The 72,089-nt window shown below is 37.2% G+C and overlaps 2 protein-coding genes across 2 annotated transcripts; both read left to right on the top strand.

Annotated features, from left to right (window-relative positions):
- The first annotated feature begins 41,936 nt into the window (after positions 1-41,936).
- On the top strand, positions 41,937-59,436 carry LOC129753049 (uncharacterized). The gene is made up of 4 exons (XM_055748843.1): positions 41,937-42,309; positions 42,920-43,011; positions 43,089-43,217; positions 59,245-59,436. Exons 1-4 carry the CDS (start codon positions 41,937-41,939, stop codon positions 59,434-59,436), a joined length of 786 nt encoding a protein of 261 aa, XP_055604818.1.
- Positions 59,437-59,512: 76 nt separating this feature from the next.
- On the top strand, positions 59,513-60,962 carry LOC129753048 (uncharacterized). Its single transcript, XM_055748842.1, has 2 exons — positions 59,513-60,501; positions 60,566-60,962. The coding sequence occupies exons 1-2, from the start codon at positions 59,513-59,515 to the stop codon at positions 60,960-60,962; spliced, it is 1,386 nt and encodes a 461-aa protein (XP_055604817.1).
- Positions 60,963-72,089: the final 11,127 nt, after the last annotated feature.

Raw genomic sequence — 72,089 nt, 5'->3', positions numbered from 1 at the left:
ATAAAAATTTAACATTTAAGTAAAAAGCATGCCACCTAAAATTTCGAAACACTTAAGTATAGAGAAAAATCAGAACCAATGCACAAAAATACAAAAAAAAGATTCGTACCAGATATCAGATCAAAAAAACTATCAAGCACAAGTGAGTTTCAGAATATGAACACTTGATTTCGATCAACAAAAATAAAATCAAAATCAAGATCTTGAATCTGCTTTTAAATTTACGTTCAAATATAACGGAAAATTCAGATTCATAAAGCCAAATTCAGAATATTGATATAAATTAACAATAAAATTCAGAATTAAATTTAACTGTTTGGATTATAGTTTCTTATCTTACGATCACAAATCAAAATTTTAAATAATTTGTGATTGTTTTGAATTTTTATTCCAAATACTCAAAATAGATTTGCCTTCATTCAAGGTTTCAAATGCTAAAAGAAAAGTAATCCAAAAACATGACAGTTTAATTTTTTTTTTCAATTTCTATTTATAGTGCAATTTGCCAATCCCTAACTGAAAATTAAAAAAAAAGATAATGACACAAATTTTAAAGACATTTTCAAACATTATATTGATTAAAAAAGTGTTGCTGTAAAATGAGATAAATAATGACTTTTCCTGAATTGTTAAATATTTGTCAAACTCAGTTCTGTCAATACACAATAAGGTTCAATTAGTGTATTTAGTACAAAGTCCGAAAAAACGACATTTGGAATAATGCAAAAAATAAAATAAAAATTTAGTTTATTTTCATTATTCTTTAAATGTTCTGGTTTTGTCCAATTCATTTTTTAGTTTTTCTGTTCTGACGATCATGCTTAAGGAAAACTTCAACGTATTTAAATACAGAGGTAAACATAAATAAAAAAAAACTCAGTTTATGACGACTCCAGCAAAAAAGATCCATTTTCTGTTCAAATCAATCTTCAGCAATTTTATAATATTTGATCAAATAGGAGTTGTTGAAAAGGGAATGATGGCTAAACTAAATTCAAACTTGATAGATTAAGCGTTCTTAAGTAACCGGAAGAAAATAAGTTCGCTAACCAAAAGTTAGCATAACTTATTTGTATATTGAACTATAATTCTGGATTTTTTCTGACACAAGGGTATCCACTTGCTTTTATCCACTCAAAAGGAAGGCTGACTAAGGAACAGTGCTAAAATATAAAAAAAAATTCTCAAAAATATAGGCTCAACAAAGTTTGCCGGGTCAGCTAGTAAAGTATAATATAAATTTTTTTTCAGAACAATGTCACAATGTTACAACAATATTTTCATATTACAGAGGAGACTTTCCCCTATCAAACGCACCATTTAGGAAAAAAAATCGGCCGGGGGTCCAGAACAACTGTTTTTTTTTTAATTTGCGAACAAAAACCTCGAGCAAAATTTTAAAGTTTTCGCTTATATTTTTTCCTAAGGACAGCAGGTTGTGAATTTTTGATTCCTTCATAAATACATAATAACTTCGAAAATATTGATAGAAATGATTTTGAACCCGAATTTTTTTCAAAAATTTAAAATTTCAGAGACATTTATAAAATTAACAATGAAAATTATTCATAATTATTCATTAAATTTACTGGCAAACTGGTGGTACGCAGAAGAAAAATCTGAGCTAAACATTTCATGTAAAATGCGATGCAATGGAAAATTCGGTCAAATGCGTTGTTTGTTTGGTTTAGATCCCCGCACTTTCTTGTGGCTTTCTTTTTTTGATATTATATCAGTGATTTACGACGAAAAATCTGCCGTTTTTAACGTTTCGGCTTACTGAATTTCAGCCACCCTCAGAAAAAAACTTGTTTTACCGCGTGATTCCTATACGGCCGTCGTACGAAATTTTACGACGTACGCATCGTATGACGGCCATAAAGGAAACACTCTGAAAAATAAGTTTCTTTTTTGAGAATTGCTGAAATTCAGTAACCCGAAACGTTAAAAACAGCAGTTTTAATTTTCGTCGTAAAACTGGTAAAACACCGAAAAATTAATTGATATCAAAAGATCAAATGTGTCGACATATATTACAAAGCAGCCCTGAAAAAAACATGCGTTTCTGCATTATTCGGGTCTAGCTCTATTCAACTGCTTTTAACTTTTTTGCCTAAAAAATATGAAGTTGCGATCTTCGACAAAGTAGTTCAGCGAAAAATTTCCTTTATAAAATTCATAAATTGGCACAAAAACCTTCAGCAGGCTTGACTCCATAGGAGAAGCCAAATCAATGTTGATTTTTCAGTACAAAATATTCAATTTTAACGTACAGTTATAAAAGTCCAAATTAACTCATGTTAACGTTATTTTAAAATCCTGCAAAAAATCATAGATGAGTTTTGAGCCAAAACAATGCTTTTTAGACCCCAGAGTTTGAGAAATCCAAAAAATGACCACAAATCGTCTAAGTCTATTATTATGATGCAATTTTTTTAACCTTGTTTCAAAAATGTTTCAATCTTTAGGCCTTTCAAGGTCGCATTAGAGTTGTCTTATCAATGTGAAAGTTTGCACAATTTGTTATCTTGATCAATAAGATCAATATAAGTAGATTTTCGGCTTTTTAAAACCTCAATTTGGATGAGGGCCACCCAAATAAACATACTTACTAAACTTGTTTGAACTTTGCAACGAAAAATCTGAGTTTTAACGAATTCTGCCCTTAATTTGTTTGGTGATTTTTTTTTCTCGGAGGGGGAGGGCCTTCAAACCTTCAAGAAACAATTTCCGGCCTCTAAATCTTCTCCACGCTCATTTTTGTGTATTGGTTTGTGTGTTGGTAATCTACCATGGGTTCACGGATTCACCGCAGTTTCTGCCAAAGTATGTGCTCACATGCATTCCTTAGATTATTAGGTTCGACAAATCTCCAATGCAGCGCGCCACCATACCCGGACCCCATGGCTTCGTTTGAACTGTAATGTGGTGAATGTATTGCGTGTGTTGATGTAGGTATATTTTGGAAGAACGAATCAATCAGGTGGGCTAGTTTACTTACAGGTATTCCGGCATCCGTGTATATACCTGGCCAGCTGGCAACTGATTGAACATTCCAATTATATAGTCAGTTATATAATGAAACACATCTTACCTGTCGGCCCGCTTATGGGATTCGAACCCAAAAGTTTTTCTTGCCGATACCGGGAATCGAACCCAGTACGCCTGGCGTACCAATACCAGACTCGCGCCAGCCTATCCACTAGACCACATCGGCGCTTCTAAATCTTCTCCATGCTCATTTTCACGACAAACTGTTGAGTATGGTTCCTGCGTCAATTGAAGACATACAGACATACCAAGTTTTTTAAATAAGTATTTGATAAAAGAGAATCTAAGGGCTGAAGGTGTACTATAGACCGTGGCAAGTTTTGTATGGAAATATAAAATTTAAACATTTTTAGACCTTCCTTAGTTTTTTTTTTGATTGTTTTTATTGCCACAAATGGTAACAGAATTTTTGGAAGCGATTCATTAAGTTTTTAATTAACGCAACCAGCATTCATTATGTGTGGAAATTTGAATGTGTGGAATTACGAAATTTTTCATTCAAAAATCGCCAGAGATGTACTGAAAGTTCTAAAATATATATTTTTAGAATTTAAATATTCTTTTATACTTGCTGTTGCAGTACATTTTATTTAAACAAATCTCAATCTATATTATTACCCCAGGAAAGTTATTCGATGTTATGAAAAAGAATCATTTTTTTTTTATTTTAGCGTTTTTTGACTGCTAGTTTAAAAGCTATTTAAGCATAGGTTGGAAATAAAAAATCGCAAAAACTGCAATGCATTTGTTGCTTTATTTCACCTCGACAAAAACATTTCTTAAAATTTGTTAAACCTGCCATTTTTAAATAATTTTCATTGAATTCAGCTATTCTGTTTTTAAATGGTTATAAATTTTTTTCAGGATAGACTTAGCTTCTTCTCAAGTTTCCAAAAAAAAAAGCTTTAGAATAACCAAAAACAATGATTAAAGACAAACTTCATTTCAAGTTTTTCGAATTTTCTGGATGATTTAATATGCAAAAAATTTCTCCTTCCATATAAATTTCCGTACAGAATTAAATCGCGTTGCGCTAATTCAGGAATCAACCAAATCATTTCAAATTTTCACTGAGGCTTGGTGACCCAAAAAACATAGAAAAAACATATGGGAGTAAAAAGTAATTTTTTGCAGCGGTCTATGAGACATTGGACTGAGTCGATTTGAGGTAGTTTTTGAATTTCGCTAACCCTGGGGTCTAAAAAGATTCGTTTTGGTTCAAAACTTATCCATGATTTTTTACAGAATTTCTTAGAAACGTTTACATAAGAAAATTTGAACTTTTAGGTATTTATGGGAAAATTGAATATTTTGTACTGAAAAATCAACATCATTTTTGTTTCTTCTGTGGAAACGAGCCTGCTTATGGTTTTGTGCCAATTTTAAAATTTTCTAAAGGAATTTTCCGCTGAACAATTTTGTCCAAGCTCATAACTTCGAGCCTTTTTAGGCAAAAAAGTTATTGACTGTTTAACAGAGGTATGTCTTTTGTTATTGATAAACAATAAATTCAATTGACATCACTGCGAAGAATTGCATGAAAAGTAGTCATGCAATACTTGCTAGGCACAAGTAGTAATGTCAATTGAGTTTATTGTTTTTCAATCCATAAGACATACTTCTGTTAAACAGCCAATAAATTTATCGTCTAATAAGATTCGAAGTTACGGTCTTGGACAAAGTTGTGCAGCGGAAAATTTACTTTAAAAAAATTATAAATTGGCACAGAAGAAACTAAAATGATATTGATTTTTTAAGTACATTTTATGTTAACAAACCACAGACCTTACTTATACCCTACAGAAGAATTTTAATTGTTATTATTTAAAAAAAAAATATATTATTTTGAGCGATTAAGGCTGCTGATTTGAAAGCTGTCTAACCAAAGGTTGAAAATAAAAAAAATACTAAGAGCTGCTTTGCAAAGCCACTAAATTTGTTTATTCATATAACCTTGGCAAAACAAGTTCATAAAATTATTGAAAGCTCTAACAAGCAAGACTGCCATAACGTTATAATAGATTAAGTTATTTTTTGAATGATTTTTTTTTGTGAAACACGAAGCAACTTCTCATGTAAGCAAAACATGAAGCTTAAGGATAACCGAAATGAATAACTGGAGGCAAACTTCATTTGAAGCTAATTTAAATTTTCTCGGTGATTGAATAATACGCAAAAATTTCTTCATTCCTACAGATATTCAAAATTCAAACACGTTGAGCTTATTCAGAAATCATCTAGATCAGAACAAATTTTACACTGATGCTTGATGTTTTAGAAAGCATCGAAAAAACAGTTGAGAGTTAAAAGTCCATTTTTGCTGAAGTCTATTGCACAGATTGATTCAAGCTTTTAAAAATTTCTTAAACTGTATCTTTGAAACTATCAAAAGAACAACTTCCTTCAATATTAAAAAAGGTTAGTGGTTTTTTCTTAAATAATTCAATTTTCTGGCAAAACTATTTTAGGAACATTGAACATATGAAGAACAAATCTTTAAAGATTATCTTGACATTACACATTAAAAACCAAACCTCAGGAAAAATCCCTCCCAGGAAGAATCAATTTGATCGTAATGGTTATTTTCAATAAAATATCCATCAAGATTCGAGAAAAAAACAACAAATGTCGTTGACTCGAAGGCGAAGCAAAACCAAAATTGATCGAGTCGTGCAAATAAAAAGCAAAAAAAAAATAAAACAGCAAGAATCGAAACCAAAACTGAGAAGTCAGAGCAATACGATATGTGACGGCGGTGGCGGCATATCAATTTTGTTGACGCTTGCAAATGTTCCCTGGGGTCGTGGAGGGCTGCCGGTGTGGGTCGAAAGAAGCAGAAAAAAATTTGGTACCAACCAACAACCGGACGATAAAGTTTGCCGCCGCCGGTTGATGGACTTTGGTAGCTGTATGTAGGTTAGTTTGTGTCTTGTCCTCAAATTTCAATTCTGGTTGGTACGTTTCCGAAGCTGCGCAGGAAAATTCCGGCAAAAATGCTGTCACACTTTGCTTTTGGGTTTGGGGATGTTTTTTTTTTTTGTTTGAAAGGTTTTTATTTATTGGAGCCAAGGGTGGCATAATTCGATTTGATTTTAAAACAACATAGCTGCAGTGACTGGAGGAATGAACAGACGATTCAAAATTCAGCGGAAATTGATTGAAATAGCATTTATCAACCTGTGCCACTGACGTCTCATATCAATTCATGTCGACTTAGGAGTGAGAAATGTTAATTTGTGCATGATTTTAAAAAAACTGTTTTATTTTATTTTTGCAGGAGTTGAATTTTTGAGCTTCTTTTTGGGGCTTAACAGATATTAAGCCTTTTTCATTGAAAACCAGATCCCTGCAACGATACAGGATTTGTCTATGTATAGTGTGACTAACATCTTTTAACCAGGGGCAGTCCTAGAGCTGGCTTCTGGAGGGGGGGGGGGGGGGGGGGTGATTTTCCAAATTTTCAAAAATCAGTTAATAACGTGTCTAAATATATGGCGAAAAAAAGAGTAATTTGGTGAGAGCGAGTGGGGGGAGGGGGGAGTTTGCAGCTTCAAATCTTAAATAATTACTGCAAACCAGACCTGTGCGAAGGACACGTCCGTTGGTGGGAGGTTTCGAATTTCCAATTTTGTTTGAATTAATAACAATACCAAAAAAGAGGACAATAAATAAGCAAATTGATTTCTTAAACCATATTCAAACCCATAATCATCACACAAACTCGAGAAAAAAAATTACTAATTCTAATCAAAATAAATCAGAATCAAAATTTCAAATCAATTTTATTTCTGGTAAGAAATTAATAAATTATTGGAAATGTTGGTTCTTATTCTGTATTTAAAAAAATCAAGTAGGTATTTTTAAAACATCAGAAATGAAATGCGAAATAAATTTTGGAATAAAGCCAGAATTTGAGCCAGAAGAAAAATACATACCAGATTTGATAAGACATTAAACTTGAATTCTATCAAAAAAACAGATCAGGTCAGAATAATTGATGATAATGTTAATATAATTAACCATATTAATTTAATTGTTTATTTTTTTTATCCATGAGGAAAGAATTGATGATATGTGATTAAAATGCTTCTTTTAAAATTGTAATTTCTGATTTTCAATATCCATACATTTCTTCTAACATTCTATTTGCCAAGAATTTTCATAATGTTGAAACGTTCTTAGTTATTTTCTTTTAATTTTCACCGATAAGGTCGATAAATTAAATTAACAATCAAAATCACGGTGATTTTTTTTTATTATTACCTTTAAATTGCCCGCCACACTCCCCCACACCAAAAAACTCAATTGAGTCCCCTGGTAATGGACGCTACTGTTCCCAGCATGTCGACAGCATAAAAATAACAAAACGCGAACAAGACTCTACTCATGCTGGGAACCAATTTTTTTTTAAGCTATATGCGAAGGAATGGACGAGAAAAAATATCTAAATTTACGTTAACGTGTGAATCTCAGTGGAAATATATCCTTTTAAGAGATCCACAGAATACGACAAAAATTTACAAAATTTAACTAGGTTAAAAGATATTAAGTAAAAATTCAAACTAAGGCTGTCTTAAAACTAAATTTAAAAAAAATACTGAACTAAATTAAATATTTAAAGGTAAACGAAAAAAACTAAAATTACTATGACTGATACGATGGTTGGTGGTTAACGAACATGAATTCCTTTGAGATATTGTATCAAATTTGTTTTAAAGGCGGATCGATTGTTGATGTTTTTGATTCGATTGGGTAAACTATTATATTTGGTAGGCCCAATGAAGGAGATTCTTCGTTGACCTAGAGTATTCTATGGTCTACTACGCTGAAGATGACTTGATTGTCGGGTATTATGGGTTCGGACTCCCATGGTAAAGCTCATATTTCTATTGGTTGGAGAATGAAGATTATCAAACACAAATAAGATGGTTTGTAAATCACACATTTCTGTAAGGGGCAAAATTTTGTGGGATCTTTCAGAATAAAGCTGGAAAGTTGGAAACAGTAATGGAAGATTAAATATTGTTTTCAAGCAACGGTTCTGCAGTGTTTGTAGGCGTGTTAGTAGGGATACCGATGCTCTTCCCCAAAGAATGATTAAATAATTTAGAATAGAATTAACAAATGCGTAATAGAATTTTAGTAAGACATGACGTGGCACAAATTGTTTATACGCCAATGGATTCCACACAGTGATGAGACCTTGCTTTCCAATTGCATTATATGATACTTCCATGATAAGGTGTCATCTAACAGTAACCCAAGGTATTTGAAGTTCATAACTTTCTCAATCACGTTATCATTGACTATAGGATCTTCATGACTGGGAACTATTTTTCTTGCTGAATGAAACACCATATATTTTGTTTTCGGAAAATTTAGAGTAAGAAGATTTGCATTAAAATATCTCAAAAGAACTGTAAGATCTTCTTCAATTTGATTAACAATAAGCCTAGGACATTTCCCTGGATAAAAAAGGGCCGTATCGTCTGCAAACAGTCTTGGGATGCCATGTAAGGGAATGTTTTGAATATCATTGACATAAAGCAGAAATAGCAGCGGTCCAATATTACTCCCTTGAGGGACTCCAATGCTCATGTTTTGTAAAGAACTGTTGATATTATTTACTGATACATATTGTTTTCGACCTGACAGATAACATCGTTCGCAATTCCCCGAATCCCATAAGAATCTAGTTTTTTTAACAGTATATCGTGATTCAAGGTGTCAAAAGCCTTTTTCAGGTCTAAAAACAAAGCCCCGACTATGTTTTTTGAATCTATGTTTTTGATTATCGTGTCGACAAGTTCACAGGTAGCAATTGAGGTGCTAGAACCAGCTCGAAATCCGTACTGTAGATTATAAAGGATATTATTTTCTTCCAAGAATTTATTCATCCTATTAATCAACATTTTTTCAAATACTTTGCTGAAAATACTTAAAGTAGAAATCGGACGGTAGTTGTTAACATCAAGACGGTCTCCTGACTTGAAAATTGGTACGACTCTTGCTATTTTGAGAAAGTCAGGATACTGTCCTGTTTCTACGATTTTGTTAAAGCATTGACAAAGAATTCGAGAGAAATCATCGCAATTTTCCTTTAATAAGTAAGTAGGGATCTGATCGTGGCCACAGCATTTTTTGTTTTTAAGAGAATTTATAATTAAAACCAATTCGTTTTTTATTCCCGGATATAGGAAAATGGAGTTAGAGACACGATTAGTAAAGGATAACGGGTCAGATTGAGGATCGTTATGAATAGTTGTTGCTAGATCTTTACCAATTTTTGTGAAGTGATTATTGAAAGCTTCGCATACTTCGGGGTTTGTCTCGAGAAGGATATTATTAACTTTAAGTTTCATTCCATTGATTAAACTCTTCATAAGCTAAAATATAATATGAAGGTAAAAAGATTAGTTTTTAACATTTGAAAAAGATTTTTTTTCTAATAAAAACGTATTACCAAAATAATTCACGAGATAGCATTTTGGTGTATATGTTTTAATGATTGATTTCGTAGATTTTGGTGCGCTGAACTCGAATCTTCAACTAGATTTTGCTTATCACCTTTCGTTTTTGTGATATGGAGTTTATAAATTTTTAAGTGAATCAGTTTTGAATGAAGTCAATCATCAGTTCATCAGTTTAAAGATGAACTTACAAGTTAACATAAAAAAAAACTGATTCTGAAAAATCTACAGTATTTAATAATTCGGAAGGACCAGTATTTCTGACATTACTAAAGAAAATTTTTGAAAACAAAGATTTTATTCCATTTAAAAAAAATACTTAAATCTGAAAAACGATTTGGTTTCTGCTTTGAAAAATATCTTAAATTTAATGTAGTCATTACTTCTTTAAACATTCGTTAAAAGTCTATTATTTCACAGAATAAGGCACAGTAAACTAACAGAAAACTTCAATTATTATTATTTTTCTCAGAAGTCAAAATAACTTGCGTTCTTGGGGAAAGAAATGTGGTATGAACCCATATTTCGAATTTTAATTGTAACGTTTAGAAGTTTTTTCAGGAAAGTGCAGAATTTACTTAAATAATTTTTAACCTATTTGAAAATAATTTAGGGCACCAACAAATATCAAAATTAACTCTTAAATTCTTTTCATCTAAAAAAAATGTTAATTTTGTGGCCTTGTGAATTTATAAATACCCTTTTGAATGTGGAGTTGAACATTTAAATAAAAATAGAGGCTGAAATTGGGTTCTTGAAAAAAAAATTTCATATCAGCATAAACTTTGTTATGATTCAAACAATTTTTTTATCTAAATGATTAATCATCAAAGTAATGGATGAACTTGATAAGATACACTTCTTAAAAAAAAAAAAAAACAATATTACACGACTATGATGCACACTGCTTCTGCTCTTCCCTTCAAATTTCATTAAACTAAATTAGAAGTTTGTTTTGAAATTAGAAAAGTTTAACAAACTTTCTCTACATCCATATTTTGATATACTTATTATACATCCTTTTATAAAACAATCTGCGAATCTTTAATTTTACTGCGAACAATTGTTGATAAAAAAGATTATTTTCGTATTTGTATATTGAGCAGTTTAAAATGACCAATTTAAGAACTTTTTAAAGAATCTTTCGATATAAATGTAATTTTACAAATGAAAAAATACACACATTTTCATAGAAGAAAATGTGAAAAAATTCTCAAGTTATCTACAATATTTTTCTTGAGTATCTATATGTATATCACCGCAAAACTCTCACCAAAATTTTAGTGATTCTCGTTTAGCAACAATATTTTTGGAAATCCGAACATTTATTTGAGAAAGTGTTAACAATTGCTATGAATTTAAAACTGAATATTTTATTATTTTTCTGAAGTATATTGCTGAATCGTGATTCGAAAAAAAGAATAAATATAAACTCTTGTTCCGGTTCTTCAATTTCTTAATATAAATCTAATTCTTAAACAAAATCATTAAAATCAAATTCTTAGGTATGCAGCTTTCGATACTTTATTTTTATTTGTTTTCTCCTTAATTTCAAGCTCTCATAGATCTTAAAATGTATTGTAACTGAATCGAAAGAAATAGTTACAAATTTGAAACGAATGATTTAGTAAAAAAGTGGCAAATCGTATTCTTGCTTCATACACTCAATAGGTATATTATCATGTACTCAATATTTTCAAACTTATTGTACAATTTAGAAAAAAAATAATAATAAAGGGTTCATTTCTTAATGCTTATACTATTTTTCAATGAAAAGTCCTTATCAATTGTAATTGAAATAACGGAACTTTCAGATTCAGGGTGGATTTGCAACCTAAATTATTAAGCTGGATTTCTACTTAAAATTTTAATTATTATTGTGTTGATGAGCTGCAGTATCGGCGATATCATTGGTGTGAATTTGGAACTCCAGCCGTGTTGTTCAAAAATTAGAAAAATATCTTGAACGATAACCTTGTTCCCGAGAAAACAGTCGAGTGATGACGGGATATTATTATCAATGGTTTAATGTTAAAGTGCCTTAACTAAAGTAATTTGGTAAAAATTGGTCTAAGGAATTGCAAGTTACAGCTGTTTTAGTTTGGCGGACCCATTTTTTTTCCAATTTTAGGAATTTAAGAAAATAATAAATTCTTTTATTGAACAATCACCCCCACGGAGTGGAAAATTTTGAAAATTCGAAAGAACACCCACTAGGAAAAGTTCAAAGTTTTTATAGAAATTCCAGCGTTTGCGAGTATTTTGTAACGGTTTTTTCCCGCTTGGGGGGGGGGGGCTGTTGATCACCCCGATCCCCCCCCCCCCATAGGACCGCGCCTGCTTTTAACTAAGTTTTGGTGAATCTTGTTTTTAAGCTTTTTTTTCCCTCAGATTTAAGTTTTTTTTGCCTTGAGAGCATAGGAGATGAAAGCTCAAATCTGAAGAAAAAAGCTTAAATCTGAGGAAAAAAGTTGAAGAGGTTGTGCAACACACGACCGTGAAGTTGTCGTAGAATTACGACAAGAAAAGTTAAAATCGTTAATTTCTGTCAAATTTTGCCGATAAAAAAATCATGAAAATTTAAAAAAATCGAAAACAGTGGTGAATTATACATTCATGTTTTATTCATCTTTAAAAACTGCTCATTATTAAATAATAAAATCTATCAAACAATAAAATAGAAAGCAATGATAACAACTTTTTTCTTTGCTTTTCTTTTTCTTATCATATTTTACCCTAGAATGTGAGAGAATCCGTACCAAGTTCTTCTGAAACATTTTCATGTAGCTTTCGCTTTGCGCTAAGCGAGAAAAATTTGAACGAAATGCAACACATTAACGGAGTAGGCTGATGTTGGATGGTTTCACTTGTTTCCTTCCTAGCTGGTTGCTTTACAAGCAACGACCATACACGAAAGAAGCTTTAATGTAAATGAAGGGAAAATGTTACGGTAGTTATATTTATGCCTTTTTACACCCGGGCTTTTCGTATTGTTGCGGTCAATGGAGGCGGGGCTTATTCGATGAGAAAAAAATGACAAAACTGAATTTTTAGATAATCGAGCCAGCAGTCCTGTATCAGATGAAGGCAGGGAAGGTTTTATTTAGAAAGCCCAAGCAATTAATCATTAGCAGTCCTTGGTATTGAAATTATGTTTGATATTTACCTTAATGATTGATTTCGACAATTTATTAAGCTTGCTTGTGAGATAGATAGTTATATGTTAGAGAAAACCACCAAAATTGAAACGGTCCTGAGAGGACCATTTCTCTGTTTTTAAGAATGATGTGATGTCAACGTGTCAACACGTCCACATTTCATAATATGTCGCATATCAATCGCTAGCATAAAGGTGCAATGAATTGGCACTTCGGATCCGATTTAATTATTTCAAACATCGAGGCCATCAGAGTTCGCATTCGACCGCGTTACCGATCGGACGTTTTTTCCATTCGCTCTGCGTTAAGTGTAGTTTTTTCTCATTTGCGTTCTCGTGTATTCTCGATCACGGACATCCTTTTCACGCGAGTTTCCAGTGCCAGTGTGGTGTTTATTCAGCGAAACATCGCAACCAGTGTTTTCTTACTCCGAGATGGGGGAAACTCCCCCAGTGTGGGGCGGGGCACTTAACCCGCCAGGAAATCGAAATATGAGAACTGTTCCTTCATGGATGGACCCGTTTGGAGAGTTTGGCGATATGCAATTTCTCCGAATGAAACCATCCGGCCATCAAAAACTTCCCAAAAACCCCTTCATCATATCGACGTCTGTCGAAAAATACGTCGGAAAAATTGACGGAGGGAATCCTACTGACCGAGGGGAGAGTTATCTCCTTAAAGTTAGGAACCCCGCTCAAATCAACAAGCTGCTCAAACTGGATCGACTGATAGACGGCACTCCGATCACCATCGACCACCACCCGACTCTTAACCTTTGCCAATGCGTGGTGTCATGCGAAGATGCTGCGGGATTAAGTAACGACGATCTGCAAAGTTTCCTTGCCGATCAGGGCGTTACGAAAGTGTATCGTTTTCTAAAAAAATCCGGCGAAAAAACGGTTCCAACCAACTCGATGGTACTCACCGTTAAAGGCACCACTCCTCCTCCTCACATCTTCTTCGGATTCATCCGCATCGCAACTCGGCCATATTACCCTCGCCCACTCTTGTGCTACAATATCGGCACATATGGCCATTCGAAGCTGCGTTGTAAAAATTCCCCCGTTTGCATCGACTGTGGTGACTCCGAAGTTCACAAGGATTGCCCCAACGAACCGCACTGTGTCAACTGCCAAGGACCCCATTCATCCATAAACCGGAACTGTCCCATCTTCAAGGAGGAGCAAGCCATTGTCCGCCTTAAGGTTGACTTGGGAATTTCCCAAGGCGAGGCCATTAAGGTGTACAGAAGCAGACTACAGCACCGAAAGGAGGCCACCGAACGAATCCAAGCCGAAACCCAAAAAGATCAGCGGATCCGTCAACTGGAAGCCCAAGTTTCTCAACTATTGGAACAACTGAACCAGCTCAAGGAGAACCTCAACCAATCTACTCTCGTTGGCGACTCCACAACCACTCAAGAAGACTCCGACGACTCCAGCTGCGACTCCGACCGTCAGATGACAATAATCCGCACTCCAAGCAACACGTCCACCCCAAAACGAAGCCGCCAAAATAGTTCCATCGAAAGCCCACCCAACCAGGTAACGACAACAAAGAAGAATAAGCCAGCCATACCAGGTAATTCCAATAGCCTTCCACCCAACACAACTGGTAAGTAATCTTAATTCAATTTTTGGGAAATTCTTACCTTCGAAAATTAAACCCCTTTACTCCTAACAATGGCTCACTCAACCCCCAACTCAATATCCCAAATATTTACAAACAACTGCAACATAACATCTACTAGTAAGAGCCCCAAAAAATCTCCTGCCCCCAAGAAATCATTGAACTTTGCCGTTCAATGGAACACACGAGGATTAACGTGCAGACTTCCTGACATCCAATTACTATTGAAGAAATTCCCCCCGCTAGTCTTGTCCATTCAGGACATTCTCTGTAACTCCGTAATACCGCAAAATCTCATTAAGGGCTATCAATTGCACACCACCAGCAACACAAGCTCCCGACAAGGCGCTGGCCTTGCAATTAAAAATGGAATCCCCTACGATCTGATAAATATCAACTCCACAATGAATGTTAACTGTGCCAAGCTACACTACCCGTTCAACATAACTGCTGTCTCTCTTTACATCCCACCTCAAACTTACTACTCAGATTTCACCGAAAAAATTGACGACCTTCTTCCACAAATTCCAACACCATATATCATCATGTCAGACCCAAATGCTCACTCACTATCTTGGGGCAGCTCGCACACATCCAGAAAGGGATCTTATCTTGAAAATATCGCCATAGCCCATAACTTAACCATCCTGAACAACTCTCAACCCACCCGTCTAGACCCTTCCACAGGAAACATGTCCGCCCTGGACCTCACGATGGTCTCATGGGAGCTTGGTCCTAAGTTTTGTTGGAATGTCCTCGACGACTGCTATGGTAGCGACCATTTTCCCATCTTAATAAAAATCCAACATCCTTCTCCGCAAAACACCGCTAGGCCCCGATGGAAGTACGATAATGCCGACTGGCTTGGATATCAACTTGATGTTGACAGTCTCCTATCCACTCATAACCCTGCTTGCATTCCCACCTTCTCCACTATAATTTTAAAATCCGCCGAAAAACACATCCCTCGCACTAGTGGCATACCCGGGAAAACCGCCGTCCCCTGGTGGACTCCTGAGGTTAGAGAAGCCATCAAATTACGGCGAAAAAGACTTCGTACCCTTAAACGCATCCCCAACGATGACCCTCGAAAAGAAACTGCTCTCGCTGAGTACAAGATCGCTCGGTCCTGGTCAAAGCGAGCAGTTAATGAAGCCAAAATCGCAAGCTGGCAGCAGTTTACCGAAGAAGTACACCCAAATACCCCCTCCAACGTACTTTGGGCCAAAATCAAGACCCTCAGTGGAGACTCCCGTAAAAACCCCTACCATATTCTCCTCAACAACAAGTACACAAATGATCCTTCTACCCTAGCCAATTCCTTTTGCGATCTCTTTTCCTCAGTCTCAGCCTCATCCAATACTCCTTTACCCGACTTCCCTTCCACACCCAGACACATCAACTCCGACTACAATAGCCCTTTTACCCTCGACGAACTGGAATCATCTCTCAGAAAAGTGAAGGGCCTATCCGCCGGCCCAGACGAAATAGGATACCCTTTATTAAAAAACCTATCACTTCTTGGCAAAAAATGCTTCCTCAACATCCTAAACCAGATTTGGTCTGAAGGCAAACTCCCCGACAGCTGGAAGACTGGATTAGTAATACCCATACCCAAACCGAAGCAAAACCTACACCTGATCGATAACTATCGCCCAATCACCCTCCTTGATTGCCCCGGGAAAATCCTGGAAAGGATGGTAAACCGACGTCTGCAAGCCATCCTGGAAAAACGAAAACTTCTAGACTCCAGACAGTTTGCTTTTCGGACCGGGAGGTCTACTGACGACTACTTTGAACAACTTGAATCTATCCTATCAACCAACCTAAATCAACATCAACACGTCGAATGCCTCTCGCTCGACCTGTCGAAAGCCTTCGACAGGGTCGATAGATCGGCGATAATTAACCAACTGGTCAAATGGGACCTGGGCGGTAGGATACTCCAATATATTAAAGAATTTCTCACTAACCGATCCATTCAAGTGCTCATAAACGGAGCTCGCTCAATCATCAAACCAATCCTCGGAGGAGTGCCTCAAGGCTCTGTCATCGCTCCCACTCTTTTTCTAATTGCAATTAACTCGCTCTTTGAAGCTACCCCTAATAACATCGAAACATTAGTGTACGCTGACGACATACTCCTAATCTCCACCTCTCCCTTTGCCAGAATGGCTCGAAGAAGACTGCAATCGGCCGTAAACTCTGTTGCCGAATGGGCCCCGATCGTCGGGTTTCAGTTTTCTCCCTCCAAGTCATCCCTCCTTCACTTTGGCCCAAATAGAAGGAAACTCAAAAAAATTCCCCCATTAACAATGCTTAATCAAACCCTCCCATTGGTGCACTCCACCCGCATCCTAGGAGTATGGGTCGACGATCGTCTAAACTTTAAGTGTCACATGAATCAAACAAGGAAAAACGCCATTAACAAACTCAATATTCTCCGCATTCTAACCAACAAGACCAGTTTTGCCCATCGAGACTCCCTCTTTCGATTTCTCCACGGCTGGCTTATCCCCACTATCCTCTACGGCCTAGGGTTCACCAGCATGGCAATAGACGAAGTCATCAAAAGGCTGGAACCCATTTATAACGACTGTATCCGGACAATTTGTGCCGCCTTTTGTACCAGTCCTATCGACTCTCTAATGGCCGAAAGTGGGCAACTTCCTTTTAAATTTCTTGTCGCTAAACACCTTTCTTCCAAAGCTATTCGTTCTCTCTCCTATCAATGTCCCCCAGACTCCCCATTGGTCTTAAGAACCAACTCACAACTCATGGAACTTACGGGAAGTACCCTCCCACCCATCTGCTCAAGAGAAGGGCTGAAAATCAAATTTTGGAACGACCCTACACCTAACATTGATCTATCCCTGAAACATAAAATCAAAGCTGGCTCCCCCCCAGCCATTGTCTTGCCCTACTTCCGTCAACTGGTGGAAGAGAAATACCAAGAACTGACACACATTTACACTGACGGCTCTAAGACCATTAATGGTAATGTCGGATGTGGTATACACCACAGCAGTATCCCTGATCGAAGCCTGTCTCTTCCTAAATCCTGCTCTGTTTACAGCGCCGAAGCCTACGCCATACTAGACGCAATACAAATGTCAAACCCAGGGTCCGTCATTTTCTCAGACTCGGCCAGCGTTCTGACGGCGTTGGGTGCCGGCAATGTTATACATCCATGGGTCCACACCATCTCTGAGACAGCTCCACGGAAAAACATCGCAATTTGCTGGGTGCCGGGTCATGCCGGCATTGAGGGTAATGAGGTGGCCGATCGTCTAGCTTCTATTGGTGCAGGGCTTCCCTCCCCCTCGATGGAAATTCCGCAATCTGATGCTACTCTACTCATCCATAAGACGATTAGAGATGCCTGGAATACAAAATGGTCCAACTCCTTACACGCCAAATTGCGCGAAGTAAAGAACACCACCGAAAAATGGACCGATAGACCCAGCCAACCTGAAAGAAGAGCCCTCACCAGGCTCCGTATCGGGCACACCCGACTAACACACGCTCACATATTCACCAAAGACGAACCCCCGCTATGTCCATCCTGTCATTCCCCAATTACCGTCAAACACATCCTCACCTCCTGCCTCCAATACCTTCCTCTAAGACAGTCCTGCGACCTATCCCCCAGTTTACGACAAATACTCTCCAACTGTCCCCATGAAGAGAAAAAACTTATTTCTTTCCTCAACAAATCCAAACTCTTCTTTGAGATATGAATCAATGTTTGTTATCCACTATCTTTCTCTTTCCTTTCCACATAAATCTTGAAAAAAGCACAAGATCTTCCCCTTAGTTATGTACTATCTTTTCTCTTTTCAATTCTCAAAAAAAAAAAAAAAAAAACAAAAACAAAAAAACAAAAAAAACAAAAAAAAAAACAAAAAAAACACGAGAAAAAACAAAAAAAAACAAAACAAAAATACGAGAAAAAACAAAAAACATACAGAAAACAACACCGAAAAGAAAAAAAAATGCCAACGAACAACGTGAAACGGACAAATTTACGGGATGAATAAGCAAACAAGTTTAAAATCCCAGATAAAAAAAAAAAAAAAAAAAAAATATTTCAAACATCGTAACTGGCCCTTCTCAGGGCCAATCGATAAGGAGAGAATGAAGTCAGTCTTTCTATTTTTGCAAATGGGTTTAGGGGAAAAACGGGTGTTGGGTGTGGGTTGAGCGTGTCCTGGGTCGAGCGAGTGCTAATCCTAGGTTGCGTGTGAAAGATGGGCGAATGTATGTGCGAACAATTGAATCTAGTGCGCATAAAAATTACGTGTGGAAAATATATGAAAATAAACAGTTCATCTGATATGTGTTTAATGATGTGTGTTAGTATCAAACGCTATTGGTGTTGTTATGACATTTAAATACAAATTGACGTGAATGACTTGTTTAAAGATGTCATGTCCACATGACATCATATGACAAGTCAACATGACATGTCAATATGTGTCCGCCGCTTGTCGTCAGCACCGCCTCTGCTGCTTGCCACTGATCTAATCTGCAAATTGATATCTGCGTTGGATTACCACTGGTGGGGTCCAAACGCAGATCGAAGCAGCAGCAGTAGAACTTTCCAACACAACGGGCAAACAGAAACTGATACCAACTCGCAAGGCGACCCCTTGTTTTTATACATTTCGTTGACAGGGAAAATCAAAACCCATCAAGGGGCGGGGCGTCGGTGTTTTTTTTCATTTTTGACCAGCCAATCCATGACGAGTAGAGATGATATGTCTTTCAAAAAGGATGTCTTTGAGTTGGAACGTTTTCGTGACGCGAGATTCGTTTGGGAATTTCGATTTGTCCCCCTATAGTGTTGCCGTAAGACGTAATTCTACGTCAAAAGCTTAAATCTGCGTGATGTGCTACACACGGATTGTATATCGTTGCCGAAACCTGGTCAAGCTTTCATCTCCTATGCTCTCAAGGCAAAAAAAGCTTAAATCTGAGGGGAAAAAGCTTAAAAACAAGATTCACCAACACTTAGTTAAAAGATGTTAGTCACACGTTACATAGACAAATCCTGTATCGTTGCAGGGATCTGGACCTGGTATCGTGTGACCAACATATTTTAACAAAGTGTTAGTGAATCTCGCTTTTAAGCTTTTTTTTCCTCAGATTTAAGCTTTTTGTGCCTTGAGAGCATAGGAGATGAAAGCTCAAATCTGAAAAAAAGCTTAAATTTGAAGAAAAAGGCTTCACAATTTGAGAGATGTGCTCCAAACGGGTTGAATATCGTTGCCGGGGCCTGCGTGTGACCAACATCAATTTTCTAAGTGTTAGTGGAACTCGTTTTTAAGCCTTTTTTCCTCAGATTTAAGTTTTTTTTGCCTTCAGAGCATAGGAGATAAAAGTTCAAATCTGAAAAAAAGCTTAAATCTGAGGGATGTGCTCCACACGGATTCTACAGCTTGTAAATTGGCAACCTTCCTCGTTAGCATCTGATGTTTCTTTCTTACCGTATTTGTTAATTTAGGGTGTTGGACTGGTGCACCACCAAGTGCCGTCAACTTGTTTGTTTATTCGGACAGAGTGTTGCACTGGTTTTGATTGCCATCGGGTGGTAGTCAGAGGGCGGCAACGTAACACGATTTGTCTATGTATCGTGTGACCAACATCTTTTAAATATGTGCTCGTGAATCTCATTTTTAAGCTTTTTTTCCTCAGATTTAAGCTTTTTTTGCATTGAGAGCATAGGAAATGAAAGCTTAAATCTGAGGAAAAAAGCTTAAATCTGTCAAAAAAGGGGAAATCTGAGAGATGTGCTCCACACGGTTTGAATAACATTGCAGGGCTCTGGTGGTAGTGCCCCGAAAATTTTGTCAGTGTTGCGAAAAAGCGTGTGAGTGAGTGAGGTAGCAATATATCAGCTTGATTCCCTCTCTCGCATCATCGACGTCATCAAAGTTTCGACTGTCATTGTGCGTTGCATCAGACGGAAGAAACTTATAGGACAACTAAGATAGGATTTGGAGCCAATTCCACAGAAATGTCTTTTTTACAGAAGAGATTACATTTTTGCAATACGATGCAACGATTGCTTGAATTTTCTCACTTACACCCAAATCCCAATTGATCATAATTTCATCCCTTTCAAAATAAAAGCCATGATTAATATTTCCTATCATGATTCTAGCTAAAAAAAATCTTCACAGCTCGCCTTAAGTGCTTTGCACTTCCACAGCTGACCCTAAAAAAGGTTTGACTTTTGGGATTCAGCACCACTTCTGCCTGATTGAAAGATAAATATTCATCATCTTAAACATTGGAAATTTAAAAACATGCTTTAGAGATAAGCGACCACCGGCTGGCCAAGTGAGAGCACCCTTAGTGGTTTGTAAAATTCGGAAAACTTATAACAACCCTCAGCCCAGCTGTACCTACTGATTACGAACGAATCTTCATAAGTGGCCAATTTATTCCAACATTTGGCATTTTCCGGTCAGTGTGAAATTTTCCAATCCCGCCCTCCCTGTGCGTATGTTGGTCGTATGTGTGTTTGTTTGTGCGTATATGTTAGGGTATGTGAGTATGTGAAAAGGAATTTCTTGGAAAATAGGTTTCTGGGGCCCCAGAGAGTGAGAAAGCGAGCGCAACGACGACGACGGCAGCCCGGAACGGAAAAAGGAAACATTTTTCATTTTCCCATCCTTTACCGGTGGGCCTTTTTTTTCTACTGCCGCCATCCGACCCATCCATCCATCCGAAAGACCGAACGACCGAACGGCCGACCGTCCATCCGTCTAACTAACAATCTATCCCTGGCCCTGTCTTGGGGTTCTTGGGGCAGGTTGGCTGCCCGATATGGCATCCAGGAACATCGAGGATAAATAATAGCTCCTTGTGGAAAAATTCCATGGGGCAATCAGCTTGGAGGTGGAGCAAAAAAAATCCAAAAAATAATACACACATACCTCAAACCACAAACACACAAACAGATACAAGCCAGCAACCTCACTTGCGGTGCCGATAAAAATCAAGCCGGGTCCCAAATCAAGGCCATTGTGGAAACAAGAAACCCTGACCGCCAACGGCCTGGAACCGATTGCTTGCTCATAATGGTAATGATGGGGTGAGTGAGAAATGTGTAGCAGTTTTTTTTTCGTTCGTTGCTCCTTCAAGGGTGTGTGCGAAGAAATCCGGAGGCTCAAAGGACAAACTCGGCTCCGCAAATCATAACGGAGCTTTATTTTCCTTGGCAGATTCTGATAAACTTCTCGAAATTTGATTGAGTAGATTGGAAGGGAAATTTCTATTTCAGAGTTTGAAAAGACAGATAATGATTTTCAAGCAGTATGCTGAAGTGTTTTTATTCGTTGAAAAGTTATTTTTAGGTACGTATGTATGCAAATCGTTGTTTACGTTACGAGAAGTCTTGAAACGTGAACAAACTGTAGGACTTTGTGAGTTGTTTAGTTCACGCAGTTTATCAGCAGACGGATTCAGTAGCAATCGGTTGCCGACCTTGTTTTAGTTCATATTGAATTTGCTTTGCCCTCATTCATTTCTTGAAAACATATTACTTTTTCAAAATTCACTGGTAAAGTTCGACTTGTTCGCCCTAGAGTTTAACCACTCGCCGCAGACGGTCAAGAAACGCATCGTTTGAGGCCCGCAGGTGTTCTTGTGGTATTTTATCCCAGGCTGCTACGAGATGTCGCTTCAGGACCTTCACACTTTCATGTTTCTTAGAGCAGACTTGACCCTCCAACTTACTCCAAACAGCGAAGTCCATAGGGTTCAGGTCTCGTGAACTCGCCGGCCATTTGGAGCTCGAAATGAACCCTGGAAAATGTTGCGCAATCCAAAGTTGGGTTTTCTTCGCTTTGTGAGCTGGAGCCGAGTCCTCTTGGAAAACCCAACCCCTGGAACCAAAATGTCGACGTGCCCACGGTTCGACGACATTCTGTAGAACTAGTTCCTGAAATGTATTTTGGTTGATCTTCACTCCTTCAGGGACAAAAACCAGCGGAGTCCGGCCATCACGGGTGATTCCGGCCCAAACCATCACCGATGCTGGTTTCTGTCGCCGGGTTGCCGTCAGCAAGTCGTAAACACGATATTCTTCAACCTTTTTTCCGCGGCCCTCTTCAGCAGCGACTTCGCTCTTTTTACCCGTTCTTGTTTCTGCTTCACCGTAAAGTCTTGAACCTTTTGGATCTTGTAGAACTTGATCTGAAGTTTATCTTTCAGGATCCGATGAAGACTTCGATCCGATATGTTGAGATCCTCTGCTAATTTAGTGGCACTACGACTAGGATTTCTCTTAAGGCGCTTCTTGGCGATCTTCGCCATGGCAGGAGTCACCACAGTAGGTTCGCGTCCCCCGCCATACCGTTTTTTGTCACTTCCGGTCTCCAGGTATCTTTTAACTGGTACGGTATACAAAACTTCTGCACACACTTATATCGGATAGTTCACGAACTATGTCCTTCTGCCGTTTGCCAGCTAGGAACAAGGCAACCACAGCGCTACGTTTCTATTCGAGATCCATTTTTCCGGATAACACCTGATTAAAAAAGTAACACATCCAATGATAGCTAAGACTTAAGGGGGGGGGGTAAGGTCTAACGGGTATAAAAAAAAAACACCATTTTCACGATTTTTTTCTAGAGCTATCGTTCTAACAAATGTATTCAATTTTTTTGCATTATACAAAGCATTGTTAAAAGAACATTTAGTAATTTTTTCGTAGAAAAATATTGAAAAATAAGCCGGTGACGGAGCACTTTCGAGGATGCCTTTTAGAAAACAGGATTTGCGGTGGACACTGTATCTCAGCACAGAATCATCTAAAGTCAAAAAATCAGAGCAAAATATTTTTAAAAGATGTTTTTCTGGACCCCAACGTTTTTATTTAACTTAAAAATATTTTTATGAAATTTTTGTGGCTGTTTGAAGTAAAAACTACGATTTTTCACTTAAAAATCCGTCATTTTTCACGTTGGGGTCTGGTATTTTATATGTAGAAAATATGTTCCAAATTTGAAAAGAATCGGAGAAGTAGTTTTCAAATGACGATGTCCACGGACTTTAAAAATGTGCTTTCGAGAAAAACGCGTTTGAAGTTTCTGCTCTTGCTTTCTTGCAGTATAAGATAGGAGGAGATAAAGGCCTATAACTTCTACAGTTTTGCTTCAATTGACTTGAAAATTTGACACAACATTCTTGAAATGTTTTACAATAAGAAAATAAAAATAAAAAAAATCGATTTTTTTAAAGTGTTAGACCCTACCCCCCCCCCCCCCCCCCTTAATGTAAACAAAGCGACAAAGGGTCGTTCAATACTGTTCGATCCGAGTTTGGACCCCTACAGTGGTAATCCAACTCAGATATCGATTTTCAGTACTTCAGTGGCAACCGTGGAGCAACATGGATCAGTGAGCAGCGTAGACAGCCAGCGGCGGAGGCGTCTAGTGGCGGAGGATTTCATTGGCGATGGGCCCTAGTAGTAGGGATCCTATATGTCATCGCAAGTCGCGTTGTCAGATTATGTCATATAGTCGAATTATGTTGCATGATCGGATTATGCAACATAGTCCGATAATGTTGCATGGTCGGACCCACAATTATCGTGGGTTCCTAGCGGTAACAACAACTTGGTGGTCGATTCTGCTACAGTACTAAATATGGCGAGTGCTACTTTTTTGGACGGAACTGTATTGAACGGACTTCATCAACGAAACGGTGTAAAAAATTTTCAATATCGGACGTTGGATTTGGTTTTTACGGATGACTCAATCTTGAACAGCCCCGTAATTGAAGCAAGTAATACCGTAGTACTAGCCTAGAGCAAGTAGTTGTAAAAATCAAACAGAACCAAAGAGATATGTATTTTTGCTGTGTCTATTTCCGTCCCAATACCGACCTGTCTACCTATGCGACGCATTGTACGGCCATTGACGGCATAATGCAAGCCACAGCTGTAAACGATATTGTAGTTGTTGCTGGTGACTATAATTTCCCGAATCTTTCGTGGAATTTCGACGAAACTTCCAATGGATATCTTCCCGTAAATGCATCCACCGAACAAGAATTGGCTGTTATCGAAACCACTCTAGCTGCTGGCCTTTCTCAGATGTGCTCTCGAGAGAACGTCAACGGTAGAGTTCTGGATTTGATTTTTATGAACAAACCAGATGTAACTGACATTGTTGATCCACCTAGTTCAATTTTACCCACTGATCGCCATCACAGACCACATGTTATAATATTTGATTGCTTCGACGATAATGTCTTGATTGACGACGATTACCGTCACGACCTTGATTTTGGAAGATGTAATTATGTCCCAGTAATTGAAACACTAGCATCAATAGATTGGACACACCTTATTGAACATCTCTGCCCTGATGAAGCTGTTTCCGTTTTCTACGATCATCTGCTAAGGATAGTTGCGCTTCACACTCCCAGAAAACGTCCTTCCCGAAAATCATACAAACAGCCGTGGTGGAACACAGAGCTTCGCCTTTCTCGTAATAGATTGCGCAGAATACGTAAACGATATTTTCGGAACAGAACTGCAGCAAACAAAGCTGACCTAGTATCAATGGAAGCCGAATACTCAGCGCTACGTAATACCGTATTCAGACGATATATAAATAATGTGGAACGGGAAATAAAAAATAGGCCATCAGAATTCTGGAAATTTATAAAATCTCGACGTTCCGTCAACAGCTTTCCATCGCGAGTCTCACTTGACGGTCGGTCATCTGAAACTACCCGTGAATCTGCTGATCTGTTTGCTGAATTCTTCAAGAGTGTATATTCTTCACATAGCCCACCGGCCGTCAACGAGTATTCCGAAGCATTGCCTAGCTTTGACATAAACCTTCCTCAGCCTATTTTAACCAACCGTGAAGTCTTGACAGCCCTCAAATCTGTTGATCCAACAAAAGGACCCGGCCCAGACGGTATTCCACCGTCTTTTATACTAGCGATCGCAGAAACACTCACCGAACCACTGCGCATTATATTCAATCGATCTCTAAATGATGGTATTTTTCCTAGTATCTGGAAAACCGCTGCCATAACCCCAATCCATAAATCGGGAAATATTCACGGAGTGGAGAATTATAGACCCATTTCGATACTCTGTCGTCAGTCAAAAGTTTTTGAAGCACTACTATACGAGCGACTTTATAATGCTGCTAAACCAATTTTATCAGAATATCAACACGGTTTTATGAAGAATAGATCTACGGTTTCAAATCTTATGAGCTATTCCGCTACACTATATACTGCTGTTAGCAAAAAACAACAAGTGGACGCCGTTTATATTGACTTCTCCAAAGCATTTGATAAGGTTCCTCATGAGATCGCAATCCGTAAAATTGTACGCTACGGCTTCCCATCGTGGTCTACAAAGTGGCTGCTCTCGTACCTGACAAACAGACGAGCATTTGTAAATTTACGGGGAATCCAGTCTCAGCCATTTGAAGTTCCCTCCGGCGTCCCTCAAGGAAGCCACTTAGGACCACTCATCTTCATTATTTTTGTGAACGATCTTGCCGGGATACTCAAATCCTCAAAACTAATGTACGCAGACGACCTTAAAATATTCAGAAATATCGAATCACTTATGGACTGTGCAGCACTTCAAGCAGACATCTCGACTCTTCTGAATTGGTGCAGGTGTCATGGAATGGTAGCTAATACTAGTAAATGCAGATGCATTACGTTCTGTAAAACGAGAGAACCGTTACGTTTTAACTATGCAATGGATACAGTGGAAATGGAACGAGTGGATTCGATCAAAGATCTTGGTGTTATATTCGATCGCAAACTAACCTTCTCGGAACACATAGCTGCTACTACTGCAAAAGGTTTTGCTATTTTGGGTTTCATCCGTAGGAACACTGCAGATTTTGAAGATATTTATTGTCTGAAAGCGATTTTCTGTGCTCTGGTGCGTAGCGTTTTAGAATATGCCGTGGCAGTTTGGACCCCTCATCAGGCAGTACAAATTGAACGACTGGAAAGGGTACAAAAGAGGTTCCTACGATTTGCACTCCGTCGATTGCCTTGGAATGATGCCGTTCGACTGCCACCATATGCAGAAAGATGCAATCTGATATCTCTTGAAACCCTTCGCTGGAGGCGAACGTACATTCAAAGAATGTTCGTTTTTGACTTGTTAACGAATAATATAGACTGTCCCCAATTGCTGCAAAACATCAACATTCACGCGCCAGCTAGACGACTTCGTCAACAGAACTTTCTGTGGATACCATACAGCCGCACCGTCTTCGCACAAAATCATCCTCTGTATAACTGTTGTCGTGTTTTCAATGAAGTGTCAAACGTTTTTAACTTTAACATTTCCAAAGATATATTTAAGAATAGTATACGTAGTTCTAGAAATTAATACATGTTTAGTTTAAGATATGTTTGTGTGATTACTATCAAAGACATTAATAATAAATAAATAAATAATAGACCTATACCATCCTCCGCTTGAGTTCAACATTGCATTCCCGAGTCCGGTCGCTTTTTTTGAGGCTTTCGACCCATCTGCACGTGACTTCCGTCGTGCTGATTTCGAGCTCATGAACCTATGTCTATCTGAAGTGGACTGGACAAATCTCCAAAGATATACTAGTTTAGAGGTAGCTGTTAGTTCAATCTGCGCAATTATTCTATCGCCACTATGTGAATCGGACTCAAAGTGAGCTTCGCCGGAACCCAAAAAAGTTTTGGAATTTTGTTAAATCCAAAAGGAATCCAAAATGTACCTGCGGAGGTACATTTAGATAACAGAATTGCAAAATCATCTGTTGACAAATGTAACCTTTTTGCAAAGCATTTCTCTAGTATATTTTCAATTCAATCGCCAACAGAAGAACAAATTAGCGCAGCCGTGACACGATTGCCCACCGATGTGTTGAATCTCGACGTGTTTGTTATTAGAGAGGATATGGTTTTCGAGGCTATCAAAAACTTTAAGTGCTCTACCTCAGCCAGACAGAATGAAATACCTGCGTGCGTGTTGAAAAAGTGTTGCACTATACTTGTTAAGCACCTGACTCATATTTTCATTGTCTTTACAACAACATCAGTTCCCTGCCACCTGGAAAAGATCTTTCATGAGCCCAGTGCTCAAAAAGGGTGATAAGCAAGAGGTTCGCAATTATCGTAGTGTCACATCACTAACTGCCTGCTCGAAGGTCCTAGAGAGGATTTTCAACGATGTTATGTTTTCAGTCAGCAGGAACTGGATTTCGGATAATCAACACGGTTTTTTCCGAAACGTTCGGTAACTTTTAACATCATTCCGCATATCTAATATGGATTGTGGCAAACAAGTCGACACAATTTACATGGACATCACTGCGGCGTTTGACTCAGTAAATCACTTAATTTTACTTTTAAAGCTAGAACGTCTGGGATAATCTGAGAGATTTTGTGCGTGGATCAGAAGATATTAAACAAATCGCCGTCTTGCTGTTAAAATCGGAACATCTGAATCTTCAGATTTCGTTCCGACTTCAGGAGAACCACAAGGAAGTAATTTGGGCCCTTTATTGTTCACCCTGTTCTGCAATGACATTAACATGCTGCATTTTGGATGCGAAGTACTTGTGTACGCGAACGATTTGAAATTTTTTCTGAACGTTAACAGTTTGGCAGACTGTCAGATACTACAGCAATTCCTCGATACAGTAGTGAACTGGTGTGCTGTCAACCTACTGGTCTTAAGCGTTTCTAAGTGCTGTATTATAACATTTGGACGCAAGAAACTTCCATTTTTGTACGACTATAATATCCAGGGCGAACTTCTACATCGTGTTAATCAAATAAAGGACTTTGGCGTTGTTTTGGATAGTCATATGACATTCAAGGAACACTACTGTGCTACACTTAAAAAGGCCAACCGAATGCTGGGGTTTGTCATACGTCATACGTCATAAAGAATTTACAGATCCTGTTTGTCTACGAGCTCTGTATTGCTGCCTGGTTCGTTCAAAACTAGAATCTGCAAATCTGGTGTGGTGGCCATTTGAAACTACATGGGTGGCGCGTTTCGAAGCGGTTCAACAAAAATTCGTACATTATGCTCTGCGTGATCTACCGTGGGATTATCCTCGAAATCTGCCACCTTATGCACAACGCTGCGCTTTGTTTGGCCTCCACACGCTCTCGAATCGCCATGATATTGGTCAATCACTGTTTGTGGCGAAAATTCTCAAAAACGAATTCGATCAAGGGATTGCAGTGGAGAGATAATTCTTTGCATTTGGAATGGTAATGATCAAAATTCCACCACTGCTTAACAAATGGCAACAATTTGCAACTATTAGCACACTTTCACTCTATCTGAGCACCGGTTGCTCTCATTTTAACTTAAACCTTCTAATTCTCTCTAACAAATTGCCACAAATTGCCACAAATTGCCACAAATTGCCACAAATTGTCACAAATTGCCACAAATTACCACAAATTCAATCATTGGCTGCAAAATTTGTTTGATCATTGACGATGATTCTCCGTTTATCTCAGTCCCCTGAAATCGATTGTTCTTGGATACTCTCACGCTGTCATATTTATGCTCCAGCGAGAACCCTGCAAAATCGTGACTATCACTGGAATCGAGAAATACGCGCTATGGTAGCAATGACCCCCTGCGTTCTGCAAAAGTAAGCTTCTTACGCAACAATGCTCTCTTTGACTTTAATGTCTCAACTGCAACCTTTAAACGCTTGATCGAATCCAGCATTAAAAACTAACTTATAAGAAAATTTTGAATGTATGTTAAGATAGACCTAAATTAAGTAAAACAATAAGACATTTACATCAGATGGTTTCTTTAAAAACAATTAACAATAAACATTAAACAATGTCACATGGTCGATTATGTTGGATGATCTGATTATGTCAAATGGGCGATTATGTTGCATGATCGTATTATGTCAATGGTCCGATTTTGTTGCACGGTCAGATTATGTTGCATGGTCAGATTATGTCACAGGTTCGATTATGTTGCATGATCCGATTATGTTACGTGGTGGATTATGTTGTATGATCCGATTATGTCACATGGTCAATTATGTCGAATGATCCGAATTTGTCTCATGCTCGATTATTTTTCATGGTTCATTATGTTGGATGGTCAGATAATATCACATGGTCGATCATGTTGTATGTTTGATTATGTCACATGGTCGATTATTTTCCTTGGTCATATTATGTTGCATGATCGGATTATGTTGCATGGTCAGATTATGTCACATGGTCGATTGTGTTGCATGATTGGAATATGCCACATGATCCGATAATGTTGCATGGGTAGATTATGTCACATAATCGATTAAATTGCATGATCGGATTATGTCACATGGTCGATTTTGTTGCATAGTCAGATTATGTCACATTTTCGACTATGTTGCATGGTGATATCATGTAACATTGTCAATTATGAAGAGATTAACCACCGTAATTTTTGTTTTGTTACTTTGATTTATCGGCCTAGCGGTGAAAAGTGATGTCCTTTTTAGTAGGGACATCTAAAGATTATGAAATTTTTTATATAGATGGATAGAAGGTTAGAGGAAATGAAAGATGGTGAAAATGAGCGGGTAGAATTTGTCTAGAAGCATTACCATCACATACCAAATTTTTGTTCCTCACGAGCCTACTACTATGAAGTGGTAGATACAGATAGAGTTGCATCTACCACCACACATTGGTGGTGTGGTGGTGGTACACATCTGTATCTACCACTTCATAGTAGTAGGCTCGTGAGGAACAAAAATTTGGTATGTGATGGTAATGCTTCTAGACAAATTCTACCCGCTCATTTTCACCATCTTTCATTTCCTCTAACCTTCTATCCACCTATATAAAAAATTTCATAATCTTTAGATGTCCCTACTAAAAAGGACATCACTTTTCACCGCTAGGCCGATAAATCAAAGTAACATTGTCAATTATTTTGCGTGGTCAGATTATGTTGCAAAGTCCGATTATGTCACAAGGTCGATTATTTTTCATGATCAGATTATGTTGCATGATAGGATTATGTCACATGGTCGATTATGTTGCATAGTCAGATTATGTCACATGATCGATTATGTTGCATAGTTGAATTATGTCACATGGTCGTATTACAGACTCCGTTCGTTTTTGGCAACATTCGTTTTGGGCAACATTTGATTTTGGAAACATCCGATTTTGGCACTGTGCCAAAATCGAACGGTTTTTTAAAAACGTCATCACCTTTTAGTTTTCGCTATAAAAGGACCATTATAAGACAAATACCGGAAATACGTTTTAACGTTTTGGAATGGTGATAAAATACAACAAAAAAAAACAAAAGATTTTTAAAAATTATCAAATACTTAAATTGAAAAAACCATGAAAAAACCAAAACATTAGTAGGGAAGGGTCTAACACTTTAAAAAAAATCGATTTTTTTTATTTTCTTATTGTAAAACATTTCAAGAATGTTGTGTCAAATTTTCAAGTCAATCGAAGCAAAACTGTAGAAATTATAGGCCTTTATCTCCTCTTATCTTATACTGCAAGAATTCACAAGGCAGGAGGACTACTCTTAGATAGCCAAGGCCGAACAAGAAGCTCAGATGCAGAGTAAAGAAGCCAGAAAAAGACAGAGACTTGAAAAAAAAAGCCGAAGACAACGAAATTGCTGCAGGGAACGTACTTTATGGAGCTGGAATCGACGATTCAGTGTGAGTTGAAAAAATAAATTGTTTCTTTCATTTTAAGAGCAGAAACTTCAAACCAGAGTTGCAAGATTTCAGATAATCATTTGAAATTGATACTCACCGTGATGAGTATCAATTAAGCAGCACAAAGAATTTCGTTGTAATGCTCAAAGCTTTCGATGTCAAACGAAATTCACTGAGCATTACATCTAGAAAAATATCAGAAATCCAGAATCCCATTAGAGAAATCTTCAGCTATATTCCCCACTTTTTCCCCCACTATTTTTTGACGACAGTTAAATTTGTAACGAATCTATGGAATATTTGAATGTATCATATAATATGATTAGCTTTTCACACTAGCGACACGCCAAGTTGAACGACTCCAAACGCTTTGAAATAAGAGCGCTTTACTGATTGGAGTTTATTAAAACTTTTTAATAACGAAGGTGTTAAAGCTCGTGGTACCTATGTTTTAAAAGTGTCTATGTACACAACACACTACCTTATAAATGTTGAGAACAACACTTTAATTTTATAATATTATTTGCAAATACGGCGCTTTGGTACTAAACAATTTATAACATAATTTCATAGTCAAGACGACTTAAACAAAAAAAAAATATAAAATTCAGTCGTTGACGTTTTATTGGTTTTCAAAATTAAAAGCAACAACTTAATATGGGATTAAAAACAACATTTCTAATCGATTTTCTGGCTATTTGAAATCAGTAAATTATGCTTAGTTAGCTAAGCATAGAATACATTTATAGAAAAATCGATATTTGTTTTAACTCTCAAGGGCTGAAATTATTTAAAAAAAAAAGGTTAAAACTCAGATTCTTTTAGGTTTTTTTTGTATTTTCTCGGCTGTTGACATACAAAAAAAAAAACATATGTTGAACTGTAATATGATCACAGTCATCAAATTTCATGCGGTCCCTTCTTCAGAGCATGTTGTGTACGAGTGAAGGATATCTAAATTTGGAAATATTAATAAAGATCATGTATTCTAACAAATATGCATCTATAAATTCAGAATTAAAACCTACTTTTTTATATCAACTAAATGAAAAAATAGAAGCCGTGATGTCAGTGATAAGCTGTCCTTTGTTTCAACTTTTATTTAAATCTCTTTTCAAACGATCTTTTTTAAACGTCCTTGGTCCTTGACATCCCTTCTCTGTTCCAAACTACTCATTGGTGATGCAATTTTCTGCCGAATTTTTGACAGTAATAGTCACTTAGAGACTGTAAAAGATCCGGAACAACCGTAGAGAAAACCAAATTTCGAAACCAATCTTTTTTTTTTCTTTTTGATAGGAGTTTAACCCGTTAAGGTCATTCTTCCTCGTAAAACCAATCTTAACATTCCCGATTTCACAAAAACCACTTCAAAATGATGTACTAGGCTGTGAATGATCAATTAACAGTCTAAACTAGCCATTTTAATAAAATTGAACAGTGTTTTTTCCAAGGGTTTCACGAATTTCTTTTAAAGGGCATTTTAAAACGTACTCAAAAATGTTTAAAAAATCCAGCTATGATAATTAAAGAACAATTCATTTCTGATGCATGTGTCTAAAAGCTCATAAGATAATAATCAAAAAATTAGAAGTAAGGCCGCTTAACAAAAGAAGCGATTTTACAATTACTCCAAATGGTAGTACAATAATATTTGATCTATCTTAATATTCAATGGCACACTATTATTTCTGTCATATTCTTTTTTCTATTTAGAATTCTATAAATCTTCTGGAAACGCTCTTAATAGAATAAGTGAATTTATCGGACATTAGATAGGCTGGTATGAATCATATCCTACTTTTGGGTGCAACGATCATGTTTTCTACTTCAGAAATTTCCCACAGGGAATTTCAAACATCACGCAAGTCGAGATAATATTTGAAAAAGATCTGTGAGCCGGTGCAAATAAAACCGGCTTTCCTTCTCTTGAAAAAGAAAATCGTTAAAATGCATAAAAAATCATTAAAATGCCTTCTTTAAATTGAAATAAAAAAGATTAACCGTTAGGATAGAAGTTACAAACCGCCGCTTTCATTTGAAAGGGAAAATTTTGATATTTCTTTATTACTTTTTATTTGGTTCATAAATGCTTTTTATATGTGGTCGATTCCAGCCGGTTGCATAAGCTGGGATGCCATGCGTTTTAATTGGAATGGTTTTTCGTTGGTAACAATCTTTTTTTAATTTTTATATTTTAAAATTTAATTTGTTTGAATGATTAAGAAACTATTTTCTTTATTTTTATTCAAACTCTACATAGCTACCTATAAATTTCAACTTCGTTTTTAAGGTTGCCGCTACAAGTAAAAGCAAAGCATAGCTCGAATGCTATAAATAAAATCATAAAACTTTTTTCTGCAAAATTGACAAAAAACTTTCGGTAATTTAAAGATACTAAATTTGTAAAATTAGGCCCGGTGGATCCTTATAATTTTAATTCTGAATTTTAGTGTTTCCCAGCTTAGTTGTCTTTGCGGTACTTTTTGTGTTAATATTTATAATAATCAAATATTTAGCTATTCAGATTTTGCTATATTTTTTTTATAGTTTCTTGTAATGTCCAGAAGATTATGGCAAGCACATTAAGCCATTGGGGGTTTTTTGAAGAATTTTGAGCTTTGAGCTCAATGTTTGCGGTTCTTTTCCATGATTGCAAAACTTTGCATCACCGTTTTTAAGAGATTTAAAAGTACATTACTGTAGGGAATTCAATTTCATAACTTGCATGTCTTTAATCCTCTGAATACGAGCGAGACTCATCAACATAAAAACTTTTTTCTCATTCTGTAAAACTTTCATTAAACTAAGACATAAATATCATAATCAGATTCTTACAAGTCATGATAATACATTCTTCAGAAAGATGTTTTAAAATCAAAACTTTCATTCACAATCAACGTTTACGTTTCACACTGAGATTCAAAAAGGAAGAACCTCACTCGATAAAATATTAACTGAACAAGATTTCGCAACTTTGCTCAAGACATAAATAAAAAAAAACAAATTCTTATCATTAACCTGATTGTACTGAGCTTTTAATAGTATGTTTTCTATAAAAATGTTTTAAAAAAGTATAACTGGCCTTTAACATTCATCAAGTATAACTGACAGTTTTTAAAAAGTCGTGGTATGTTCAGCTTTTTCTGAACTATAAAACTTGTTTCATTGTACAAGAGCTTGCACAAATATTATTCTATGGCATCTCTTTCTTCCGAAAAGTAGTTTTTCTGCTCGTGATTCTCAGCAGGGATGCCAGGTGTTGAGGATGAAAAATCTGGGCAATTTTGAAAAAAAGTCTGTGTGTGTCTGTGCATAAGGAAAATCACAAATTTGGTACTAAACAAGAAATTAAATTTGGTGAATCGTGTGTGAGCCGGGGGGGGGGGGGGGGGGGGGGGTTTGAGGTGTGTTTGTGCTATGGTGTACGGGTTATTTTCGTGTTGATAACTACATAACAAACACTTTTTCCTACCACGTACCATGCCGATCTTATTTAAAAAACGATTGATTGGTCATATCAAAGAATACAAGTCAGATTTTAGTCAAGTCTGCCACTTACATATCAAATCTGATACATTAATATTGATTTTATCTGTCAATTTTGAAAGTCTGTAAAATCTGGGCACTCTCAGCAAAAATCTGGGCAAAATCTGTGTCTGACCAATATCTGGACGAAGGGTCAAAAGTCTTGGTTTTACAGACAAATCTGGTCACCTGGCAACCCAGATTCTCAGTCTTAGAAAGCGTTGACATTCAAGACAAGAACCGTTTGTGATACTCACGATGAGATTACCTAGCATCCACTGAGTTTCAAAAAGGGAAAATCTCACTCAAAAAAATCTCAATCTCATGAGATTTCGCAACCTTGCTTCAAACGCGTTTTTCTCGAAAGCACATTTTTAAAGTCAGTGGACATCGTCATTTGAAAACTACTTCACATATTCTTTTCAAATTTGGTACATATTTTCTACATATAAAATACCAAACCCCAATTTTTTCTTCTTCATTTACTTTGGGGAGATTTAACAAATAAAAATGACGGATTTTTCGTGAAAAATCGTAGCTTTTACTTAAAACAGCCACAAAAATTAAAAAAAAAAAAATTTCAAGTTAAATGAAATCGTTGGGGACCAGAAAAACATCTATTTAAAATAGTTTGCTCTGATTTTTTTACTTCAGATGATTCTGTGCTGAGATACAGTGTCCACCGCAAATCCTGTTTTCTAAAAGGCATCCTCGAAAGTGCTCCGTCACCGGGTCATTTTTCAATATTTTTCTACGAAAAAATTACTAAATGTTCTTTGAACAATGCTTTGTTTAATGCTAAAAATTTGAATACATTTGTTTGAACGATAGTTCAAGAAAAAAATTCGTGAAAATGGTGTTTTTTTACCCGTTAGACCCTACTCCCCCCTTAAAAATCAAATACATACCCCGTTTGTTTTTGGCAACATTCGATTTTGGCAACAATCGATTTTGGCAACATCCGATTTTGGCAACATCCGATTTTGGCACATGTTCCAAAATCGAATGGTTTTTAGAAACCACATAACCTTTAAGTTTTCGTTATAACAGGACCAATTTAATTTAGATAAACAGCATAAATAAGTTTTTATGTTCTGGAATGATGATGAAATGCAACAATAAAAACAACTTTTTTTTGAATTTATAAAGTACTCAAAAATGACAAAACCATGAAAAAATTCAAAAACTTAAAAAACAAATTAAAACAAAAGACTGAAAATGACAAAAAAAAAAAACAACTAATAAATTATGAAGAACAACAAAAACAGCAAATATGACAAATGAAAACATTCATTATAAACAAAAGAAGAAAAGTGCAAAATGCATTAAAAACATGATAAAAAAATAAAAAATGACTTCAAATAGTCAGAAATTGACTAAAGTCTGTTTCACATAGAATCTGGTCGGATAAAATAGATCATTTCTCCGCAAAGAAATAACGTACAACAAAAGTAAAAATGTCATTTTGTAGGGTTTTCATTGCACTTTAAGGAAAAAAATACATAAAAATCATTCGTCAGCTTTTCGGATGAATTTTCGAACTTTTTTTGTGATACCACCCATCATTTTCTGCACAGTACTGCTGGTAACCTCATTCGCCATCTTGTTCCACCACTTTCCATTTGAGCGGGTTTTTTTCATGGTTCTGCCACATTTCTTCAGTTTGCCCTTAACTATTGCCCAATATTTCTCGATAGGACAAAAATCTGGACAGTTTGGTGGAATGATACTTTTTTCAATAAATTCGATCTTGTTCTCCTTATATGTACCACTTAACGACATCCCGGCTGTAGTGGCAGCTTGCCAGGTCCGACCAGAACTTCACCGGACCTTTGTGGGACCGAATGAATGGCAAAACCCTCTTCTGGAGACATTCTTCTTCGTAAACATTTCCATTCATTATATCCCCAGTGATGAAAATCTTAATCTTCTTCCCACAACTGCAGATCCCTTGCCAAATCATCAACTTACGAGCAAATTTATCTGCAAAAACAAACCTGAATCTACCCGCAACATTCCCTTTACGCTTCGCAAGGTAATTTGTCCAGAATCCATTTTGACGTAAGTTTCGTCGTCCATCGAAATGCATTCGTTGTACTTGGTCAACACTTTCTCGTACTTCCTTGGCCCTGGTTTTGACCACCAGGTTTTGTTTCAGCGTCCTGTTGGGGTGTTTGCTTGCATGATACGACCGCAAGCCTTCTCGCAAACAAATTCGTCGAGCTGTACTGTGCTTCGTCTTGAACAATTCCGCCAAATCACGCACGGAGATTCCAGAATTATTGTGAACTGATTGAATTACCTTTGCTCGCAGCTTTCGGTCATATGTTCCACTTTTACGCCTGGTTTGTTTTGCTCGATCCACAGTAAGGGTCTCCCGGTAACGTTGCAGCGCTGAATTTACAGTCGATTTTGGATATTTCAGGAATTTCGCGATCTTTACCCCTGACCACGTCGGTTTCTCTACGTGAGTGTGCAAAATTTTTTTTTGGCCTTTCGCGTTCCATCGTCTATAACTTTTGACTGACTGCTTCAATCCTGATGAAATTTTTACCACTAAGTAAACAAACCATCCGGATCAAAACACTGTCAATAGATTTGCGATGTGACTAATTGAGGCGCTGCAGTTAATGAAAAGATTCTATGTGAAACAAATTTTAAGAATAACGTTTATGATAATAATAATAGTTATTCAGTAAAAATAACTAAAAAAGTTGAGAAAAAACCGTTCGATTTTGGCAACATTTGAATTTAGCACACAAAATGTACGGGCGTGTTGCCAAAATCGAACGGGGTCTGTACAAAAATTATGAAAAATGACAAAACAGCGAATAAGACAAAAAAAGAGAACAGAAAGTGTCCATTACCAGGGGGCTCAACGAAGTCTTTTGGTGTGGGGGAGTGTGGTGGGCCGCTTTACATAATTTATGAAAAAAAAATTGAGTACACAAACTATTTGGTAAAAATAACTTTTTGATTTTCCAGTTTTCAAAGTTTTGTTCATTTGAAATTAACTTAACATCGTTCTGAAAATCCACCAGCTAACTACTTTTCCCTAGAAATAGAACATGGAAACGCACAGCCTATTCAAACTACTCTTGTGTTATTGAGTTCCAATTCCTTGGAGAAATAGTTGTATTGCTTAAGCCCAACTTCTGCGCTTGGTACTTCCGGGAAGCCATCAAGTAATCCAATCTCATCTAACAACTGACTTTCACTCACTCAGTCGCTGAAAATATTAATACGCAACCGTTCGAGGAAAAGAAGCTCATAATGCAAAACTATAAGCTTTCTGTCTGCTTCTGGCTGCGGCGTCAGCAAGTAACGAATTTCCCTCCCACTCAAAAAGCGCGAGGAGCTGTCTAACAAGAATGTTACAAACAGCATGGCCCAGCCAAAGGTATTCCGTATTAGGTATAGCTGGAAAGTCGAGCTGGCAAAACCAATCAGCATCAGATCGTTCTGATGAATAAAATTCCACCGTCAGAGAAATTCGTTCTCCTTCGAATGGCAGCGAGTGTTCGGAATGATTCAGTGAGATAGAAATTTCTCTCCCTTATCGCGTGTAGGTGTTACTTTCAGGCAGGTGCTCGTATCGCATATTGGTGACAGTATCGCTTTTTACCTTCCCTTCGTTTCGATGTTCCTATCTTTTCCATGAGATAAAACATTTCGAGAATTTGTCCATTCCCATCTTGCGAAAATTCGCGGCAGAAATGTACCTTCGCGTAGGGACCGGAGCCAGAAGGATGTATGTTTTTATTTGTTGTTGTTTTTGCCGTTGTTATATTTTCACTCCATCCAAAATATCACGTGGTGCCAAAACAAATCAGTGATATATGAAGTTTTATTAGATTGGAACAAAACCCGAGTGCTTTTGGCTCGTCTGCTGGAAAACTGCTAACGGCTGCATTTTTCGGTAAGATGGATCCATATTTTGAGGATGCCTGTGCTGTGGGAAAACAAGTTATTCAAAACCAGTTTATAATAACAGAGCATTGGTGAACCATTACTATTATTATTGATTTTTTTTTTCATATTTGAGAAAATTCAATCGTTATCAACAAGGAAACAAAGCTGTCCAAGTTTTTGATAAATGTAAGAACTAATTTATGACAAAAATATTCAATTATCTACAAAAGGATAAAAGATAGGTTGTGATTTCAAAATTTTCAATATAAAATTTAGGCATTTTAAAGGCAAATTTGGTCAAAACCTACGAATCACTTTACACAAATCAAAAATGAATACACAATTTTCTATATCTCATTACTCATCAACAGATTTTAAATCGTATATCTGGCTTCTATAAATCCGCTAATGGTTAATATGATAAAAATAGCTCTTCAAACTTTGTTTTTGAAAACGAAAATAAAAAAATAAAGTAACTTAATATAACTTCTTTGTTTGGATTTGCAATGCAAGTGAATAAGTAAATATGGGCAATATCCTAGCTGTTTTCAACAAAATCCGGGTAACCGGCCCCAGATCGGACTTTGTCCAAATTGTTTGTTGAATATCCGAGCAAGTCAGTGTAAATTGGCCTTTCAGGAAAGCTTTTTTGAAATTGCTTAAATTTTCATCGTAATCGATGTAATTTAATTTAAATCCGTAGTTCAACACCATACGAATTTCAATCAACAAACTGTATTTCAAATTTTGTTCAATATTAGCTGACTCGGTTGCTTTGTTTCACCATCCAAAAACTGTTAAAACTCGCTAAATTATATAAATTCAAGAATTTTTGAGAATGTTTGAGTTTAAATGCAAAATAAATGTTGTTTTTGTTGTTTTTACTTCTGATTTGGAATGGGTTTGTAATGACTCCCAAGCAACCAAAAGTCACATATTTACTTGAATGAAGGCTTTGAATGTTACATAACGGCTGACAGAATCTACTGCCCAATTCCCTTGAGTGAACTTTTTGTACTCATTATTGAATTTGAAAATTGCAAAAGTGATTAATATGTACGTTGAAAGGGACTTAAGTCACATAGAGGGCACAAAAGTGCTCAAAACGGAATTTACTAAGTCGTAAAAAGTGCATTGAGGTGCTTTCTTCCTGTTTGGATGGTTGTCTGGTGGGGCGGGTGCGCCTGCAGGTATGATACAAAATCATATAACCACTTCGAGTTTTAGTTTCAGTCAGAGCAACATCTAGGCGAGGCCTTGTGGGTAGCGTGTTGGATTCTCACCACAAAGGTCAGGGTTTGATCCCCAAGCCGGGCAAGTTTTTTTCAATAAGTAATTTGATACTTGAGTGACCAATCTTATGCAATATATGGAGGAAATGTAGAAAAGAAGCAATTGAGCAGCAAATTGAACAAATCCCTGCAAACCTCAATTTGTCGAGTTTGGAATCCGGCGCGTGGCATCATGACGGCACCATGTACTAAACATAGTAAAACATAAAGAGAAGGTGAAATGAACCGATGCCAAGGGTGCAGTTAAAAAGAGATTTTTTCACTCATTTTACGATTTTTCGGAAGCTAAATTAAATGGCCACTGTAAGTTGAATAACTCAACTACTTACTTAATGTTCCCGCGCCGATCCTCCGGTGCATAGGGCTGTGGTAAAAGACCTCCACTGTTAACGATCCGGAGCCAGCGTCTTCACTTGGTCCCAGTCAAGACTCTCGTCAACTATTCGTACTTCGGCGGCTAGACTTCGCCGCCACGAGTTTCTGGGCCTGCCTCCCTCCGATGTCCCTCTGGATTCCATTCAAGTGCCTCTCTGCAAATCTTGTTCTCATCTCTTCGCAGGATGTGGCCAATCCATCTCGACTTATGCTCCCAATTTTGATGACACCGGCGATGTAGTTCCTCATTTGAGATTCAGATGCCAGGCCACCAAGCGTGGATGATATTCCGCAGGCAGTGGATTACAAATACTTGCAATTTTCGCGTTGTTTCCGCATATGTGCACCAAGTTTCACACCCGTGCAGCAATACGGATTTGATGTTTGAGTTAAACATCGTAATTTTCGTTCGTAGAGATATCAGACGTGAGCGTAAGATGTTTTGGAGACACGCAAACGCAAATCGGGCTTTTCTGATCCGGGTTTTAATGTCTTTCTTAGTACCACCATCAGGCGTTATCTGGCTACCAGGTACCATGAAATTGGAACGATTTTCTGTGTTGATCTCCATCGACTTGGTCTCTTGGAATCTCTTGGAATCTCATCCATTACGATTAGAAAAAGTAGCGGTTATAAGATACATCCCTGTTTCACTCCAACAGTTACCGGGATTGGATAAGACAAGACACCATCGTGCAAGACCTTGCACGAAAATGCCTGGTATTGTGCTTCGATAAGATTTATTTATTATTTATTTATTTATTTTTTATTTATATAAAATAAAATCATCTGACATGGGTGTCTTAATGATCATCTTAATGTTAGTTGTACAAAGCACGATAGTTTTACTCAACTTCGTAGTTGAACACTTAATTCAGATTCAATACGGCGTCGAAAGGTTAAAGTGGATACATGAAAGTCAAAGATAGTATAATAACTAAGGAAGCATATTTTTGTTGAACGAAGAGGGTCGTTGCTTCCATAACGCGTACTTCTCGGTTCCAGAGATAACCAGTTTCTATTTCGTAGAGTTCGTTCTGGCGCATAAATATTACAGCGAGAAAGTAGCCAGGAGCAATCAATTTCGTTCCGAAGAATTTTTGCCACGAACAGCGATTGACCGATGGAACGACGATCCGACAGCGTATGAAGTCCAAGCAGGGCACAACGTTGTGCGTATGGCGGTAAATTCAAAGGATTCTTCCAAGGTAGCTCTCGAAGAGCGTAACGTACGAACCGACGTTGAATTGCTTCAAAACGTGCTGTCCATGCGGCTTCAAAAGGCCACCATACAAGATTCGCGGATTCCAGTATTGATCGCACCAGACAGCAATACAGAGCTCGCAAGCAGACCGGATCTGTGAATTCTTTGCTCAGACGTATGATAAATCCCAGCATACGGTTAGCCTTCTCGAGTACCTTAGAGTAATGCCTCTTAAAAGTCATTTGACTGTCCAACAAAACGCCAAGATCCTTAATCTCCTCAACACGATGCAACTGCTCGCCCATAATTATTGTAATCATACACAAAGGGATTTTTCCTGCGCCCAAATGTGATAATACAGCATTTCGCAACACTCAAAACAAGTAAATTGTTAGCGCACCAGTTTACAACTGTGTCTAAGAAGCGTTGAAACTCGAGGCAGTCAGATTGACTGTTTATGACTAGGAATATTAGTCATCCGCATACAGCAAAACTCCACACCCAGTGAGCAACAAATTGATGTCATTCCACCAGCTCTGGTAAAAAAATGCGCTAACTCATTGTCCGTTCCTATGTCGATTTTTTTCAACCAGTCATTGATGGAGGGTATTTTTCCCAATGCCTGGAAAAATGCATCGATTACGCCGATTCACAAATCCGGAAACATACACCAAGCTGAAAACTATCGCGGAATATCGATTCTGAGCTGTTTTCCGAAGGTGTTTGAGAGTCTAGTATTTGACGTGCTTTACCAATCGGTGCGTCATACTATTTCGGAAGATCAACATGGGTTTATGAAAGGTAGATCCACGACCACTAACCTTATGACTTACGTTTCGAAGTTGGTTCCTAGACTAGACAAACGTCAACAAGTCGATGCTGTGTATGTAGACTTGAGCAAGGCTTTCGATAAGGTACCACACGAGCTGGCTATTGAAAAAATGCGTCGTACTGGACTCCCAGATTGGCTTTGTAGGTGGCTCAACTCATACCTTGTAGGCCGAACTGCTTTTGTACGACTGAAAAACATTAACTCGACACCTTTCGAAATCACTTCTGGAGTTCCTCAGGGAAGTCATTTAGGACCTCTGATCTTTCTTCTCTTCATAAACGACCTAGGCTCCACGATCGAATCAGAAAAATTACTGTACGCCGATGATCACAAGATTTTCCGAACGATTTCCTCTCTGTTTGATTGTTGTGCTCTTCAAAAGGACATAGACACACTTTCAAGTTGGTGCTACCAAAATGGTATGGCACCCAATGTTACTAAGTGCAGTGTCATCTCATTCTCTCGTCTACGTCGTCCACTGAATTTCGAATATAAAGTACTAACGACCGTTTTGAACCGCACATCTACTGTCAAGGACCTTGGAATTATTTTGGACAGTAAACTAAACTTTTCCGAGCATATCTCCGCAACAGTAGCGAAAGGCTTTGCAGTTCTTGGATTTATACGACGAAACACATCATTTTTCAATGACTTCTACAGTTTGAAATCTTTGTACTGCGCTCTTGTGCGCAGTATTATGGAGTACGGGGTGCAAATCTGGGCACCATATCAGACTGTGCATGTAAACAGGGTCGAAAGAGTACAACGATGCTTCATCAGATATGCTCTGCGTCAACTACCATGGATCGACGCTCATAACCTCCCGCCTTATGAACAACGCTGTTTGTTATTGAATTTGCCGACACTGGAATCAAGGCGCGTTTACCTACAACGGCTTTTCATCTTCGACCTCCTGCAGAACAACGTGGATTGCTCAGAACTGCTATCACTACTGCCGTTAAATGCTCCCATCAGAACAACCCGGACGCGCGATTTTCTTAGACTTGCCCTGCGACGAACCCAATACGGTCAAAACAACCCATTGGATGTATGCTGCGCGCGCTTCAATGAAATATCTAGTGATTTTGATTTCAATGTTTCCAAAACTGTTTTTAAATCTAGAATAAGATAGTTTAGATATTTTTCATTGTACTTAATTCTTAGAGCATCTGCAAAGATTGAAATAAATATAATATTTGTAGCGTTGCGATGTGGTCCACATATGATCGTCCGAATCGGAATCCAGCTTGTTGGCGTCGGAGTGTAGCGTCAATTTTCTCCTGGATCCTGTTTAGGATCACTTTTCAGAGTACTTCAAGATTTGTACAGATCTACGTTATGCCTTGCCAGTTACCGCACTCGGTCGCCCCGCACTCGAGAATGTTGCTGTATCCCAGATGTCAGCGAAAAGACGGTACAGCATTTGTGCTGACAAGGCAGGGTCGGCTTTGAGCATCTCAGCAGGAATGCAATTGATGAAAGACGCTTTGAACGATTTCATGTCTTTTACTGCCGCTTCTTTTTCAGACAGCGAAGGAGCTTCCGAGTTGACGCCATTAATGAGACTTATACCGTATTTGTTTATGCCGAGTGTTGCACTAGTGTTGCACTGGTGCACCACTAGGTGCTGTCAAACTGTTTGTTTATTCGGACGGTGTTGCACTGGTTTTGACCTGTCGGAGTTCTGCTTACGGAGGGTGACCCACCGATAATTTTGCCAGTGTTGCAAGAGAGCGTGTGAGTGAGTGAGGTAGCAATACACTGGCGACGATTTGTGTTTGTTTTTGTCGGGTACGGTGGAGCACTGATCGAGGGGAGAAAACAAATACGGTATTAAAGTGTTTAGGGGGAATATGCACCTGCTAAGGGAAATGACCGAGTATACGGAATAAATAAGATTGAAACCCAAATACATTGCAACATGTGCTTCGTATTCCTATCTGCTACTCACATTCTGTTAAAAAACTACTACATATAACGATTTTTTGTTTTTGCTAGTTGCTCTTCGCATGCTCCCGCCTGCTGCTGGTTCGACGACGCTGGTGAAATCTCTCTCGATTTTCCCGTCTCTCGCTACTAGTGGGCTACTGCACTTAACTTTCCTGCTAGCTGCTCTTTGTTAGTTGTTTTTCCGCTTGTTGGCACGATTTTCCGATGATGCACACGAAGCTCGCATGCACTGTGCTCCACGTGTCCGTCTGCACCAGTTTTCCTCTTACGATTGGAAGTTCGAATGCACTAAAATTCTCCCTATTTACTCGCCAAACTTGCGAAACAAGAACGTAAAGTGCTTGTATTGATGACGTCGCTCTCACGCAATCACGACAGTTTCTACTCAGAGAAGGCCGCTATCATGCACGGAGCTAAGTTTGCAGCACAAGACGATGACAACAGGGCTCTTCTTCTTCGTATCTTCTGTCATTGTCACTTCTGGTGACTTTGAGTATTCATGCAGGTCACTTGTTATTAAGTGCTTCGTTTACTAATCGGTAGACGGTGGATATACGGAGTTGACGCAGATCCATTTATTTTCGAATGTTTCATTTAGTTATCGGTAAACGTTCGGCGTTCAAGAAGTTTCAACGATGTCAATGACATGCAGCATGCAACTCGAAAAACACTTTCTTGAACTGCGCAAACGACTCTAAATCACGGTTTTGCGTTACAGCTCCCGAACACTCAACGTTTTCTGGCTTTCTATCCGATCCAATTTGGATCAATTTCACAAGCCGCGTATTAATTTTCGCGGTAGTTTATCGAGCAGAATAACACCGACGTTCTCGACTATTTACCGTACAGTTCAATTCTGCCTTCCACCGGAAGCGGTTGTCCGAAAACTGATGGATGATTTCTTCTCGAGATAATTTGAAGAAAATTATTTTCCCGGTGCTTATTTTCAATCAAGTGAGGTGTGCTCATATCTTTGGTGAGCTTCGATGCGCTTTCTTGACTTAAAAGCTAGCAATAATCCACTGTTAGCTGAGGCTAACTTGTAAAACCAATTTTTTCCTTCAAACTTGACCATTTGATAGGCTTTCTAGCCTTTTGTCCTAGACTGGCTTACTCTTGGAAAAGGTTCCTATTTTTTAACCCTTTAATGCATAGTGTTGTTTTAAAACAACACTAATCTAAATCCAAATATCTCGGAAACGCGCGGAAATTTTTTAAAGATGTATGGACAAAAAATGTTCTTGAGATTAAAAGGAATTAGCCCATGGTATTTTTTATTACGGTATTTCATTGTTTTTGTGAGATATCGAACAAAGTAGGTGGAAAAAATGCAAAATTCAAATTTATTTATTTTTTCGAAAAAAGTAGTTTTTGGAAATTTGTTAATATTTCTTCAGATTCGCAAATTCTATCAAATTTTTTAACCTCAATCAATCACAAACACCTTCCTGCATCCAATTGAGAAGGTTTTGAAGAAATTTGCAAAATCGTATTGAAATGAATTAAGAATTTCAAAAAATATTTTTCAAGTTTGATGGGCCATAACTTTTACAATACTCAAAAGAACGACTTCAAACCTCTTGAGTTGTGTTATTCGAATTAAAATGTTATTATTTCACTGAATCAATAACTGATATTCTCATTTAAAAAAAGTCATGCATTAAAGGGTTAAATATCCAAAAATTTACCTCAGAATACAACAAAAACTACACCAAAACAATACATTTCCTATGAAATAAAGTTAAAATCTCACTTAAATTAACCTGCTGCTTCTAAACGCATTGATTTAATCAGGGAGAGTGTTGGTTTGCGAGCCTTAAAAAAATAGATATTTCAAGATTTTGAAATTGCGTATTTACTAACATTTGAAATTTTCAGAAACAAACTTTGTTTTTCCCAATTTGAAACTGAACTTATAGGTTTTTGAGCGTAGACATTTTTTTGAGATATTTTAACTTTAGACTTAGTAATGTTTGTTGCTTTGTTTGTATATTTGTTTGTTTGTATGCACCTTATATAAATCCACACCGCTTAACCGATTAGCCTGAAATTTGGTACAGAGATGTAGTTGGACCAGGGCAAGGTTTTAGTAATAGTTTTGAGCCCCTCTCACCTAAGAAAAGGGGGCTCCTATACAACTTTCGTTTTTATTCCCTCTAACCTAAAGTCATGGCACATACTTTGGCCAACCGATTTTCGTTTCTCTTGGCGGGGTTGTTTTCACCATCACCATGGGCCGTTGCAGACGACCATCCAGAGTTCGCGTGTACTGGATAGCAAATCAAAGCCTGCTAATGGAAAAAAATTTTGGATTTTTTTTTTCTTCTACTGTTCGCAGCAAATGCCACAAGCACGTGGTTCATGGATGAAATAATATGTCTACTTGCCTGTTCGGAGTATATTGATTTGAACAGAATGTGCTTTTTCAAAGTCGTCCTTAACGCTGCTGGGGGGCTTTGAGAGACTACAAGAAAATACAGTGAACTTAACAGTTAACCATAAATTGACTACTTCAGCTGAATTCATATTTGGAATGAGTGGTGAAAAACTAATGAACCAATTTTCATAAATTACAACTTTTAAAAACCAATCATTTTCTTATTTTTGGAATTCTTCAGAGAGAAAAAAAAATTTACTATTCGGCAAATTTAAAAGGAAATTTGAAAATTTATAAGATAATTAATTCTGAGGCTTTTAGTTTTATACAATTCAATCTCATTGGCCAATTTATAACTTTTGAGTTATATTTGTTCGTCAATTAAATTCTACTTTCTCATTGTAAAACCGTCTAGTACTACGAATCCAAATATATTATATGAATTTCGGCATCGATCACTCTTAACAATAATAAATGGATGATTATGTCTAAGAATAGAAAAATTAAAATAAACTCAAATAACACCTTTTTCATAACATTGGTTATTTTGGTTCAGAGATGATATCTATTTCGATAACTTTAAGAAACAATTAGTGTAACTTCAAACGTTTCAGACCACGTAATCATAAAACAGCGTGAAGTTAAAAAGTAAAAATATCACACTCACTACAATCCAAAACATGCGAAGTGAGTCTCCAAAATGGTTCAACAAGCTTCGGAAGTCTCTTTATAAATTTCTAAGTAATTAAATCTTTAATGTACCATTGTACAGGGAGATCATCCATCTTGAATAATGGAATGATCTCCAAAAGAGATTCACATAAGATGGGGGATGGGAAACATAAAAAAATAGTTTAATCATTTGAAGATACAAAAAATATAAGGCCAAATCGATTCAAGCTTCCTGAAAAATGGTGGATGAAAAAAATAATTTTCATTATAGGATGAATAAGAATTTGAGGGAAATTATTTTCAATTACTATTAATTGTAACCTCATGACTATAAGTTTTTCAAAAATATGAAAACGGTAAACACAGTTAATAATCTCAATAAAAACTTTGAAAAGACTTACAAACTTTACATGGCAAAAAAATGTGCCATATAATATAATGATGAATATTACGCTTCCAAAATTTAAAAAAGTCAACGCATTCATTTTGATTTTTATTTTATGTAAACCCGAGCAAGGCCGGGTAAAATCAGCTAGTTATTAATATTTATTAAAGACCCTTTAACAATTGTCATTAGGGTCAAATCTTAGTTATTGTTGATTATGTGGAAAAATATTATGCTGATCAAAGCTACACCGGTGATCAATCAATTGATCGTATAGTTTTATTAGAATTTGAGTACATGTACAATACACATGTCATATTTGGATCTATTAGCTAGATAAGTTCCCAAGTCATGCAAAAGTTTGTGTTCCAACCGTATAAGTTACAGCCATATAAACTGAAAGAAAAGCTTTCCCCTTGAACAACTTTTAAATATTTGCATTTTGATGACATATTCCACAATTAAAGAACCATAAGATGGCTTTGGGACATCCCAGGAGATAATGTCGAGCAAACCAATTTCTTTTTCCATTCATTAACGATGAACAACTGTATATAGGTAATCATGCTCTACCAAAAGTTTGTGAATGACGGGGCAATACAGGACAGTTAACCGCTCGACCAATTCTTTGCCTCTACTGAGAAAACTTTCACTTTAGCGCGCACACAAGAAAAGACAGTCGTAAAACATATTATTTAATTAACCACAAAACGATTTTGGAAAAACATTGGCTCCGATGGCGTTTGCTAGAAGCCAATGTTGTTATAACTTAACTAACTGGGACAAAAACAAACGCTGCTGTTTGCTTTCCGGCTTGCAGACGAGAAAAACAAAAAGAGCCCAGAAGCAATAAAAACAACAGTCACAAAAAAAATCCAAACATCTCCTCAACACTCTTCGACAACAACAAATGTTGTTGGTTCTATGAATCGCAAGTTTCGCACGAAGCCATTATCGTGTGAAATGAGCTCGTACATTTGTCCTGAAACAATCACAGAAACGCGCTCGCCGGAGACACTTTGAGGGAGGAAAACTTGTGTGAACCAATATTGTGGCTGGTAGCGCAGTGATTGTTGGTTTTTCATGAAACCACTTTTGCGGTTTTCCGATACACATGCAAGTGTTTTTAGTGAGAGAGGAAAAAAGCCAAGAGCTTCAGAAGAAACTGAGGGGTACGCCATTTGATTCCGTTTTTATTTTATAGTGAAACGGATGGCGAGAATGGCCTCTGCTAAGTGCTTTCTTAAATTTATCATTAATGCACAAGATGGTTCGTTTCGCTTTTCGAGAAGACCGTTTTGGTTTTGAGATACTGAATAAAATATGGCTTTAAAATCTATGAAATTACCTTCGTTCAAGGATCAAATCCAAAATTAACTATAAAGCTCAAAATAGTTTCAATTTTATACATAGATACGCCCTTTTTACACATATTTTTTTCAAATTTCCTCAGATTTTATTAGCTTCCCATTTTAGACTCATGTCGAATAATTTGATAAAAAAAGAAATGCTTCCCTCCATTATTCAAGGTACCCGGAAAAAGATTAAAATACAATTTTATCCAAATTTGTCAAACATAATTCGATGAAAAATTCAACCATTCATGTTAACAGATCCGAGTCAATTCCCTGTCGTGTTTTCCTACGATAAACAGCCGCACAGGAAGAAAAATCAATATCGTGAATACTGAATTATGACAGGGTGAAAATGTCCCGCAGCCCGCTGAAAGGCTCAAGATCAATGGCAGCTGCTTATTATGTGTTGCTGCTGCTGCTGCTGTTATGTACACAGACAAACACACAAACACATATTTACCAAGCTTTGGCGATTCATCATTTCATCGCATTTAGTGTTCATTTGGGGGCGAACTTTGCTTTTGTTGGCTGCCTTGAATGGCTGACTCGTCAGAGCTTCGTCATCAGAGCCAGAGCCTCTTCACGTCATCGTGTCTTCTTCGTTTGGCGGTTCATATTTGGAGTGACGTTCCGGATTGTTCCGGAGGCCTCCGCCTATCAAGGCCACATTTCGTCACAATCTGTCGGCGCTCGTTTGTTGAAGTTGATGTGCCCGATGCTCCTTCTGGGTGGGAGCAAATTTTTCAGAATGGCATCAACAAACCTCCCCCAGGACCTAGGAACTCCTCGGAAAAACGTCACTGCGCTGAGCCTCGCGGAGGCCAAATTTTGATTAATGACGATTTAAATGATTAATGACTCCAGGCCATATGATCCATCGCCTGGCTGGCTGGTTTTCGTCTAAATGAATAATTTATCCTAGCGACAGATGGCCAAGATTCTACAAGAAATTCTTTGACTTTTTTTTGCTTGCAGTGCCAGAGATGATTACGAATGTGACTTTTCAGTCAGTTAATGGGGGGCCAATCTAGAATAGCCACTTATCAAGATCAGATTTGTATCTGCTAATTGACCGTTAGCTCAGCAAGACACTCAAATTGAATAAGGACGAGTAGATGGCCATAAGAAAAAAAAATGAGTCTTGAATGTCAGGAAAAACCTTATGTACAAACCTTTACGTTTAGTTTTAAGCGCCCGGCCTGAAAATCTTCCTACCATTCGTTGCTCTTAACCGATAAAATAAAGCCCTTTTTTTTATTCTTATAATTTAAACAAATTTAAATATTTGAAATAATACATTTCGTGCATTTGAAATTTAGATTATTTTTAAAATCGTGCTGTGCGTCGATTTATATCAATCAACATAAAAAGCATTTTAATTCGAATTTCATAATGATTCCAACACTTGCCATCGATCTGCTCCAAACTTTTAGCAAATAAATGGAAAATTTCCCCATCGCAGTAAAATTATCAGGTAAAAGGAATTTAATATAAGCTCCAGTAAACTTACAGTAAGTCGTTTAAAAAGGATACTTAAACGCTAAATATAAGTTTTTCAATCGAGAAATGTAACTCCAGATTCAAATATAAAATTAAAAATACATCTTTCATCACGTTAATATGAGTATTCTCGCTTTTGTGGTGTGAAAATCAAGCTTTTATATACATCTTATTTAAATTTATTGAAAATTTACCAAATTTTCAATTTTATGTTTAACAAAATCTTCTGCTGTTTTCAGGATAAACAACCTGTCTCGGTTTTGTCATGTTGTTTATCGTAAAAAACTATGTTCTATTTAATTTGAACTATCTTCAGTTGTTGCTTTCAAACTTAAAAAAAAATCAATTCCAAATCATGGAAAAAAGAAATAATAAATTAATTCTTCCGCAGATTTTTAAAATATACAGACCCCATTCGTTTTTGGCAACATTCGATTTTGGCAACATCCGATTTTGGCACATGTGCCAAAATCGAACGGTTTTTAGAAACAACATTACCTTTTAGTTTTCGTTATAATAGGACCCATGGCCGTAGGAATGGAGGGGGGGGGGGTCCATCTAAAGCAAGCGAGGTATTCTTCTCAAAATTTTAAATTTTCAATCAAATTTTTATGATGGAGTAAAGTTATTCGATAGTAACAATCTTGACTCAAAACTGACTTCAAAACTGGATTTTCAAAATTTTCTTACTTATGAATACAAATTCATTTCTTAATACCAAGTTTTGTTCAGTTTCCTTACAATGAAAATAGAAATTTGTGTTTTCAAATTTCGGATTATGTACCCAGTTTAGGATTCTTGTTTTCGGTTCGAATCATCATGAAAAATTGTAATAAAAAGCTGTGTTTGAAATCGTAGTTTAAATTTGGTTTAACATTTCCTTCAAAATTTGATACATGATTTTCGAAACTCATACGCATTTTTTTTACATCTAGTTAATGTTTTTTTCAAATACGAAAAAAAAATAGTGATTCAGATTCGAAGTTCATAAACTTTATTCTTAAGCTTAATTTAAAACATAAAAAAGCTTCATAATAGCGATAGAGATTCATCATTCGAAATTTTTATTTTGTTAAGATTCGTAAGTCGGATTGGAAATTAATCCTAATTGAAATAAAGAATATCATTGAAACTCAAAACATCCAATTAGTTTTATGGCATCATGATTGAGGGCTGAAGCAGATGTCAATTCTTGGTTCATATTTATAAATTCAGAAACCATTTTTATGTGCATTTCAGAAAACGTATTGAAATTCCGGAACAGATTTTCAAATTCTTAATTGAAGTTAAAAATTCAGATTCAGATTCAGCTCGTAAATGATTTCTACAATCAAGATGATAATTTCGATAATGATTTAAATTGCAAGAGATTTCAGAATGATAATTAAAATTGTTCGATTTAAGAATTAAACCAATGTCAATTCGTTTGCACAATTCAGCTGAAAACTACAAAAAAAACAGCTATAGTTTATTTTACAAAAAAAATCCATCAACAGAAATTGATTTTCAATGAAAATTAATTGATGATAAAGCAACATGTACATATCTTCTCTTAAAAAAATTTCCGAGAATACCATATGTCATATTGTTCAACATTATTAATATTGCAGTATTTTCAAAAACCAAATTTAAAACTAAAATCTTAAATTAAAATCAAGTTTGCATAAATCCGAATTGCACTGCAAAATTTGAATCTTTTACTTTTGTCTTTGAAAATTGGATCTATTTTTAGAATTTTTAGAAATCTATTTTTAGATTTTTTTTTGCGAAATTGAAGGCTTTCTTAAACAAAATTATTGAATGTTCAAATCAAATAAGGAATATAAAGCTTTCCAGATTACCCGGATTTAAATGGACTTGCCCGGAAATTTAACTTCAAACACATAGGGAAAGGTTTGGCTGCCCAAATTTTGTTTATAAAAACCTATTTTTGTCCGTATTTATTCAGATTTTATTGGAAACTAAAAAAAAATAAACTGCATCATTATGATTTTGAAATTTGTCGCCCAATAACGGAATTTTACAAGCTTGATTTATAAAAATAAATATGAACAATTTTTTAGGGGACTGAAATACGATTCAAAATCTGGTTTTGTTTTTCGGCGAAAAAAATTATTATTCAATTTTTTTTCACTTAATTTTTGTTTAATAGTTCTTGGATTTTTGTCAAATTTTCTAGAATATTGATAAGATTTTGATTTGAAAATTTGGAAAAAGAATGTCCGAATTTTGCCAGGTTTCAAATAAAATAGCCCAGATGCGTGCGGGAGAACTTCTGTTAATTTTAAGCTCAGTTCACTAGATTTTGATGCAAATTTAAGATTTATTTAAACAAATCCTAATAAATATTTGAAAGATTTTAGGATGTTTTTTTAAAGTGTCTATTCAAAACCAAAAAATAGTTTCAATTAATCTAGAAAAATGAACTGTAAACTGAATAATCAAGTAGTATTTAAATATAATAAGTATTTTGAATTTTTTAATTCACGCATTGTTTGAGCAAAAATGTCATAGAAAAAAATTGGTCACCAAAACCCCCTCCCCCCCCCTAGAGTCAGCTCTTCCTACGGCCCTGATAGGACCAATTTATTTTAGACAAATACCATAAACACGTTTTAATGTTCTGAAATGGTGATAAAATGCAACAATGAAAACGAAAGTTTTTATTTTAATTTTATAAAGTACTCAAAAATGACAAAAAGATGAAAAATTCAAAAAGTTGAAAAACAAATTCAAACATAAGACTAAAAATGACAAAAAAACATCAAAAAAATTATGAAGAATGACAAAAACAGCAAATATGACAAATTAAAACAAACATTATAAACGAATTAAGAAAAGTGCAAAATGCATCAAAAACATGATGAAAAAATTAAAAAAATGACTACAAATGATCGAAAATTTTCTAAAAATATAGTTTTTGATATTAATAATAGTTGTTTTTTTAAATAATTGAAAAAAAAGTTAAGAAATAAAACAGTTCGATTTTGGCAACATTCGATTTTGGCAACACAAAATGTACGAGCGTGTTGCCAAAATCGAACGGGGTCTGTACTTCAAATTATGAAAAATTTAAAGTTATGAAAAAAAAATAAATCAGAGGTTTGGAAATAGAATTTCTGTCTTTTTTTTTACTTTAAGTATTCGAAATTAAGTTTATTTTTGACAGTTGAAGAAATATGATGAGAAAATTAGTAAAGAAACATATGAGACCAAACATTATTTTGTAAGCATTAGAGGGTTTAATATCAAAAACAAAAATTTTTTGTATTACAAATATAGATCATAGATCATAGATATCTTTAATATAACACATAATTCTGTAAAGTGTAATTTTCATAGTTATTGAATTAAAGCAGTGTTAACCAGGGCCATAGGAAGAACTGACTCATGGGAGGGGGGGGGGGGGGGGGGGGGGGGTTGATCAAATAATGCATGATTAAAAAAAAATACTTTTTATTTTTAAATACATACTTTTTGTTCAATCATTTTAAAGTTCATTTTTCTAGTTAAATAAGAACTAGTTTTTCGTGTTAAATAGAAACTTTTGAAAAAACATCCATAAATTTTTCAAATGATGATTTAGATTTGTATAAATAATCCTTTAGCACCAAAATAGAAAACCTTCTTTCATCGATGGTTGAAATCTTGAGTTTGCATTAAAATCTGGTGAACTTAGCTTAAAATTGCCAGAAGTTATTATTTTATTTAAAACCTGACAACATTCTAACATTCTATTTCTAAATTTAAAAAAAAAAATCCGGTCCATATTCAGGAAAACTTGACACAAATCCAAGAACTATTCAACAAAAATCAAAGAAGAAAATTTGAATAATTATTTTTTGCCGAAAAAACGACCAGAGCTTTAATCGTTTTTCAGTTTTCTAATAACAATAGTTTATGTTTATTTTAATAAATTTAGCTTTTGAAATTTCTTTTTTGTCAAAATTTCATTTTTGACAAAATTTAAAATCATGATGACGCAATTTCATTTTTTTTTTCATTTTCCAATAAAATGTGAATAAATCCGAGCATAAAAAGGTTTTTTTCTACAAAATTTGGGCGGCCGAACCAATTCACTACTTTTTTTTATAAAACATTTGGGCAAGTCTGAGTTATCTGGCCAGTTTAATTCTGCTTATATGATTGGAACCTACAATAAGTTTTTATCAAGAAAACCTACAATTTCGAAAGAAATTTTTAATAATAAATTCAATTCTCAAAAGTAAAATTAAAAGAGTATAATTTTGCAGTAAAAATTGGATTTATGCAAACTTCATTTTAGATGAAGATTTAAGTTTAAATTTGGTTCTTGAAAATATTGCAATATTAATTATGTTGAACAACACGCCAAAACATATGGAATTTTTTGAAATTTCTTGGAAAAAAAATTTACATGTTTCTTCATTTTCATTTAAAATCAATTCCTATGGATGGATTTTTTTGCAAAATGAGCTTAAATTCTACTTAATTATTGTCATTTTTATCTGGAGCAAACGAACTGACTTTGGGAAGATTCAAAAATCAAACTAACAATCAAAATTATCATCCTGCAATCTTTCGCAATTTAAATCTTCAAGTATTCTTGATAATTTTTGATTGTGGAAATCATTTACAAGCTGAAGATGAAATTGAATTTTGAACTTGAATAAAAATTAAAATTTTCATTCTGTTTCGGAAGTTCAATACGTTTTCTGAAATGTACACAAAAACCATTTCTGAATTTTGAAATATGAGCCAAGAATTAAAATCAGTCTCGGCGCCCTCAACCATGAATCCATAATAATAATTCTGATGTTTTGAATTTCAATGATTTCAACTATGTATTCCTTACATGACTTGCAAGTCTAAATAAAAAATAAAAATTTCCAGTTATAATTTTGAAGCTTTTGTATGTTTCAATTTATGTAGCATAAGAATAAAGTTCATGAAATTCGAATCTAACTGGAACATAAAAAAACTAAGCTTTAAAACACTTTAAAGTTTTTTTTTTTCATATTCGGAAAATTATTAACGGAATGTAAAAATATGCGTATGTTTTTCGAACAACATGAATCAAAGTTTGAAGAAAATGTAAAACCAAATTTAAATGACAATTCAAAACACAGCTCTTTATTTTAATTTTTAATGATGATTCGAGCCGAAAACAAGAATCCTTATCCAAAATTTGAAAACCCGAATATAATTTCTATTTAGATTGTAAGGATCCAGAATTAAATTTAGTATTCAGAAATGAATTTGTATCCATAAGTGAGTAAATTTTGAAAATATGTAGCTGAATTTTGAACCTGGGATTAGTTTTTGAGGTTTTTTTGAGTCAAGATTGTTACCATCGAATAACCTTACTCTATCATCAAAAATCTGATAAAAATTTAAAATTTTAAGCAGAATACCTAGCTTGCTTTTGATTGACCCTCATGAGGAGGTTGTTACCCCAAAATACCCCCCCCCCCTCCCTTCCTACGGTCTTGGTATTAACCACAAAGATAGTAAGGAAAATTAGACCGATTGCAAATCAAAATTTTCAGATGTTATTATTCAATTGTTTTCCTTAACAAATGAATCATCATTTCACAAGAAAATGTTAAACACTAAAAAACACATGATTGAAATGCAAGGATTCTGATTTCTTTGATATTCTAATCAAACTCGTCCCAATAATGTATGTTATATTTTTTTTTTGAAATTTCTATTCAAATTCTATATTATGAAATTTTTCAAAAGGAAAATAAATGTTGTAAAGTTAAAAATGCATTCTTTTCTGAATAAAATAGCAGAACTTTAGTATGGAATAAAATTGAAAAACGTCAACTTTTTGATGAGTTTTATCCATAATTATTTCTTATATGTTTTTCCTAATATTTGAGGTTAAGTAAAATAAATATTTTTAAATCTAGTTTAATACTGCTTTATATCAATTTGGTTTTTAGTTTGCAAAAGGAATTAAATTTTTTTTATTACTTATTTTCGGTAATTGTACTATGGTGGAAAATATTCTACCAGATTCAAACATATTGCACCATTTTTCTTAGAGCTTCAAAACTGTTATTAAAACTTGAGAAAAAAGAGAGAAAAAATATTATCAATTGAATTTTGTCGGGCAATGTGAGGTGTATTTTTTGCTTCAAAAAAATCATTTTATTTCTATTTTACCAACATGGAGAAGAATTATAAGCCAAAATTTCAAATACAATTTGCAAAAAAAAATTACAAAATCAGCAGAGTGCAAAATGGGGTTACTTACGTTAAAATTTGCAACGGTTATTTCATGAAAAAAATCAATATTTTTTTTCTTGATTCATCCTTTTTTTGTGTACAATATGATTTTTAGGGAAAAAAACAATGAAATCCAAAATAAGAAATATGGATTTAATATAAAGTCTTGAAGGTCAAAATTTATTGCTAAAACTCTCATAAGATGAAAATCATTTTAAAAAAACTGTTAAAACTTATCTGAAAAGTTTACAAGCTTTATTTATGAACTGAAAAAGATTCAGATTTAAAAAAAAGGATTCTTATTGAAAAAAAATCATATAAAACAAAATAATAGCGCATTTTGTATCAACACAAATGTAAAAATTTAATTTATATTGAAAAAACCAAAGTTTGCTATCACCAACATTATAAAGCATCTAATTTTACAGCGACGACGCTATTAATATGATCATGTCAAACTATATTCTAATCAAAGGATGGTTCATGGCATTAAGATTTTCCCTTTTGAGTTTCAATGAGATTTAAAATTAATTTCTTCCATAAGGTTGATTATATGAAGTTGATTGATTTATACTTACAGTATTTGTATTTTTTATTTTTGTCTCTTTTTTAAATTAACACCAAACATATAACAACACTTCGTCTATACCTAAAGCTTAGTTCTTTTAGAAATGGGACAGTTACGAATGCCTGTATCTAAAAAACCATTCGTTTGAACGAAATACTTTCTATGAAGAAAAAGAAGGTAATGTTATGATCTTTTATGAAAAAATTTGAAAAAAAATATTTACCGTTATTTGTTAAAGAAATTTCTACTTTATTATTAATATCTCCCATTGACCGGCGCACACTTTTTTCAGTCATGGAATTGATCAGTTTCTCCAACTTATACTTCGTAAAATCTATATTTTAGGTGGCTTCACCCTCCTTCTTCAATTTCTGATACTTTTTGGTCCAATAGTTTTCTGGAAACTAGAAACTGGAAGCATTTTAGTGGATACAGTTGTTTCGAAATGAACAAATTTGATTATTTTTTACCACATTTTTGAACGTTTTTTTTCGGTACCGGTTTTACAGCTTGAGAGCTTTGGAACTAACAAAAAATGGTTGTTTGAGGTTGGATTTCAATGAGTCATTACTAGGCAACACTTTCAGCTTATCGGAGAAAATTGTTTTGGACATTTCAGCGATCTACCCTTAGTTTTTCGTTTATTGAAAATTAAAAATGCTGGTATGAGACTTGACTTCCTTGATGACCCTCAAACGTAGTTGCCGATCCTGTGCTTTACTCCAATGCTTGATTTGAACTTTGTGGACATTTTTACAGTGTTTGCATACTTATCCACCACAAAAACTTAGTAATTCTTTGAATAATCAACGGTTTTGTCAGCTATCAATTTGATAATGACGTATTTTCAAGGAAACTGTGCAAAATGATTTTTTTCCTTTTCTCTTGTATCGTACATATCTCAAAAACGCGTAAATTTTAAATTTTGAAAAAAATAGGTCAAATAGTACTTTTTACAGGCAACAAAATGCTGTCAAAATTTTCAATATCCAATAACTAGTTAACGAGCTATTAGCAAATGAAAGTGTCCCATTTCTAAAAGAACTAAGCTTTATTTGCATCGCCGGGAGTCAAATAACCCTTAACACTTTTTCGCAAAAACTATCTTGTTTATCAACCGATTTTTACAAATTTATAGTTATAGAAAGCTTGTAACGTGACTCAACTATGATTCTCAGACAATATTCATGATTTTAAAGTTATTCAAAGTCTAACAAGAAAAAAACGAGAAAAACAGGCCTCGGGAAAAGGCTGAAAGTTAGTTTATCAGTGCTCGAATAAAAATTTACTGAATGGCTGAGAATGCTGATGTTAGAAACTGTATGTTGCAAATATGGATATTTTTAAATTTATTAAGATCATTGCCACAAAAAATGTGAAAAAGTGGTGTAAAAACCTAATTTTTGATGGATCATCTGCCTAGTTTTTGCAGTCACAGTAGAGAGTTTTGAAAAGTTAATTGAAAAGTAGACGTTTTTTTGAAGTTTTTTCATCATAAGATTCATAAAACATGAAACACAAAATTCTGGAGGGCTATTTATCAGTAGGTGTTTTTAGAAATTTATATAAATCTGCATTTTCTGAGACCATTCTAATACTTAAATTCTTATAATATTATTATATCCAATGAAAAAGTACGTGCATTTTGAAAATAAAAACAATCATTGAAAAAATTTGCGAAAAAAAAACAATTATGATAGTAATTAAAGTCTTTTGATGTAAATAAAAAAGTCATTTGATCCCCTCCATTACATTTAATGTTAACAGTGTTTTGGAGGTTTTGAAATTTTGAAGAGAATTTTCTTTATTTGTGCATTGAGTTCATAACTGTGAAGTTTGAATATTAAATTGTAAAAAAAATACCATTGTTGATGTTTATTGCATTTGAAATATTAATCAAACATAGAGCTTCAATATTAGGGATCTTCAATTAATTTTCCTCAATGAATGCAATTTTTGTTGTTGTTAGCCAAACAGCAGGTCATTGGATTTGTGTACCTCTTTTTTTGACTACGCACCTGAAAGCCCTTTTCGCAAAAAAAAAAACATAAGCAACGCGATTGCCTCAACGCAGCAACAATTGAGCTGACCAGCAGCGGCGATATTTTTTTGGTCCGAACATATCCGTTTGTTTGGCTGCAAGTGGAAAAACAACCGGCCGCACGGCGGAAGCCAAATAGTAAGCAATTCTGGCAGTTTCTCCTAAAGGTGTGGCTGGATCGATTGATGGAAGCACTCCGATAAAAGCCCCTGGTCGGACGATGGAATCTTCAGTTCACTTGGTGGTTTACCCGCGCTCAACAAGTACAATTCAATCGGGATGAAACTCAGCGCTGTGATTGTTCTGGCCCTGGTGGCTTTGGCTTGTGCCAAACCAACAACCGAAACCGATGGCACAACCACCACCCTTACCGAGAACACGGATCAAACCGTGACTGGAACCAAAACTACTGAAGATGAAGTGCTGCTGGGTGATGAGCCGACCAAAGACGTTGAAACAGGTACCAGTGTTGACGAAAGTACCAGAACAAAGCGATCTGTTGCCTGTACCGATATTGTAGGAGCGAACGGTGAAACCGAGACCATCTGCGGAGAGGACCAAGATGTGGCCGCTACCGATGTTGATGAGGCCTCAGTCCGCAGCTATGGCGGTGGTCACGATTCCGGCAAGGGCGATGGTGGCCACGGATACGGCAAGGGTGGTGAATCTCATGGTTACGGTAAGGGTGGATACGGCAAGGAATCTCACGGTTATGGTAAGGGTGGTCACGAATCCCATGGCTACGGCAAGGGAGGTCACGAATCTCACGGATACGGCAAGGGTGGTCATGAATCTCACGGTTATGGAGGTCATGAATCTCATGGCTACAGCAAGGGTGGTCACGAATCTCATGGCTATGGAGGTCATGAATCCCATGGATACGGCAAGGGAGGTCATGAATCTTCTTATGGCGGTGGACACGATGCCCATGGCTACTACGGCAAGGGAGGTCATGAATCTCACGGATACGGAAAAGGTGGCCACGAATCCCACGGTTATGGCGGCCATGAATCTCATGGCTATGGCAAGGGAGGTCATGAATCTCACGGATACGGAAAGGGCGGCCATGAATCCCATGGTTATGGTGGACACGAATCTCATGGCTACGGAAAGGGAGGTCACGAATCTCACGGCTATGGAGGTCATGAGTCTCATGGATACGGCAAGGGTGGCCACGAATCTCACGGTTATGGCAAGGGAGGCCACGAATCCCACGGCTACGGCAAGGGAGGTCACGAATCCCATGGATACGGTCATGAATCTCACAGGTAGGATCAAATAATAACATTTATTCCGCAAAGAGTGTTTTAAACATCATTGTTCTATTCACAGCTCCGGCCATGGTGGACACGGATACGGTCATGGAGGACACGGAGGACACGGATACGGCCATGGAGGTCACGGTGGACAAGAACACGGTTACGGTCATGGTGGACATGGAGGATATGGCCACGGAAGCCACGGAGGTCACGGAGGTCATGGTGGACATGGATACCGATCAGCTGGCTATGGTGCTGCTCCTGCTGCTCCTGCCCATCACGGTCATCACGGATACGGTCACGGAAAGGTTTCGTGCGGTGCCAACCTGCTGGTGGGATGCGCTCCATCTGTCGCTAAGGTCCCATGCGTTCCGGTGCACCACGGTGGATACGGCAAACCCTCGGGCCATGGTCATGGATACCGAGCTGATGATGGATCCGATGATAGCCCAATTGCAAGCATGATGTAAACTAGCCACGGAACGAGATGATTTGAAATACATTTTTGTATTTTTTTTAATTTTTGAGTGTTGCCTTTTTCATAATATCACACACTTTTGGGTGCTGAACTTAAAATAATGCAGATTGTAGAAGCAGAATCAGCACCCGAGATCAGAATCGAGATAATGATCTTGGAAATGAAGGATCATGATCAGAATTCCGGATAAAGATTAGACATCGGAATCCGGAATCAAGGTCCAAATTCGAAATCAGGTTATCGTTCCGAATCAAAGTCAGAATATGGTTCAAGATTTTTTTCTTTTCGATAGGGGTTTAACCCGTTATGGTTCAAGATCTGGAATGGAATCAGAATCGGGAAAAGGCTTAGGAAAATAAACAGTGTCAGATCTCAGATAAAGATGAGCAAAAGGGACAGGATCTTAATTCCTGATCATTTTCGTTTTTTTTTTGGTAGTAAATTATATTGTTTTGATAAATTTGAAGATTTTTTGGGACACAGGCGGAAGGTTTATATGTAATTGCATAACTTTTCAATTAAGTTCGAGTTTTTGAAAGCTGATCAACAGGTTTTTAATCTCAAGAATATTTTGTTCAATTTGGATTTTTTTCAATTTGAAATTACATTACATAGAGCCAGTCAGAGAGTGTCAGGAATGTCAAATCAACAATTTTATAACGTTTAAGTGTAAGAAAATTTGGGACGCATTTGATTTAATCCAAATTCATTCACACAAAATGACTCCACCGATGCATTAAAACTGCCTCTCACTGTATGTAATGAAGCACCCACAAAAACCAATTGAATTATTGGGAATCCGACTGATTGATTGATCGCTTTTCCGGCGCATTGGAAAACATTTGCCCAAAAATCATTGGTCCAAGAGAAAATTCACCATCAGCGTCACGTCATTACAGAAAATTTGGCCAACCGTAACGATCGTCTTGAGAATCAAAAAGCCCATAAAAGCATCCCGCCGCATGTCAATTGAACCAAATTATGTTTTGGGCGACAGTGCTCCATGTGTTGCTGATGCTTTTTGGGAATTTTTCTGATTCTGGTGTTTTCCATCATTGATGTTTTTCCCGGAATTTCCCAATCGAGCGAGGCCAACAAATATAAACGTTGGGCTGCTCCCATAACTCTGGAAAAAGCCCAGTGGCACATAATCACTTTGGTTTCGATTTCGACCAAACTCAACATCCTCTCGCTAGGCGTGGTGCGTGCGTGTGCTTGCTTGTTTGCAGATTGCGACTGTCATGGTTGGACATGCGGATTTCGAGACGACGACGACGACTGAAAGCCCTCCCAGGGACAGAATATAAATTGGAAGTAAATTTTCGGATAAGTTGCGTTTGTGATGTTTTTCTTCTGGTTTTCAGTCTGGCTCCTCGATCCGGGCCCTTGATGTCTTCTGACAGGATGGATGGGACTGGTTAGATGGTATGAACAGCTTTGTTTTTTGTCTGTTTTCATCTGAACGCGCCTTCGGCAAATGGACGCATGAATACGCATATAATTGGAATCAACATCTTCAACTTTGAGGATTAATGACTGCGAACTAATAACCAGTTTATGACTCCGAGAAAAGGGCTAAATTCTGATGATTACTAAGCTTGCCTATATGTATTAAAACTTATCAATTAGGAGCAGGCTGTGTGGGTAGAGTTAATATCGAAAGAAGTTTCAAACAACAGTACAAGACCCACAGAAAAGGTTAAAGTAAAATTAAAAATAAGTCGTTTATTGTTAGAGGATTCCCAGTTTTTATTAAACGTTTTCAACCGGCATTCTCAATAATCGGACGTTTTTGGGAGCCTAGTTGCTAATATTGAACCGAACCATTTGTTAACAATTTTGTAAACATTATTATTTCAGTAAAATTAGAAAAAAAAACACATGTTCTGTCAATATTATGTTGATTGGAAAGCACCTTTCATAAATAAAACTTTCGTTGTGTTGTTTTATCTGATTCATTCTTGGGAAAGACCCATCTTCAAATACTTGGATGTCCGTTTCGAGTTTCACACCACCGGCTCTGGGTTCCGTCTCCTCGAGATCCAGAGCGAAAAGGTGTCTTCAAGCCCCGTCGATTGCAGATGTACAACCAAAAATGGAACCCTCGTGGAAACTCAAAGCTTGTAGCGACGTAGATGATACGATGGCATAGCTGTAAGGAAGAATGACCCTACCGGGTTTAACTCCTATCAAAAACAAAAAAAAAAAAAGATGACGCAGCTGGCGGCCACTACTCTGCTGCCTTAGTAAGGTGAAGTGAAACCTCCTCAAATAAATCAGTTGTTAGGGGGTGGACCATCACTATTCACCGTTAAAACATGGCAAGTGTTTTGAGGAAGCTCCGTTAGCCGTGACTGGGCTGACCACCCAGTCCATGGGGGTGTCGAATGCCTCTCTCAACTTTGCGCCGGTCTTGTTCTGAACATAGGCCTCGTAAAGGCACCAGGTCAACCCTGTGCCAGGCCTCGAAATGGATTATCTAGGGATAAAAAAGCGACCTCACCTGTGGAGGTAGGACTCTTACCTGGAGTTAGGACATTTAGAGCATGGAAAAATTTAACAAATATAGCGGAGCCGTGAGGGAAACGGATACACCAGGAACTGAGTGTGGTCTGTTGAGATCGCCCTCACTAAGCGGATCGGTAGCAGCAGTAGCGATCTTGATGATGAAGTTACGAGTATGGGCCCGATGTTGAAAAGCCCGAAGAGACTGAAGGACCAGCAGCCAATGATATCGCAAGCATTAATCGACATCGAAATCCTGAGACAGTTCGTTACAGCAAGATCAATTTCGTCTCGAGAGTTGAAAGAGCCGTTGCAAGCTATCAAAGAGACGCTTGATAAAGCGGATGATGAGTTCCAGCGTTTGGATGGAAAGTATTATTTGTCTTTAGATCTAAACTTCCGGATTTGCTTATCGAATACGTTTCCTGAGACGATCTGGAGCTTCTTTGGACCCGCATTGATCTCGATTATCGGAAACTCTATCTTTGAGTAGTGTACGTGCCTCCTGATCGTTCTGGCGACCTGGTTTTTGCCTACTTATCGCGTTGCCTGTCTCGAGTCATTTCTATTTATCTTCCTAAGGATGACATACTCGCCATTGGTGACTTCAATATGCCGGACCTAAAATGGTGCTCCCCCTGGAGTGGCTTTCTATTTCCAAACCCTGTGCGTTCTTCATTCTCTGCATCTTCTAGTGTATACTTAGACGCCCTGATTAAAGTCTGCTTCATTTAATATTGGAACACAAACAATTGCGTGTAGTTCAGTCATTTATTAACGAATTCATAATTTGTTTTTCATACAAATGTAGCATTTTCTTTACTCTTTCATAAAAAAAATTAAAAAAATTATTCATTGCTGTTTCGAAGAAATTCTCGTACTTTTCCCGTAATACGGCACATTAGGCGGCGCACACCCTTTTCGTCCACCGTTTTGGCGATTTGATTCCACCAGTTCTTCATTTGAGTCATGTTCCTAACAAGTTTTCCCTTTGCCTTAAGCCTCTGCTTCGTGATTGCCCAGTATTTCTCTATCGGCCGGAACTGGCGGCAGTTTGGGGGGTTGAGGTCCTTCGGTATTACGCAGACCCCGTTCGTTGCGTACCATTCCATAACCGATTTGCTGTAATAGCAGCTTGCGAGGTCCGGCCAAAACATTACTGGACGGTCGTGGGCACGAATAAACGGCAGAATCCGTTTCTGTAGGCACTCTTTTTTGTAGACTTCTGATGTCATTGTCTTGTCAGTGAGAAAGACTTTGGTTTTCTGTCCACAACTGCATATCCCCTGCCAAATCATGTACTTGCGGGCGAATTTATCCGCAAACACGAACTTAAATTTTGCAGGTACATCCCCCCGAGCCGTCGCCAAATAAAATTTTTGAGCTGGGATTTGCCCAAAGTCCGCCTTCACGTAGGTCTCATCGTCCATCAGAATACATCCGTCGAACTTGGTCAGCACTTGGTCGTACAGCTTTCGAGCACGGATTCTGGCCACATTGTTCTGCTTCAGCGTCCGATTTGGCTGTTTGCTGGCTCGGAATGACCTTATTCCTTCCCGGAGACGAATTCGTCGCACCGTACTGTGAGCGGCCTGGAACTTATTGGCCAAATCGCGGTCTGAAAGATTGTGATTCCTCTTGACGGCCTTGATGACTTTCCCTCGCAGTTTCCGGTCGACAGTTCCACTCCGACGCTTCGAATGCGGCTTCTGAGCCGTCGTCAATGTTTCCTTGTACTGCTTGATAACACGCCATACGGTATTTCTGGGCATTTTAAGCTGTTTAGCTAGCTTCGATGCCGACAACAATGGATTTTCAAGAAAACTGTGCACAATTTGATCTCTCCGTTCGGCTTCCATGGCGGTTGTTTACAAAATGCTATCGTTTGGTGTTATGACATAAATACATGGTGGGTTCCCGACACGTGGGTGAAAAAAGTTTCCAAATCCGTCCACTAGGAGCGCCACAATGAGCAAAAGAATATGTTCCAATATTAAATGAAGCAGACTTTACAGCGACTTCACGTCAGATAAATATTATCGTTTTGTTTCGTGACTGAAGTTTTCAGGATTCCGACGATTCACTTAGTTCTCGATTCTATTTGTCAAAGCTGTTCCACATCACCCAGCTTTAGTGGTCTCTCTCAATGCCGCAAGGATATAGGCTCCCTTGAAGAGAATGGCATCTTTCTATCAAGATTTCAAGAACGTGGATTTTGAAGCTACATATCTCCCTCGTCCTTGAGTCCATCGAATGGAAAGTTGAGCTTGATCCTTCTGATCTAAAAGCAGCTGCTGAGATATTTTCGAACATTCTCAACTGCATCATTGATCGCCAAGTTTCGAAACGTATGGTGGCTACAAATCTGCGGGCTTCCTGGGTCACTACAGAACTGCGGTGACTGAAGGCGACCAAAATACTTAAAAATCAACGGAAAACCATGCAGGGCTTCCGTTCTACATGTTCCTTGACAAAGCGAATTCTGATCCAGAAATTTTTGAACTTTTTGCCGAGAAATTTTCTAATATTTTCACAACCGGGGAAATTTCTGGCCAGGGCTTACGGAAATATATCACCCCTAGGGTCAGCTTTGAATGGTATTCTAGCCGACGATCCAACCATCCTAAAAGCGACAGCTAAGCTTAAAAATTCGTCTTCTACGGACCCGAACGGTATAGCAGTTTCTTTTTTGAAGCTTTTTTAAGCTGTTTTGAGGCTTCTTTAATCTCCACAACAAGGGAGATAAGAGAGATGTGAGCAACTACCGCGCAATATTCGCTCTATGTGCGATCCCCAAACTGTTTGAATTGGTTGTTTTGGGTCCAATTTTCTCATTTTGCAAGCATCACTTCTCCAATGATCAGCATGGGTTTGTGCCTAAACGATCCACGACTACAAACCTACTGAGTTTTACATCGTTCGTACAGGACAGCTTTGCCATGGAAACTCATACTGACGCCATTTAAACAGATCTCTTTGTGGCGTTCGATAAGGTGAACCACGATATTGCAATCGCAAAGCTCGAACGTTAAGGCTTCTGTGATTTCCTACTGGGTTGGATCCGGAGCTACTTAATGGGGCGAAAGTTATCCGTTCATACGGGTGAATCCTTTTCTAGGCAGTTCATTGCCTCTTCAGGAGTGCCCCAAGGAAGTCACCGAATCATTTTCGTGATCTATTTTAACGATGTACTCTCGTTCCTCGGCGGCACAAAGCTCGCTTATGCAGATGACCTGAAACTTTTTCACACCATAAACGACCAAGGTGACATCAACTCCCTCAACAGCAATTCATCGCTTTTGCTCACTGGTGCGACATCAATTGCTTGCCCCTGAACCGCAGTAAATGCTCGGTAATATCGTTTTCCCGTAAGCGGCACCCTCTTCAAGCAGAGTACACCCTTGGAGACGAAACCATCATCCAGGTGGACCACATCAACGATCAATACTCATACGAACTATGTTGTTGACAAAGCTTCTCGAAACCTTGGATTCTGTAACCATTGCGTTAACTTTACTACCTGGTTTAGTGGAATTCTTTAGTTTGTACGCGTAACATGTCAAGGGGGTTTCTGAGTAAGGAGGAGGAAGGACCGCCCTAAACCTTCCCGAACACGTCAGTAGCACAGCGCGTTAAGTCAACAGCGGAGTTTGGCACCAGATGGCGCTAAGATTAGTAAGGATCATAAACGCTACCGAAAATGGCAAAAGAAGACAATAGAGCATGATGATGAGAATTGGTGGATGAAGACAAAGCCATTGAACTGGTTACGGAATCAAAGCCCTCAAGTTAACGCAGCCTCATTTGGATTCGAGCGCCCAGACCCGTCAATACGTCCGCTGGAGTAGTGCAAAGCTTTGTTGAACTAGCTTGAACTGCCAGGTAGCTGCCATATTGGACCCCGTACCAGGCAACCCACTAATTCTCTTGACATCCTCCCATCATGTCTGTACAGGACCCCGAATTGTTGGCTTGAATACCACGAGTGTCAAATCCGCTACGCGCTGTGCACCAACCGAGAGCTGAAGGTCGAGCTCACCACCGAATCGCCCTTAGGTCAATCGCTAGAATCCGAAAGTGATGCTGCCGACGTTTAGAGAACCTTTCCATTGTGTGATCGAGGTACTGGCATCGTGCCCGACATCTCTGCCGTACTAGGCCGTTATCCGCTGCTCTGGGCTGGTAGTTCCACCTCCTCGCGGTCCAGGGCGGAAACGTGTCTGCAAGTCCGGCGTATTTCAGATGTACGGTCAAGAGAACTACCACTAAACCCACTAAAGGCCGTCGACGGGTAGCCAAACCCACGCAGAAGAAGTGGTGCACCCAAGTACTTTGGTACCAGTACTTGGGTTTGAGCGTGAGGGTCCAACACGCGTTCGGGGGGTCATGGCCCTGAAATGCGGACGTGACCGGAGGGAGAGCGCTCGCCAACTCGTTTTGCGTTTTGCGTGGGAAAGACCCGACTCGAAAAACGAGTAGATGCGCAAAGTGGTGGCCAATGGTAGGGTGATGCTTTGGAGACGTGTTTTACACGTCAGTGTCAGTGAGGCACAGTTTTATGCCGGACGTGTCAGGGTTCGACACGCGTTTCGGGAATTGACGCATCCGAACCACGAGCGACCAGATGAGGGCGTTCTACAGCTCGATTTGCGCTTCGGGGAGTAAAGACCTCGACTTGAAAATTGAGTTGTCGCGCTGAGTTGTGACTTAAGTCAACAATAGAGAGTTCGGAGGAGTCCTACACGTGGCTAAGGAGGCTTGCCTCCTGACCCGCGTGTTCAAACAGAGAAATTGTCGTCGACAACTAGCATTGTGTTTCTGGACTTCCTGGACTAGATCCACAAAGTTAGTAGTAGCGCTACATGGGGACCTCTTTCACACGATGAGATGTCGGTTCCTAAAAATGAGGTATTGCTGACAGAGCATTCGGAAACGAGTATTGCCTCGAAGCGCACTAGTGCGAATTGACCTCCCACTTTTGAATTATAGTGTGTAAAACAGTTCAAGGTGTGAACAAAGGTCAGTGGCCCCAGGTGGACTTTTTGGCGTAGGGGGTACAGTGTATCTTAGCATTGTATCATGAGTTAATAACTAATAAAAATAGGCCTTTATCTGCTAGTGGCCACTTCAATTCTCCCGATTCCCCCCGGAACCATTTATAGTCGCCCAACAACGAAACCACCGGACAACCGAACCAGGTGAACTTTGGGTCTTGCGACACATCGGGCAGCAGAACCACAAGGTAGGACCATCAACTATAGTGAAAGGGAAGGGCATTTTGGTACCCTCCCAATGTGTTGAGTGTTTAGGGACACTCAACTTCGCGAGCGTGGTAGTGTAACTCCACCGGCGCGGAGAGTATCCGATTAGTGCCGTTCCCTACGAGTGAAGCAATACCTTCCTAGGGAAATGAGTATTTTGCGGTACGAGGAATACCCTCGGTGTAGAGAGACTCACGACGTCGGATGAATATTTTGCGGCGGAGTAGGATAAGGTCTTCGTTGGGAATTATCCGAATAGTTGCGTAGAGTCCCAAGCGTGCGCTGTGACAGGCGCGTGTCTAGGAAAATCTGTTTTCGATTTGGCACTCAGTGGGAAAAAAGTGCGGTTCTCAAATCAACACTAGGAAAGGTCGGACCTTGAAACATTAGAGGAGTGGTCACGTCTTGAGTCGAGGAGGCTCGAGGTCATTGCTGTTGGAGTGTATTTGACTTTGAGTATTGGTAATTTGCGCACTAGCGCTAATTTACCTCCCACTATTTAAATTTGAGGAGGGAATCAAGTTTAGTGGTTCCAGGTGGACTTTATGATGTATGGGATACAATGTTACCTTTAAAAATTTTATCATGAGTCGACCACTTGCACCTATGGGCCCAGAATAGCAAACTGGGGGAAAGCGGTGGCACGTAGTGTTTTGAAATGCGATCCGTAAAAGTGATTTACCAACTTATTTCAATTTTCACAAAAGCTAGGTTTTATTGTGATGCTTTGATACATGAACAAGATTTAGAGACAATCTATCTAGGTTTTTTGAGATAGCTACATAACAAGTAGTTCTTCCAATTCACCTCCTCTACCTAGAAAACCGCTAAAAAAATCACTTTTTAATAGGAAATTGTTAAGTGTAGTTCGGTGTAATTCACATCTCCAGTGCAAAAACAGTCAATTCAAACAAAGTTTAAACATCGGCTTCAGCCCTGTTGGACGAAGCAGAATGTAGAGTTGCCCTTCTTGGCCACGCCTTTAATTGAAAGGTTCAGATTGCGTTTGAAGCAATCTCTCACTTTCCATATTCCCATTTTATGGGCCATCTTCGTGTCCAATATGATTCTAGCTGATTTCTGGGTTTTCTAGATCTCCTTGACTCTCTTGGATTTTCTTAGACTACGACAAAAGTTTTTTTTTAGTAAAGCAATTTGGTAGCTATTTCAAAAATCACTTTGCTCTGGCACAATTCCAATAATATCTATATTTCTTTCAATTATATAAACCTTTCAAAATAAAACGTTTTCCTCATCCACATCCTGTGTGAGCTGGCCCCTTTAGGCTCATTGCACCCGCAGTTACCGGTTGCGAATCTGTTAATTGCGGCTGCTCATTTGATTGATTCCGAAGCTGATTGCCGATTTGAGACGGTGGCAATTCAATTACCGATCCAGAAGCCTGGACTAAGCATGGCAGACAAGTATCCATGGACCAGTTGGCGAGAGTCACCCTGCAGTGAATTTACAAGTTCTAGCCAATTATGTTTACCAGCGTTGGTCCCAGTTGCCCGGAAGAAATTTAACGCGAATGGCAGCTTCTGGTATTAGGATATATCTACGGATTCCGATGAAGATCAACTCCTGTCTGACCCAACGGAATTGCTTGGAGTTATTGAAACTTCCTCGACGTAAACTGTGAACATGACAACAGCTTCCGGGGGGAGATGTTAACCGGAATGGACCGACGAACGTTAATTACGAATACAACCGGCAACCGACAGTTAGTTGCTTGTGGTGCACTGATTCTCGGAGATGTTTGTTATCTTGAGAAGCTTTCTGTCGATTCCAGTGCAGTGTTGTTGTTCCGAATCAATGGAAAACATCAATTAGTCTTAAATTCGTTTCCTAAAATGAATAATCATTTTCGAAAAAAATTAACCATGCATTTTATGTGTTGACATAAAAAACATTGAAATATTTCAATTTTTCAAATCCTTTATATTTAAATTTGGAATTCATTTTGTATGCAGATAGAAGGCTCAAGCAAATGTTAAATAATGTTTAGAGTAAGATTATCATCCCAAAACCACTGGGAAAAATACCTTATTCGTTAGAAAAACACATGGCAAGAGAAAATTTAGCACGTTTGATTGTTTATGTTTACCGGCAGGCTTCTCAGTGCTCGTTTTCCAGTCCAGGAAGAGTGTGAGATTCGAGACAAACAAAAACAGCAAATATCAGTCGTCGTTGTGGTAAAACATATGAAAACGGTACCGGCATCACAAAACCGGCACAAAATGCTTCGGGTTAACTTGAGCAGGCAAAAAGCGGGCGAATAATTTCATTTTCGCAAAACTTGAGCAATTCTCGTTCCAAGGATGCACAAAAACGAAAGGTTGGAGAGGTATTTGAAAGTCTAAGCAAATTTAGCGACTTGAGTTTTTATAATACAAAATCGTTCACAAATGTTTGCAACAATGCTCTTAAGTACCAAAAACTCGGAGTAATTTTTTTTTCTCCCACAGTTTCCATGCGCTTGTTGAGGGATTTGAAAAAAATATTCAGTTTGTAATTTGAACAGTGAATAAACTGAGTAACAACCCTGATCTTAATTTAAGTGTTCCTGTACAGAGAATTTGCATTCAATTAAAGGTATATTAATCGAACGTTGTGGTCACGACAGAATTTAAAAATTGAAAAAGTGAGTTCAGCAGGGTTGCCTGAGGGTTTTTTTTTTAAATATTCATGTTTTTTTTATCGGATTTCTCTATTTTTTCATTTTCCCAGATTTTTTTTACTAATTTACAAATTGGAAAGCATGTCAAATCGATAAAATTCGAAGAAAAGCAGACATGTCTTATGAAAAATGTGTAAATTTTTAGTTGAACTCATGGACAATCAGCTAATGGCACATTCCACCGTGACGGGAATTTACTTTTCCGGATTTTTCTGACCTGTTATCTTTAGAAAAGTCTACCAATTAACTGAAGAATAAAAAAAAAACTTGTTGAATTTCCTTTCAAATGAGTACCTACTATTTAATCACTAAAAAATTTATTGTGTTTGTGTTACGGTCGATTACTTTTGTGAAGTGAATTCATGCTGGAATTGAGCATTAATGACTTCAGTTTTCTGAGGTAACAGAATATCGATATCTTAGAAAAAGTTGTTAGCAAGCTAGTTAGTGTCATCAAACAAAGTTAGGCCCATTTAAAGTTGTGACGTGAATTAACTCAGATTAAACAAAGTAGGGTTGTGAACTGAATTCACGTCACGAAAATTCAAGTTATTCTGAATCATTTTTGACAACCTTTATAAATATTGTGCAGGTCAAGGCCGTGTGAACGAGGGGGGAGGTTTTAGGGGTTTAACACCCCCCCCCCCCCCATGGAAATAATTTTTAAGAAAAA

Source organism: Uranotaenia lowii, chromosome 3 (assembly GCF_029784155.1).
Source record: "Uranotaenia lowii strain MFRU-FL chromosome 3, ASM2978415v1, whole genome shotgun sequence".
In the NCBI taxonomy this organism is placed as follows: Eukaryota; Metazoa; Arthropoda; class Insecta; order Diptera; family Culicidae; genus Uranotaenia; species Uranotaenia lowii.
The sequence above is the reverse complement of the archived record's forward strand: the minus strand, read 5'-3'. Positions and strand labels throughout refer to the sequence as shown.

Coding starts and splice junctions, on each gene's coding strand:
- LOC129753049 (XM_055748843.1), top strand. CDS start 41,937: ATGGAGGGTATTTTTCCCAATGCCTGGAAAAATGCATCGATTACGCCG. Junction 42,310..42,919: donor TGGACTCCCAGATTGGCTTT/GTAGGTGGCTCA, acceptor GCATGTAAACAG/GGTCGAAAGAGTACAACGAT. Junction 43,218..59,244: donor GTCAAAACAACCCATTGGAT/GTATGCTGCGCG, acceptor AAAAAACATAAG/CAACGCGATTGCCTCAACGC.
- LOC129753048 (XM_055748842.1), top strand. CDS start 59,513: ATGAAACTCAGCGCTGTGATTGTTCTGGCCCTGGTGGCTTTGGCTTGT. Junction 60,502..60,565: donor TACGGTCATGAATCTCACAG/GTAGGATCAAAT, acceptor TTCTATTCACAG/CTCCGGCCATGGTGGACACG.